The sequence below is a fragment of the Triturus cristatus genome, chromosome 3_1, assembly GCF_964204655.1.
Source record: "Triturus cristatus chromosome 3_1, aTriCri1.1, whole genome shotgun sequence".
NCBI lineage: Eukaryota > Metazoa > Chordata > Amphibia > Caudata > Salamandridae > Triturus > Triturus cristatus.
The window spans coordinates 617,104,421-617,176,509 of NC_140583.1; positions in this window are offsets into that span (position 1 = coordinate 617,104,421).

The following is a 72,089-nucleotide window of genomic DNA, read 5'->3' on the forward strand; positions in this document are numbered from 1 at the left end:
GTTGAATTTCCATACTGGGCGCAGGAGTATTTAAGCCAATTTGGGGGGTCTGATCTTTGTTAAAGTGAGGTTCAAGGTAAGTTATCCATGCTTCTTCTGTGACATTGGAGCTGATGCACTGACCTTGAGGGTTAGAAAGGGCATTAATTTTCTTCCAAAATTGTGCGCTATTGTTGTTCTTGATATCGTACAGGAGTCTGGCCCAAAGAGTTTCTTCGGCTTCCTTTTTGTTTTGCCAGATACGTTTTTTGCGAGTAGCTTTTAACTGCCTCAGCTCTTGCAATGCCGAGGGATGTTTCTTCAGCCTCCGCAATGTGAGGTTTATCCGTGTTTTTAGCTTTTTTAATTGGTGTTATTCCGTATATTGGAGCCTGGCGGTGGATTTTGCTGATACTTTATTCTCCCGTTTAGAGAGTTGCCCTTTATATCTCCGTAGCTGTTGCGTAGGGCGTTTGTGAATGCCTCCCAGCCTCCAATTGTGTCGGGGATAGCTGCTTCCCTTCTTCCCAAAGTTGTTTTGCTCGAGAGAGAGTAGTCCTTCAGGATCGTTGGTGCTGCATTTTACTCTTCTCTCGTTGTTGGCATATTCTGAGCAGAATGTATTTGCTGGGGGCAGTTTATATAATGATGGCTCTTCTACCGTGATTTCCTGGGGTAAATGGTCACTAAAATCTTCGCTCCCAATGCAATAGTTTTTTACTTTTGTGAACATGCAGCGAGAGCAGAATGTGTAGTCAATTGTTGACCTTGTTACAGTGTTATTAAATGTTGCTGTTTGCGGGCGATCTCCCGGGAATCTGCCGTTTAATGCACGTACGCCCAGTTGCTCTAAGAACGACAATAGGTTTTTCGTGATGTTTGTGAGTCTTCCGTCTGTACTAATGTCTTGGGGCATTTCCTCCCAAGCAAATGGATCCTCCTCTAAGTTGATATAATTAGCTCGTCTCCTCAGCATGTTTACGTTGAAATCTCCTGTGATTATCCAATTATTTGTCTTCTCATCTGTTATTATTTTCACCAACTCCTCCTTTAGTTGTTGACTCCCTTTGTTTTTATCGCGTGGGTGCAGATAGAGGTTTACAAGTATTATGTGTTCTTTACTTGTCTTCCCCTGTAGGGTAATTCGGTTTACTTGCATTTCATTTGGTGGCGCTAGATTGTATGGTAGGGGTTCTATTGCGTAAATGCTACTTATGGAGGTGTATGTGACAAGACCTCTATTGTTGTGGCCGAATTTTGCGTTTCTAGTTGCCGGTAGGTGGAGCATGTTATAGCCGTGCAGTGCCGTTGGTAGTTCACTCCAAGTTTCCTGGAGCGAAATTATATCAAATTTCTGCAGATAAGTTAGCAGTGCTGGGTCAGAGGTCTTGTCTCCCAGCCCATTGATGTTCCAAGAACAGATTTTCAATAAGTTCTTATGTGGGGATACATTATGCTTAGAGTGTCATGGTCTTCCAGTTTTGATGTTTATTGTCCTGGAGACCCTGCTCCACTCCAGTGTGGGTCTGCTTCTGTGCACGAGTGCCCTTGATGCATTGTGTTCTCCGTTTCCCCTGTGCTGTATGCTGTTGCTACGCGTCCCTCGCAATACTGAGACTAATCGTGGGCTCGGTTGTTCGTGGCCGGGGTTTTCTTCTTGGCACTTTGATTCGGCCAGTAGGGGGTGAGGATACCTTGGTTTTGCTAGTGGCTGAAGTTTGATGCCCCATTCGTTGAACCTATTTTGTTCGTTTAGGACTCTCTCGGCTAGGTCTGGTGAAGCACATACTGTTTTCGTTGACTCTGATCCTGGACAATCAGGTGACTCTATGAACTCAACTGACTCCAGGTCAGTGGTTTTTATGTTCTTTGACGTATTGATGGACCTCAGTAAGCGCAAGATGTTTCCCCTGTTTAGTATGTCAACCCGCCCCCTTGATATATACTCTGGGTGAAACATGATTGCTGTCATAGCGCCTGAGTGCCCTGTTTGTTGGGCCATAATGGTCTCTGTCGCTATTGAGGTCTCTGTTGACAGTGATGGCCCCCATGATGTCATAGTCAGGCCTAGTGACTGGCTGTTGCTTACTGAAGCTTTCTCCATGTTCGACGCTGATGTTTTAATTGTCTCCCCTCTGTGCCGATGCTGCTTTGTGGGACTGTTTTTTCTCCTGCTGGCTCCCTCGAGCCATTAGTTGATGATGTGGCTGAACCTTGTATTGCCTTATTGAGAGTACAGTCCATTATTATTGTTATCGGTGGTTCCCCTGAAGAGCTCCCGCTGTTGTTCCCCGGTTTCCGCTCCAGTCCATCACTGGGCAATTCAATGTACAAAAGTTCTTTAACTCCTCTCACTCTCTCTTCAGTCTGTTAGCCACCTGTATTGTAACTGTTCTTTATGTGTGAGAACCACGTGATGTCCCTTCTGATTATGCAACCTGTCTTTAACTTATTTTGTGTGTTATGGAAGGATTTGCTGCTGCAGACCAGATTGTCTCTTTTTGTGTTGCAAATCCTGCTATTAAACTTTCCAGAAAAGAAAATACATAACAATTTGCATTGCCAATGCTTGTTTTAATGCATGATGTGAATGAAGGCATGAACCTTCACAGAATATATGAGCAAGAATTTAGTCTTGAGATTAGGTATGATACAAACAGTTTTTGAAATGTATTAGATGACTTTGTAAAACGTATAATACATAACTGACAAGTGGCCCGATGTGCATAAGAATATATTGTTAAATTGCTGCTACAAAAATAGAATAATGTATAGAATCCACTCTCAAGAAGTAGGGTATAAGGAGCCACCTTCTTTTAAAAATGGTATAAGGAGAAGAACAGGTAGGCAAAAAATATACGGGTACGGATTGGAAAGATAAGGGACCAATGGTTAACCTCAGTGACAAGAACAGGCAGATTAAAAAGTCGACAGACATGTTAAAAAGATAAGGGTATAAAAAACGAGAGTGAGCCCTCTATTCCAAGAGGCAGGGTACTAATAAACTATTAGAAAAACAATTACTCTTGGAGAACCTATATTTCAATGTTCAACTCACACACCACACGGCATTCAAAGATTCCACCCCACAGTCTTGAAAGGGAAAGCCAAAACCATAATATTAAATAAAAAATTGGTCAATTTTTAATATTGTATCACAAAAACCCTTGATCCTATATGTAAACAAAGTCACAATAAAATGATTAAAAACATTGCATTAGAAAATACTTTTTCAACAAAATTGAAACGATCACAATTATACAAGAGAGACAAAATAACAGACATATACTTATGTCATTAAAAACAGTTAATTTGAAAAAAACAATTGAAATCCTTGCATTATTGCATTGTCTATATGCAACACATTGTTCCTCAAATTTAACCATAACTATAGGCGTTAACGCGTTTCGGTGGTGCAAGTCAGGATCAAACCACCTTCCTCAGGAGAACACAACTGTTAATCTCTCTCTTCAAGATATTTCAGTAGGTTCCCTACATGTTTATGGTGAGATCTATATCGTAATCATCCCAACAGTTTCCGGCTGTCATCAGTCCCTAATAGGGAAACACATATATATAACCTCATAGTATTATATCTGGCATTCCCACTTGAGTTTTCCTATGACCATTTAATATCTTTCAGACGTTTCCTTCATGTAAACCCATGAGTTTAATAGTTCCAATTAGCCCAGCAGTAAGAGCTTTCACCCAACGTTCCTATTCCTTCAATTGTCTTGTAATCTTGATATAGAATATGGCCCATCTCGTACCGTCCGCACCCTTCTGATTTACAGATTACTATGAGGTTATATATATGAATTTCCCTAATAGGACCGGTCACAGCCGGTAACTATTGGGATGATTACGATTTCGATCTCACCATCCACAAAAGCACAATACAGTGCTGCTGCTTACTTCTACACTTGCTTGTTTGCCATCAACTGCCTGAAACTCAACTCAGACAAGATTGAGATCATCCTCTTTGGAAACCAACCCTCCCATGGGACGACACCTGGGGAGGGCTGTACTCAGTACTGCACTCAGTCCTGCACCTACCCCTACTGATCACGCTCACAGCCTCGGAATCATCCTAGACTCTCACCTTACCATGAAGTAACAGATCAACGCCATCTCCTCTGCTTGCTTCCATACCCTCCGCAAGATCTTCTGATGGATCCCCGTCTCTACCAGGAAGATAGTCACCCAGGCCCTTATCTCCAGCCGACTCAACAACTGCAAGGCACTCTATGCTAGAACCTTCATATGCCTCCATACCATCCAGAACTCGGCTGCCAGACTCATCCTGAACCCCCCCAAAAGATACAGCAGACCCCTAACCTCAGAGCCCACCACTGACTTCCAGTCCAGAAGAGTTGCCTTTTCAAGCTCCTTATGCAAGCCTACAAAGCCCTCCATGGGAACTTGGACCCGGTTACATCAACAGCTGCCTGACTTTCTACCAACCGACCAGAGAACTCTGCTCCTTCACCTTTGCCTCGGACCTCATCCCTGCATCTGTTGCAGTGGCTGTGGTGGTTGCTGCTTCTCCTACCTCGCCGGAAAGTCCTGAAAACGACCTCTACCCACACATCTCCCCATCCCTGAAGGCCTTCAGAAAACAGCTCAAGACTTGACTCCTCAACCACCACCCCTCCGAATGAGGCCTGTACTTCCACCCAGGCGGGCGGAGAGTAACCGTGCCCTCAGTCAATCCTGGCGCTGCCAGCAGCGCCAGGATTGGCTGAGAGGGGTTGCCACTCACTTGGCAGCACTGCAGCAGTGATGCGGCTGTTGAAGGCGTCAACGGACGGACCACGAGACGGCGCGGACCAGGTAAGATGATTTTTTATTTTATTTAAACCCTCGTGGCCCCCACCCCCGCGCGACACCCACCCGCAAAACCACATCACCCCGCGAGCCGCGACTGATCTTAATATGACATTAAAGTGCGCTCCAACCGAGTGAAATGGTGAAAAATAAGAAAATATTGTTAACTTGATGATAAAAGACGCCTTGCCTTACCTGACCATTACCTTAACTATTGGAACACAAGGAGATGCTGATTTCTTTCTTTCTAATCCTTCTCTATTTTAATGAATCGTACTTTCATTTTTGAGTGTTCGTTTTTGTTCTGCATTTATGCATCCTGATTTCCTGCGTTCCCCACTAGATTTTCTTTTACAGGTCATCCCAGGCGTGGCCTGCAGTATATTACACTGGGAAGCACACTTTCCACAGCTTCACAAGGGGGCACCAAAGTCTCAAACATGGACTGTTAGTGGTGAACGGGGGACAGAGGGGTGCGGCAAAATGGCAAAATGTAATTTCCCCTTGAGTTCTAAGAATATTCTTTGCAGCATAACCGAGGCCAATACCCCGAGTTCTCCATGTAGCTTCTAATGGCTCTTTTCTGAGAGAGCCTGCACTAAACTGCTTGGTTTGCCCAAGGTGGCATAGAATCTGTTAAATTCAGACTCTTTGGCTGTTGGAACATGGCTGAGTAGGTCTGTCTTTACTCGCACTGACCTATCTCCTCCCAAGCCAGGATCAATGCTTCCGTACACCCACACTTTAGATTTGAGGAGTATCACTGACATAACCCTTTCACTTTTTTCCTGCAAGAAAATAATATTTGCACTTGGAAGAAGTTCTTGCTCATCTTTTGCCATTGAGGTGAGCTGATACACAATGGTTTCCATTTCGAAAGCTTTGTCATCAGCGGGTGTGAGTTACCACTGGAAAGTCAGGGCCAAGCCACAAGTAAGTTACTAGAGGGGCACAGTTTTTATGTTTCTGAAATCTGCATATACGGTCTTTAGAAAACCTTGCAGCATTTCATAGTTACAGAATTTTTTCCTCCTAGGACATCCACATCATTATAAATGTGCGACTTTGTGCAGTGCTTAATTTGTAAAGGAATAATTGCCAGTGGCTCAAAGTTATGTTCAGAAAATCTCGGGCTGCGCTATTGAATGTTGGGGTGCCGAATAGATTGTAAAAGCTCTCATGTCTTAAATGGCATGCACGGCGCATGAACAGACACGCCTGTGTAATTCTGTTGCATTTTGAAGTAAAGGAACTAATGGCAGACAGAGCCTTTCCGATGTGAATCCCCCGCAGCGTGCTATGCATACGAACAAGAACTCTACCATCTCCCACTCTTCGTTTGGATCTCAAACATAGGGAAGCTGTTAAGGGCCTTTAGTTTAAATTAGAAACAAGTGAGCAATTCTCCCAAATTTGTGTTCCAATCATTTGTGAGAAAAAAATCCTGACTGAACCTTGCTATTCCTTACACATAACTTACGAAAACATGGCCCTTATTTCCAGATTTCAAAAAATTTCAAATATTTCCCGAACTGCTGATGTAAATTATTTTGGAGTGGTATTTATGAATCCTTAAATACGAGCTCATGTATAGTGTTTTCTTATATGAATATACCCTTATTTTTCCAAACACAAAGACTATGGAAACAGGATCCAAGGTCGTTGAACTATCCCGATTCTTAATCACCCTTTCAGTCCGCATAACTTTGATATTTTTATTATGGATGTATGGAGAGACAACTTTGCATATTAGGTGAAACCTACTTGAAATTCCGTTTGCTCTTTTCAGATACCTTCAAATAGGAATCTGATATATTTTCTTATGTTTTTTAAATTGACAAAAAATAAAGAAGCCCCTTAATTAGATAAGGACAAATATATGTCCTCTGGCGTCCTTTTTTACTTTGAATTTGTCACGATGATTGCAATAAAAAAATGGTAAGCCGCAGGTTTTGTTACCCAAAAATGACTTTTTGGTGTACATATTACTGTACGATAGAATATTATATCATAACATAAGGCACCGACTAATAACAGAAAGTGCCGTTTGCTATTGTTATTATCTTATTTTTATGGTAGGTGTTTAGTAGAGATTCTACATTCCCATGGCCTTTTATCCTTTCTCCTGTTTCGAGGATGCCCAGTATAATTCTGTGAGCTTGATTTCCTGTGGTGCGTGCGGTTAAAAGCCTAAGTGAATTAGTATACGTCTATATGATCATTTGCACGTGAGTATGTAATGCATTGGTGCATACATGTGCGAATGCGTCTGTGAGTGTGTTTTTTGTATGCATGCGATTTTTTGGTGTGGTCAAGAGCTTGGCCCATGTTAAAGATTTTCCAAGTGCCTGTATGACTTTCTGTGTGCTGTGGACGGCGGCGCTTCTTCATATGTGCTTGTGTCTGAGTGTGTGGCAAAAAGATGACAGCGCAGTGACTCACTGGGACGGTTTCTTTCTGTTCGTGTCTGCCTGGCCTGTTTTTTAGAAGCAAAACTGGATTGCGCCTACATCTGTTCACAGAATGCAATAATTGTCTGCCAGCGCGAGGCAGGTTATACAGGCCAGGTTAAGTTCTATGCAAGCAGGTGTCTGTGCTGAAGACTTTCACAACAATCTGGTTGTAGGATCTTGCATGCACAGTGGTACTCAAGCTCATTGTTAGTGTGGGTATGCTCACCCGGCTATGCAGAAGTTTCTAAAAATTATACATGGCCGATAAGGGCTTGGGTTATAATGATTGGCGATCTCTCAGTTTATGCTATGATGATTGGCATGCCTGTGGTTTATGCAATGTCTCACCTCTCAGGTTAAGCTATGATGAGAGCACTCACAGGCTTATGCTTTCATTACTGGTGCATTCCTTGATTTATGCAATGATAACGGATACACCTGGGTGGGACACCCTTCATTTACAGTATGATGAATGGCACTTTCTTCCTGTTATGCAAAATTAAATGGCGCACCCCTTCATTAATAATATGAGATGGATGTCGACATGAACTTCATCGATGCTGATGATGACTTTGCCTTCAGTATAAGCTAAGATAATTTTGGCACACATCTCAGTTTATGCTGAGATCATTGGTGTACTCCTCAGTGTATGCTTTAATAATCAGTGTACCCCTAGGTTCATGCTTTATCGAATAGCATCACCCCCTGGTTCATGTTTCAATTAATGGCGCAGCACCCCAGTTTATGTTTCTGTGATTTGGCAACCCCTCAGTTTATTCTTTAAATAACTGTGCTACCCCTAGGTCTATGCTTTGATGAATGACACTACTTTTAAGTTTTATGCATTGTTGAATCAAGCTACCCACTGGTTTATGCTTTGTTGAATGACGCTACTTATTGGTTTATGCTTTGGACACAAGGGTACAAACCCTAGGTTTATGCTTTAATGAAAAGTGCTACCTCTGTGTTTATGCTTTAATGAATGGCACTACCACTGAGTTCACACTTTGATGAGTGGTGTACCACTGGGCCAATGCTTAGATGAGTGGTGTACCACTGGGCTTATGCTTTGATGAGTGGTGTACCACTGGGCTTATGCTTTAATGAGTGGTGTACCACTGGGCTTATGCTTTAATGAATTGCGCTCCCCCTTACATGTATGCATTGATAAATGGTGCTACCCTTGGGTTTATTCCTTGACCAATACTGATACCCATTGATATGTGCAATGATGACCAGTGCACATCTTGGTTTATGCTGGGATTAATGGTGCTCCCTCAGTTTATGCTTTATCATACGATGCACCCCTCAGCTTATTCTATGGTGACTAGCACACTCTAGCTTTTACACTTCATGCCGCACCCTAGGGTTATGACATTCCTCGGTGTTCTCATCAAAAGCAGAGCTGTTATGTTCTAACTTAGAACACGGAATTTCACTTAGAGGTAGTGTATAGCCAATTTGTGAATGCCAGACCCATTGATTAGCTCGGAGTCTAGTGTGTCTTGGGAAATATGAGTTTCTTTCGAATGGATTTCTTTTGTGGGACCATTGAAATAGCTCGCTATATTGTGTATATATATATAGATTTGTCCATTGAACTTGTTCACATCGCTAACTAGTGTTTTCTATTAGAAAAGGTAGAGCCAGAGCAGTCTTGCTTAGTACCCTAGCCCTCTTCAGAAGTCAGACTTGCTTGGCAACCCAGAAATTCTCTGAAATAATGTATGAGTTTTCTTCTATGAATGCCTAGAAGAACTGAATTTTTAGTCCATTTATTACAGAAATAGTGCTGAAAATCGCACCAAAAAGATGCCAATTTAAAAAACAAATCTGCACGGGGGAGAACCCCCCCGAACTCCCCTTATTTCCGCTGGGCTCGCTTGCTGCGCTCGCTCGCATACGTTGATGCGTTCGGCTTACGCCTCACCAGTTTACAATCTCACCAGCCGCCCCTGTAATTAAAGCATGTGAAATTTTATTAAAGAATGTTATTCAAGTTCAGAAAGTTCTTTCTGATTCACAGCACTGTTCCTCTAAAACAACACAAATCCATGTTTCACTGTCCTTTGGCGCACCTTCAGGGCTATTGGAAGACACAGCTCGATAGCAGAAGAACACAAGGGTCTGAGGGGTGTGGTTCTTTTTAAATAGTCGGGCAGGAATGTGCTTCTTCATTTGATACATAATTACAGTTAGAGCACACCTGCACTACTGCTAATTTGGGCTGAGCTGCTCACTGAGCTAGCTCACTTAGCCCATGCACACTGCTACATTGCAGTCTCTTAAGATGCCATATCATGCCACTGTCCATTCAGCTCTGCAAAAATTGAGCTCTTTTTCTTTCAGTATTTACAGGAAGAATGGATTTGCATGTAGGCAGCTGTTCACATGCAAGACTTGTCCCAGCTCCAGCTTCAAAGAGCCCAGCAATGGCGATGCACCATTAGTACAGTTAAGCAGGTCATAATGTCCATCACTTCCTTTGGCAACTTCTAGGGATGGGTGTTACACTGACACAAGCCATCCTTACAAAACACCTATAAACTTGCTGCAGTTCTATACCTGTTATTAGGAAATGTCTATTGCTATTCCAAAAACTATCCTTCCCTCCTAATTTTAGAGAAATCTCAGAAAGATTAAAGCTTTCTTGAAAAACACCTGACAAAAGGCAGCTGTCTTTAGTCCCTATAAGGCATTTAGAAATACCTATTGATGAGAAAAAGAGGCTGTGGCCATACAAGATTGCCGAATGGACATAGAGCACTGAAGCTCCACTGGCCCAAGGCAGAATCCTGAAGAATCTGGTGGGCCAGAGCCAGCCCATTACCGGCTGGACTGCCTCTAGTTGGGGCGAAGGGCCTGCATTCCATTGCGGCAGCTGCTGGGCTCTGCAACTTCCTGGTGGGACTGTGCTGGATGCCATGGTGCCCAGCGGTGGAGTACTCCGGTGAACATTTCAAGTGCGTTGCCTGGGGGATAGTCCAGAGCCACTGCTGTCTCCGGATGACTGCAGAGACAGGCGCACTGCTCTGGAGGTGCAGAGAAGGACGGGAGCTGCGCTGGAGCTGTATGACTTGGAATTGCTGGCTAATGGTCACCTTAGGGGAGAGTAGCAGCAGTGAGTGACCTGGTGTTCCATGCAGTGTGGCGACGGCTTGGTCAGGGCCCCCCCCTTAGGTGCTAAACTGGACTCCTCGAGGGGTGCAGGGGTCTCCGGGATGGGCCTGTGCACTGGAGAGTGCGGCGGCCTAGGGCTGTAGATGTCAGTGACGTCCCCTGAAAGCGCCTCATGTTTCATATTGTGAGACAGCCTGCCCTGGTGAGACTATGATGAGCATGACCTGGGAAAGCTCACTGGGATGAACGGTAAAGACATGAGGTGGGTCGCGCCAACAGATGATCAGTGCTGGATGGGGCTAGTCCTCGGCCCGGTGAGGAGTAGACATAGACATAGGGGGGCAACCAGACCCAGGGTGCTTGGGCCACTGAGTGAACTGCCAATGGGGTGCTGCTGTCTTGCGATGGCAGGTGCACATTGTGGTGCTGTGCTTGATGGCCCAGCCCTCCGAATGCTTATGGGGGGGCCTGGAGGAGACTTCTTTGGCTGCTTGATACTCCTGGTCAGTGCTAGGGGCTTTGCCTTTTTAAAGCCCAATTGAAGGGTGTGAACTGCGAACTTCCTGGCCTTTGGACATTACAAGTGCAGTGGGGAGCTGTGGAGTGGCTGGCCCTGTGGAGTGGCCAGACCCTGGAGACTACGGTTGTCCCTGGGCAGCTACAAACACTGTTTGTTGGCATGGGGAATGATAAAGTGCCTAAAGGACTCCAGGGGAACATGATTATGTAACACTATGTTGCAGGCCCTCCCACAACAGACCATGCATCACACATAGTTGTAAAAAGAGACCGGGAGTGAGATGCACAGCAGGATGAGCCCTCTAGAATGGAGCTGCTCTAGGCCGTACAGGGAAGTAATGTGTCTTTGGAGGAGAAGATTAAGACAGTCTCCCTCGATATTAACCTTCTGCTGGCGGACCTTCTGAAGGTGGTGGAGAGAGTGCAAAAAATAGAGGGCACAACCAAGGAGCTGATCTCACCAGGGTTACGGCAATCCTAGACAACCATGCAGTGTACTCCAAGAATCGCTCCAGGAGGAATAATCTTCGCCTCCTGGGATTTCCAGAGCAGGTGGAAGGAGCAGATGCAGAAGCGTTCCTGGAGGACTGGATGCAGCGGGAGCATTGCCCGGCAGGTCTGTCACCCATGTTTGTGAGGGAGAGCACCCACAGGATGCTAATGGTGACACCTCCCCCTGAGGACCCGTCCTGAGCCTTGATAGCGCATGTCCTAAACAAAAGGGATAGAGACAATATCCTTCAGGCGGTGCAACTTGCCACGCAGAAGAGATCTGAGAATCACATCACTAGCATTGACCCTGACTGTATTTGAGGAGTCCTAGCTCAAAGAAGATCCTATATGGCAATCAAGCAGAAACTTTGCAAATTGGGGCTGCAATATAAGCTGCTGTACACCCTGCAACTCAATGTGCTGTGGCAGCGGCAGAATCACTTCTTTGACTGCCTGGAGGAGTTCTGCTCTTGGCTGGATGCAGGGGACAAAATGGAGGCAGATGGGCCTGGTGCATCTTGGTCGCACTCTGCTGGTGCAGCCTGGAGTGTGGTCCAGAAGTGGAGAAGGAATACTTGCAGACATCGATGGAGCTCCTCAATCCAGCCCAGTCGGATCATTATTGGGGAGGATGGAACAATGATGAGGATGGGGGACTCCTCATCAGATGAATCACAGGTGCCTCTTTTGGGGTCGCCTCCCTCCTGGAACCGCAAGGTGGTCTCGGCGGGGTCAATGACTGTCACAGATGCCCTGTAGAGATGGTCTCAGGGTGATGCAGATTGTCCTTGGATGCTTGTGCACACAAGGATGGAGCACATTGTATCCTGATGATTTCTGGGCTGGATGCCACTGTATGTACTGCTACAGGTGTGCCTGCTGCAGACAGTTGGGGCCTGCTCCGCTTGTGTGGCAGTCAGGGCCCATGGAAAGCCTCTGGAAGAGCAAGCAGATTTTAGACACTACATTGCCTCTCTGGGCAAGCCGGTGGGCCTAACTTGCTGCCGAGTTTCAGCCCTGGCTGGACTCCTGTCAGCTCGGGTGCTGCCCGTATTTGCAGTTTCTTGAAACATCACTTTGTATACCACAAATCCATTTCTATATACTGGATTTTGTAGTTAGTGTTCTAGTGGGGAGGGGATAGTACGGGCTCTCCTGTGCAGCAGGGCGGCTCATAATGCACCTGAGTGAGCCGTCAGTTGGGGTGATGTGTTTGCTCGATGGGAGGGTGTTCCAAGGAGGAACCAGTTGTTCTGCCCTGCGAGTTTGGAGGCCACTGTTAAATAGGCATAGTGTTTTGCAACCAATGTGGTGGGTGGGGCGGAGGGGAGGCCTTAGGTTGGGGTGGAAGACTGTCACAACTCACGCATATTTGACATGAAGTGTAAACTTATGTTTTGGAATGTTTGGGTCATGAATGGCTACCTCAAGCACTAAAAAATAAAATCCTATTTTAAACAATATAACGTTCAGGTTGCTATTCTGCAGGAAACACATCTACCGGGTGCGGATGGAAGCAAGGTGCAAAAGAAATGGAGAGGGTCACTGTATGCCTCCACCTATTAGACCTATGCCAGGGGCGTGTTAACATGGATTGCTCCTGTGGTCCCCTTTGTGGAAAGCCAGGTGCTTAAGAATCCTGGCAGCTGCTATTTGTTGGTGGCAGGGGTGCTGAATAGCGTGGAGACTTGTTTGGTTAACACGTGTGTGCCGAACATAGATGACAGGACTGTTTAACTGTGAATTGATGAGACTTATGTCTCAATACCTGCAGGAAAGACTTATCTGGGTGAGGATAGATCACCATCCCCCTAGTTCGAGCCCCAAGACATATGGTGACAGCACTCCAGCAAGGGAAACAAGATGTACACCTCTTTGATGTTTGGATACCTCACCATCCAGGGGACTGGACTTATCCATATTACTCATCGGGGGCATAGCTAGTTAGACTATGTGCTGAGGTGCAGGGAGGATGTGGAACTGTATCATGACTCGGTGTACCTAAATCGTTACTGTTAGACCAGGCATTTCTTGGCGTGCTTACCCCTGACTTTTTGCCTCCACCTCCTCTATTTTTGATGCTGTAATGGATTTCGTTTTGCTGGCTTAGGTGCTTTGAGCACTTTGCCACTGCTGATTAGTGTCAAAGTGAAAGTGCTGCCTGTATAAAGTAAAATGGTAATTGGTTGTCCATAATTGGTATGTTTGTCTTACTAGTAAAGTCCCTAGTAAAGTGCACTATGTGTGCCAGGGCTGGTAATGCAAATGCTACTACTAGCCCTAAAAAGAGATCCCAGGCCTGCCACTGCAGTGCCTGTGCGCAGTTTGTTAACTGCCTTGTTGTCCTGACAAGTGCACCCACTTGCCAGGCCTTACCCATCCCTTTTTATGCACATCAGACACCCCTATAGTTGGCGCAAGGTATCCTCGTGGGCAGCGTGCAGTGTATGTGAAAGGTAGGTCATGTACTGAGGTGTGTACCATGTCCTGACAGTAAATTACTGCCAAATTCGTTTTTCACTGTTGCAAGGCCATCTTGTCCATAGGACAGAATGGGTAATGCTGTGTCACATGTTTTCAGCATATTGTCCCATAGGCATAAGATGGAGAGATGGAGTTTAGTGTGCCGGTACTCAGAATTTAATAACACATCTTTCTGTGAAGATGGTTTTTGAATTGTGTGTTTAGAAACCACGCTTTTAGAAGTGGCTGGTTTCTTGTCCTAACCATCCTGAGTGCCTCTGCCTGGTTGTGTATTGACTGTCTGGGTTTGGATGTGACAGCATCTGGGAAGTGTGCTGACACCAGAGAGGAGTAGGTCAGACAGCAACATGCTGGCCTTTATTTGGTGTGGTGGGAGGAGTAGCCCCTTTGATGCGAAGAGGGCTGTGCTGCTGCCACAAAAGAATGACTCCACCTCCTGCGGAGTGTCGGAGGCCCAGACCCTCACTATAAAAGAAAGGAGGTGTGCACTAGTAGGAAGAAACCCAGGTCTGGTATGGACCGGGTTCAGAGTCCCCTGAACACAAAGACTTCAAAGGTATTTAGGGGTATAAATGTGAGAGCTGAAACCCCTGAACTAAAGACTGTACTCAAGCCTGAAGAGGACTGAATCTACTTCGTGATCAAGAGGAACCTCTGCCAAAGAAGAACAGCTGAAGAGACTGAAGAAAAGGACTGCCCTTGCTGTGTGTTCTGGGGTTGGCCTGCAGTTTGCTGATTTGACTAAGGAGAGGACAAGGGACTTTGCTGTGTGCTGTGTCCCCTGCTTGAAAGAACTTTGCTGTGTGCTGTGTCCTGAAGAAACTTTTCTCCAAGGGCCTGAGAGGAGCTGCTCCCTGTTGTGAAAACTCAGGAACATCAAAGTTTCCAAGTGTGTCTCAGCGACGCTGTGTGCGTGTGCTTTTTGCAGCCTGAGACATTCGTGAGAATTGCCTCGTGACCGTGTGACCCGGAGCAGTTTTGCTCTCTGTTAGATTGACAGCATGACCAGAAGTGCTGTGATCATTATTGCCATCGGCCCAGACCATCGTCCCAAGGGGAACTGTGAGAAATCACCGCTGCTGGCTCGAACATGCCTTTGCCAAGGAGAGACCTGTGAACCTTCACCATCGTGGGTCCGAGATCCTTTGCCCAAGAATAACGGAGTCGTGACGGAAGCCGATCAGCTGCGAGGCAGTCACCTGGTAGCCCGACTCTCACTGCGAGGAGCAGCCGCAGCCAACCCAAAGCCGCACAGCGTAACGCCCAAGCCACTAGGAGAGGAGAGAGAGACGGTACCCCTCCAGGTAATGCTCAGAAAGTGTGCGTGTGTAGCTGCCTGGGGCAGAGTGTGTGCTACGAGAGACCGCTCTCGGCCTTTCCCATCTTTGCAGCTCGAGCCTCCGCTCGAGTCAGTGTTGCGGCACATACTCGCCGAAGAGTGGCAGTACTGGGGTCGGATTGTGGAGCTGCACTTTGTTTCCTTCATAACAACATTGGGGGCATATTTTACCAGGCATATGTTACCAGTCGCTGACCGCGAGTCAACCAAGAGTGGCATAGAGACCTTCACCAGCACCACGATCGGTGCCAAATTGCTTTTACGATCCGCATTAGCACTTGCACTACGAACTGCATTATTACTTGCTTTTACAATCCGCATTTGTACTTGCATTACGAACTGCATTATTACTTGCTTTTACGATCCGCATTAGTACTTGCATTATGGACTGCATTATAACTTGCTTTACGAACCGCATTAGTACTTGCATTAAGGACTGTCTGATTTCTACATTACGAACTGCATTACGAACTGCATTACGAACTGCATAGCATTGCATTAGGACTGCATTAGATCATTAATACCGCAAGAACCTACAAGTGATTGTTGGCCTAATAACCGGCCCAGTGAAATATTATGAATACGCATATGCTGGATATTTTTATCGTTTGATCTCATCATATTTCTTTTTGATAAAGATACCGCTATTTTCCTGAATCAGTGTGGTGTCCATTTATGGTGTTATCACTGTGTTACTGAGGGTGTGGTTGAAAATACTTTACAAATTGCCTTGGAGATAAGCCTGGCTGCTCGTGCCAAGCTACCGGAGGGTGAACAGGGGTTATCTAAGAGTGTGTCCCTCCTTTCCCTGACTAGAAGCAAGGGTCCCTATTTGGACTAAGGCACCTACTTCAACCAACTAGAGACCCCAAGTTCTAACATTGGTGGTCAGCGGTTGGGATTTGAACTTGTATGTGCAACTGACTCACAGTGATTGGTGTACATCACTAGCTTTAGCACAGATCACGACGCAACCACATATTTTGTTTTATAATTTTTGGTTCTATTTTTCAGCGACCTTTAAGCCACACATCATGTCTCAAAGGAGTCAAGTAGCCAGGGAGGTTGCAGAATTGGAATTCGACATTGAGGCATTGCTTATCTACAAAGTTGATCAATTGAGGCAATTCTGCAGAGCATTGGAATGTCCCATGAAAAGTAGCGCCAAGAAGGAGGAGCTGCAAACAGCCTTGAGGGCCTGGTGAGAAGCCAAAGAGGCAGGTGATGCAGAGGTAGATGAGGCTGACCCTGGGAATAGAGTTGGTCCACAGGATTTGCTTGTGGGAGGACGAGCCTCATGGACTGGTAGTAACCATTCAGGGAGGAGCTTTTCCCCAGAGGAGTTGGAGGAAAACTAAAGGGTCAGAGGGCATGAGTTAGAGGTTTTAAAACTTAAGGCTCAAGCAGAGGAGAAGAAGCTGCTCATTGAAAGTGAAAAGCTAGCAGAGGAGAGCAATAACGCTCTCGCCTTGGAAGAGAAGAAGATTCTCTTAGCTTATGAGTTAAGCATGAGGGAACTGGACATTAAGGCTAAACAGGCGGAGTCCAGTTCGAATGGTGGCAGCGCACAGCCAGTGCCAGTGGGTAAGGTGCACATTCCCAAAGACTTAGTGCGAGATTACCAAAGGGGTGATGATATTTATGCGTGGTTCATGGCATATGAGACCGCACTGAGGATGGATGAGGTGCCTGAGAAGCATTGGGGGACGGGCCTATGGAAACACTTTCAGGCTTCTGGGAGGGATGCTTTACCACCTTTAGAGAGGGCGGGAACCCTGACCTACGCCAACATGAAGGAGGCTTTATGCCTCAGGTGTGGGCTCACTCCTGAACAGTACAGGCAGAAGTTCAGAAACTTCAAGAAACTGGAATCCAGTACTTGGGTGGAGTGTGTGAATGCGTACATGCGTGCACTGGATGGTTGGATGACAGGCAGCCAGGTAACTGATTTTAAGTCCTATGCAATTTAATTAGTTGAGAGAACTTGAGTAGTCTGTGTGTACCAGAGCTGCACCAGCATCTTTTAGACAGTAAGCTGACTGATCCTTGTAAGCTTGCTGAGGAAGCGGACCACTGGACCAGCACCAGGGTTCACAAGGGGATTGGGGTACCACTACCAAAGGTGTACAGGGTCCCCAGCAGAAGGTGGGGGAGGGCAAGGGTGACCACAAGGAGTTCTCTAAAGGGCCCAAAGTAGTTCCCAGGTGAAGGAGTCCCAGTCCCCCAAGGCTAAGAGGTTCCGGTCCCCTAAGGGCAAGCGGGACCATAGAGGTCCTCCTACCTGTTATTTTTGTAAAGAGTTGGGTCACATTGCCCCTAAATGCCCCAAGAAACACCGGGTTTAGTGAGTGTAGCGTTGGGGGAGGAATTGAGTACTTGGGATGGGGAGGAGGAAGCGGTTATGACCCTGGTCTCATTAGGAGATCAAGAGATGGTCCAAGAAGCCTCTCTGCCTAAGAACTCTAAGAAGTACCGGCAGTGGGTGACCATCAATGGAAGGAGGGTGGAGACTCTGAGAGACACAGGAGCCAGTGTGACATCTATTAGATGTCAGTGGGTGTCTGAGCAAGTAATTCCCTATGTACTTCACCCTGTAGATGCAGCAGACAACTCCATGCACCTCTGCAAGGTGGCGCTAGTTCCCTTTGAATGGGGGGGAGGGTCTCAGGTTCCTTGAAGGTCGTTGTAAGTCCGTACATGCCTGTAGACTGTCTGCTGGGAAATGACCTGGAGATTTCCCCCTGGAAGGAGGTGGAGAGCCAGGCGCATCTGGAGATGTTGGGCCCGATTCACAGAACTAACTTAAGACAAAATCCTAAACTTACTACCATTTTGGTATTCACAGAAGGCACTTACTCATTTTGGTATTCACAGAAGGCACTTACTCATTTCGGTATTCACAGAAGTTAGGAGTCCTAACTTTAGGACTCCTAAATGCCTTCTGTGAATACCGAAAGTCTTAAAATTAGGATTTTTCTCAGTTTAGTAGTAGTATAGTTAGGACTCCTAACTTTAGGACTCCTAAATGCCTTCTGTGAATACCGAAAGTCTTAAAATTAGGATTTTTCTCAGTTTAGTAGTCCTAAGTTTAGGACTCCTAACTTTAGGACTCCTAAATGCCTTCTGTGAATACCGAAAGTCTTAAAATTAGGATTTTTCTCAGTTTAGTAGTAGTATAGTTAGGACTCCTAACTTTAGGACTCCTAAATGCCTTCTGTGAATACTGAAAGTCTTAAAATTAGGATTTTTCTCAATTTAGTAGTCCTAAATTTAGGACTCCTAACTTTAGGACTCCTAAATGCCTTCTGTGAATACCGAAAGCCTTAAAATTAGGATTTTTCTCAGTTTAGGAGTCCTAAGGTTAGGACTCCTAACTTTACAACTACTAAACTGAGAAAAATCCTAATTTTAAGGCTTTCGGTATTCACAGAAGGCATTTAGGAGTCCTAAATTTAGGACTACTAAATTGAGAAAAATCCTAATTTTAAGACTTTCGTTATTCACAGAAGGCATTTAGGAGTCCTAAAGTTAGGAGTCCTAACTATACTACTACTAAACTGAGAAAAATCCTAATTTTAAGACTTTCGGTATTCACAGAAGGCATTTAGGAGTCCTAAAGTTAGGAGTCCTAAACTTAGGACTACTAAATTGAGAAAAATCCTAATTTTAAGACTTTCGGTATTCACAGAAGGCATTTAGGAGCCCTAAAGTTAGGAGTCCTAACTATACTACTACTAAACTGAGAAAAATCCTAATTTTAAGACTTTCGGTATTCACAGAAGGCATTTAGGAGTCCTAAAGTTAGGACTCCTAACTTCTGTGAATACCGAAATGAGTAAGTGCCTTCTGTGAATACCAAAATGAGTAAGTGCCTTCTGTGAATACCAAAATGGTAGTAAGTTTAGGATTTTGTCTTAAGTTAGTTCTGTGAATCGGGCCCGTTGGGTCTGCCTGAGTGGGCTTGTGTGACCACTCTATCTATGGCAGCTAGTAAGGGTGTTCACGAGGACTTAGAGCCTGAAACAGTGGACCGGGTGCCTGCCTTAAAGAGAGGAGGTAGGGGGCACGGGAAATCGGCCCCCAAAGTTCCCAGGGTCCAGGAGGAGGCACACCTTGAGGGGGATGCCCTGGAGCCTATGGGGGAACAAGAAGCTGAACTGGGGGACCTACCTGAGCTGACCCAATGGCAGCAGGATGGAGGGCCCTCCAGAGAGGAATTCTGTGAGGAGCAGAAAAAGTGCCCTTCTCTTGTAAGTTTGCAGCAACAGGCAGCAAACCAGGCAGCAGGTGATCAGTCCGGGTCACATTTGATTTACTGGAAGAATGATCTCCTGTATAGTGAGCCTAAGGTTGCTGAGCCTGGGTCACCCCGTGTGCTGGTGGTACCCAAGCGCTTCAGAGCCTTCCTACTGGGGTTGGCTCATGATGTACCTTTAGCAGGACATTTGGGGCAGAACAAGACCTTCGAGAGGCTTGTCACCCACTTCTACAGGCCACACATGCGCAAGAGTTCTGATACTCATTGCAGGACCTGTCAGACTTGCCTGGTAAGTGGTAAGAGTGGGAGGAAGTGCAAGGTTCCTCTCTAACCTTTCCCTGTAGTCAGCACCCCCTTTGAGAGGGTGGGAGTTGACATCATGGGGACTCTGGATTCCAAGACAGCCATGGGCAACAGGTTCACCCTGGTCTTGGTGGATCATGCCACCCAGTAACTGGAAGCAGTGACAGTGACAGCCCCCGTGGTGGGCCGTGCACTGATGGGGATTTCCTCCAGTGTGGGGTTCCCCAGAGAGGTGGTGTCAGACAGTGATACTAATTTCATATCTAGGTATAGGAAATCTCTGTGGAAGGAGTGCGGTGTAACCTATAAGTTCACCACGCCTTACCCCCCCAAGGGAACGGGCTGGTTGAGAGATTTAACCGGACCCTGAAGGGCATGATTATGGGTCTTGAGGAACCCATGAGGCATAAGTGGGACGTCCTCTTACCATGCCTGCTGTTTGCTTACAGTGAGGTGCCACAGAAGTCCCTAGGGTTCAGTCTCTTTGAGCTACTGTATGGTCACTAGGCCTGGGCAAAAATTTCGTTCCGTTCGCGGAAATTGCGATAATTTGACATTTTCGCGTTCCGCGGAGAGCGCGAAAATGTCAAAAATTCCGGTTTCCGCAGCTTGGCGATAATTTGTTTCTTGCTCGCGCTGTAAAATAATACATTCTCGCGCGCGCGCGATCGCCTTACCTGAATCCCTGCGTTCGCCGACAAGTTTTCTTGATCCGGTCTCGTTCTCCATGAGATGTTGTATTGTTTTTAGCCATTTGCGCTGTCTCGCGACAGTTCGCGCCCGCAGTGACGTCATGCGTCGCGCGATCACGTCTTTCTTCTCGCGATCATGCACCGCGAGAACAACTCAAAACAAGATGGCCGCGCCCGCAAGCAACCACATGGGTAAGTTGGCGACCCGCAACCATGCAGAAAATCTCGCGAACATGCCGGAAAAAAACTTCCGCATCTTCGCGATATTTCCGCTTGTTTGCGATAATTTTAAACATTTTCGCGATAATTTGCGAAGGTTAATTCCGCAAATTCCGCCCACCCCTAATGGTCACCCTGTAAGAGGACCCTTCAGTTTGGTGAAGGAGGGCTGGGAGAAGGCTCCTAGTAAACCCACCTAGGATGTATGTAGCTACATGCTGGCCTTCAGGAACCAAACTAGGCGTTTCATGCAACTCACTCAGGCGAATCTGAAAGCCAGCCAGGAAGAAATGAAATGGTGGTACGACCAGAATGCCACTCTGGTCTAGTTTCAACCTGGGCAAAAAGTGTGGGTGATGGCACCAGTGGAGCCCAGCGCGCTCCAGGATAAGTGGACTGGGCCTTATGAGGTGGTGGAGCGCAGGAGCGAAGTGACCTGCCTGGTTGACTTACAGTCTCCTAGGAACCCTCTGAGGGTCCACCATGTGAACCGCCTCAAACCCCACTTTGAAAGGTCTGACATGACCATGCTCTTGGCTACAGATGATGGGGTGGACGAGGAGAGTGAACCTCTTCTTGACCTCCTGTCAGCTAGAGAAAAGTATGGGTCAGTGGATGGGGTGAACCTCTCACCTACCCTGACCCCAGAACAGCAGAGGGACTGTCGCCAGGTGTTGGGTCAGTTTGCCTCCCTGTTCTCCCTGACCCCAGGAGTCACCAATTGGTGCGTCCATGATGTGGACACTGGAGATAGTCTGCCTGTAAAACAACATTTTTACAGAGTAGCTGATAAGGTCAGGGCCAGCATCAAGGAGGTGCCTCAGTGTGTAACAGTTAACTGAGAATTCTACATCATTAATTCTATCCCTACACTAACCCTGGGCGTAGTTTGTGTAGTAGCGCTATGCGTAGCTACGCGAAGTGCCCTTCGCACTACGCAAGCTACGCGAACTGCGTAGTGCACTGTGCAAAATGCTATTTGCACTGATGCACAGTGCCGGATGCTTGTCCGCACTGTGCAATCACTGCAAACGGCATCTTGCACAGTGCAAGCGGTCCTTTTCTACCACTCGAGTAGATTTGTACTCGAGTGGCAGCTTTCTCAATGTGGACCGGTAGTTTCTCATTGCGAGCGGTCGCGAGCATACGCGACCACTCGCAATGAGAAACCTGACCTCCCTGCGTTGAGAATCTCACCGGGAGGTTTATTTTCCACACTCGAGATCGGCGACTTGATGTTGCTGATCGCGAACGAGGAAACGTCTCGCCGGGATGTTATTTTGCTCGCTCGCGGTCGCTAACTTGACATTGAGGGACGCGAGCAAGCAAAAAATGCCCGCTACTCTATGCGTTTTTGTACTGTGCTACGTAGCGTGTAGTTGCGCAAACTACGTGAGAGTAGCATAGTCCTATGCCCAGGGTTACCCTACACCCACGCACTTACGCCACTGTTCTGCGGAGTCCATCAGGAACCAAAAGGGTCCCGCCATCTCTAACTCACAAGACACTACATCTCCCCCTTGTTAAATAAAAAGTACCAGTAATACATTTATACATTATAACTCTTCAATAAGTGGTTTTGGTGTTTGAATCAATCGCCCAGATCTGGTCACGTGAGGCTGCTGAGATACAGGAAAAATGTCCATGGCTGGCACTAGTGACAGAGAAACTGGTACAGTCATTTGGCTCTCCGGATTCTCAGGTAGATAAGTCTCACTTCTGACATCTGTAGCTGGCGAAGGTCGAGGTAGGTGCTTGAAATGCAAAGAATCTTGCGTTGTGAACTTTCCAGGATAGTGACCAGTCACCTTGTGTCCTTTACTAGTCACAACCCTCAGTGGCTCAGCATCAAAAAAAGCATCATATTAGCCTTTCTGTTTCTGCCGGACGTTATTTTGGTCTCCTTGGTTGAACATAGTGCTCTGAGCACAGCAGCATCTGTTTGCATAGGTCTACATTTTGCATTTGGGAGACAAATCAGTAATGTAAAGTTGAACGAGGCCAGTAGATCTCTCATTGGTCCTTTGTGACTTTTTGGTTTGTGTGGCTCTCCCAAATATTAAGGTGGCAGGGCTTTCACCCATGGAAGAATGGAGAGTTGACTTTTAAGCACGAAGCGTAGACAGAAGAACTGATTTGAGTTGAAACTTTTCCAGCACAGTGAGCTGAACGGTCTTCTTGAGGATGCTCATAAATCTCTCGACCACACCGTTCACCTGCGGCCAAAATAGGTGACCTTTTCTGATGCTTGACATTTAGGTGAGTGAGAAAATCTTTAAATTCGCAGCTATTGAAAGGTGGGCTATTGTCAGATTTCAAAATTGAAGGAACACCCCATGTTGCAAAGATAATTTCTAATCTCTCAATGACTCTGTCATGAGTAGTTGATGACAGATCTTCCACAAAAGGAAAACAGGCATATTAATCAACAATTACTAATAGATGATGTCCATTGTCAAGGGGTCCAAAGAACTCAATTGCAGTTTTCTCCCATGCGTGCTTTGAAAGATCAGGCATGTTTAATGGATGTGGGGTTTCCTTGGATGACATGCAGTTGCTCAAGTGACATGCCTTTAACACTCTTTCATCAAGATGAGGGAACCACACTCGGCCTCGTAGAGCTAGTTTCGTAGCAACAACTCAACGGTGTCCCTCATGAGCCAGTTCAATAACTTGTTGTCTCAGACTCTAGGGTATGACACCTGTTGACCATCGTAAAATGTTGTGTTCTGAGGTAACTGAAAGTTCTTTCTCCAAAGTTTAGATTTTCTTGGGGTTTAAGCTCATCATGAAGTAGTCGATTATGTTCTCGCCACAATTGGTCTATAATAATATCTCTCAGTATTAGCAAATCCCTGTCAGTACTCATGGCAGTAATTATTTGTTCTGTCAATGTGGCAGCAGGCGTACTGGACTTCACAATAAAGTTAACATAGGCATCATCTGCTTTAGAAATAGTGTCATGATACTGTATTTGTATATGCTAATGGTTGGTTCTTTCGAGAAAGGTAGAATTGCTTCAGAACGTTTTGCATTTGTCCTGACCACTAGGAAAACCAGTCAATGGTATACAGTCAACATTGAATACCATAAAAACCCAAGAAATAATAAGACTGATGTTATAGATTCGAAATGTGATCGATATGCCATGCAGGAAAGTTTACCTGCTTTGCAAGGAAGGGACTATATGATTGTTGTGAGCAATATACAGGTTCGCTGGTCTAGATGATTTGACATCTGCTCAACACTGTTTCCCATATAGGTACATATGGAGGATTTTCTGAAATTATTGTGGTCCCTCCCCTGCTTATAGCAACCACAAGGCCCATATATACAGGTGGGAGGTGTTAGAGACCCCCTCATTTTTCACCATGTTAAAACTAGGTCTATTGTATTGATACTCTGTATTGATACCTAATTTCTTAATATACAGGCTACCCTGTAAAGTCCTGAAGAAGACCCTGGATGATGTTTTACTTTTGCGCTCTTTGAATAGGGGTCGAAACGTCAAAGTACAGATACAGCATTCCGTACTAGTACTCCACATATCGGTTTTATAAATAATAAGGCTATCTGTGTTAATATATATGCTAAGTCTATGCGGATGCAGAATTAAGTGTTTACTTCTATGTGTATTGTGAATGTTAAACATTCAGATTATGTTCTATGTAATTATATGGCACATATTTATGTATGTAATGGTATATGTTGTTGAACCGTCTTGTGTTTTCACATATTTGTATATGCAGTGTTTTATACGATATATGACTTAATATATCAATCACATTTTTAGTTTATAACAGCAGTCTTATTATTTCTAGTGTTTGTATGGTATTCATTGTTGACTGTATACCATTGACTGGTTTTCCTAGTGGTTAGGACAAATGCAAAAAGTTCTGAAGCAATGTTACCTTTCTCAACAGAACCAACCATTAGTATATACTGTTCTAGTTCCCCAGGTTCTGTGAGATGCTGGGCTACCCCATTAATCTTTAATGAAACTGCATTGGCACACATGAGAAGTAGTCAGCACGGTTTTGATCTTTACCTGGACCATGCGCAATCGTATAATCATACTCCTGAAGTCGCAAAGCCCACCTCTCAATGTGAGGGGGCATTTTGGCTTTAGGATTACTGAACATGGTGAGCAATTCTTGGTGATCGGTGACAGCTCTGAAATATTAATAATACTAATAATAATCCACATTTGTAAAGCGCAAACAATCACCCGTAAGGGTCTCTAGGCGCTAGGGGGCCATCAGGAAGATTAAGCAAGCTATTGCCCAGAGTCACATGGTGCTGGGCTAATCTGCCGCCGGCGCCGGGGATCGAACCGTGATCTTCAGATTCCGGAGTCAGTCGCGGCTTTCCATATAGGAACACATCAAAATGCTCACAAACCCACATCACAGGGAGGCTCTTTCTTTCAGGTTGTGAATAGGCACATTCTGTCGATAACAGACTTCGACTAGCATAAGCCACAATGTGTCTTGGGACGTTGGGATGTCTAATGTGCTGGGCAAGGTTTGCATCCAACCCAATGGTCTTGCATCAACACCAACCTCTGTCTGTAATTTCAGATCAATGTATGCCATTTCAGTGGCATTCTCAATTGCATGATTGATTTTCTTGAAGCTTTCTTCACATTCTTTTGACCATTGAAATGGGACATTTTGTTTCGTTAAGTCATTCAATGGGGCACTCACAGTGGTAAAGTCCAGCATATTCTTTGAACGGTAACTGGCCATACAAAGGAAGGATCTCAGCACAGTTACCTTTAGTGGGGGAAAAGTGATGACAAGGCCTGTACTTTATTTGGATCTGGATTCATTCCCCCATCAGAAAAGATATGACCAAAGAACTTGAGTTTGGGGCGAGGCTTACCCAAGCAGCAAGATGGCCACTTGCTAAGAGGACTCTGCCAGCCGATAACACAATCCGGAATTAATCCTGGCGATTGGGGCTACCTACTAGGCTGAATCAAGCTGCATTGCTGGCAGACGTGACCAGGCACCATTCATGTAAATCCTAACTCCCGCAGCAGCACAGAATCCCGGCTGCTGGTGACAGACGGGGTTGGGCCTATTCAGGGCCTGAGCGGCGGCCTACTTGCATGGGGAGAGTGGGGCGAGGCTTGCACACTCTTCCCCGGACGACGGGCCGGTGACAGCCTGACCCATGCGGAAGACAGCAACTGATGCAGAGGTAGGAGTCGCCTAGGCTGTGCGCATCGGAAAACAGATCCACTTGCAAGAACCGGACGTGCCACCCAACGAAGCGAGCTCTCTGAGGCGGAAGCCTCCACAACTGGGAATTCAAAGGATGCTGCCGCTGGTGACCTGCTGTCTGGATCAGAGGTACAGCAGTCCCAGTAACCGCGTAACTCTGGTGACATGAGAGAAGGAAGTCTCTTGCTGATGCTGCACTGGGGCAGACTTGACTGAGGAGTGTTCCGGACAACCGGGGGTGAGCCACCCCAGGCGGCCGAGACCCACAGCTGACCAGGCAAATTAAGGTGGGTGTAGCGCGTACCCGTGACTGGTGCCATAGCGCAGGTGTGGCTGTCTGGTCACCCGGGGCACTTCCACCCAGCATTGCGTGCAAAGTAGCCTGGCCACAAACAGTTGAGCGCTAATATCGTTATGATGCCCTCAAATTTGCTAGACAGATAAGCAACCGGAACAGTCCTTCATCCCAGGCTAGACGTGAAACAACTGGTGCGACATTCAGCGATAATGACAAACCTATAGCGAATAGCCTACGCTAGTTAAGTCACATCTCAGACACTGGGCTAGAGCCTAGGAAGAGCTGCAGGAGCTGATGCGAAGTGTCTGAGGACTAGAGTACCATTGACACACTGAATATGGCCACCTATACCAGATCAATATATGCCCTTTAGCTACTGACTCATAGTTCGGCCACCCTGCCACACGTTGGGGCAGTGGGACGGTGACCCTATGGCCCCAGGAGATCTCCCTTGGGATTGTACAAATGTTAGTACTGTTGCTAGGAATATAAGGAAGTGGGTGGGAATAATTGCATGACCTGATTGGTGGGTTGATGCGGGTGGTGGGATGGAGTGGTTAGTTGTTATGTTTTTTTATGGAAGCAGACAGACAACACTTGGCAATAGATATCACATGGTCACTCGCCACAATAGACACAAAAATTGCCAGACATGCCGCAATTTCTTTCCACAGACTCCTAGGTATGATGCGAAAACGCAATGAACAAATCTGACTGTATCCCTGAGAGATTCATGTCAGATTTCTGCATATATGCCTCCCCGTAGAGATGATGGCCTGCACATTCCTGACTTGGAATATCCGACGCTTCAACAATCAAAGGAAGGCACGCCTCATTCAAGCTTGCCTTGATAGATACAGCGTTAACATATGTTTCCTTCAAGTAACACATTTAAACAGTTCTGAATCTAACAAACTAAGACATAAACGCAGGGGAGAGGCCTACTCCTCCATATGCTCAAATTATGCAAGAGGAATTGCCACATTAATACGCCGGGGTGTTGACTGGGCATTGACCCAATCCCAGATGGACCCAGAAGGACGCTATTTTATACTGAGAGGCACGCTTGGAGGCACTAAGATTACCATGGTTGCGCTATACGGTGCAAACACAGACAACCCAGATTTTTTTATGATATCTGGGCTAGAGTGTAACGCTAGGTTGTGATACCATCATATGGGGCGGTGACTTCAATGCCATTTTGTGTGACACCACGGATAGACTTGGTACTGCACGAAGCCTACACCCCCGGGCCGGTAGAGCACTCAACACAATAATATTCGACAATCAACTAGTGGACATTTGGCGACAGCACAATTCTGGGAGAAGGGACGGCACCTGTATTGCGGCACAACACAGGGCCTGGTCCAGACTTGACTTCTGGTTAGTGTCAGGTGATGTGGTGACGTGGACAGAGAAAACCACACATTTGCACAGAACCCTATCTGTTCATGCTCCCTGCACCCTCAGAGTGTGGTTCAACTTGTCAATCCTGCGTGAATTCACATGGAGACTGCCCCCCAGTGCCCTGCTAGATGCGGCATTTAGGGAGGAAATAAGCTGGGATATTATTGTTCCTTGTAAGAGGTTGTATATTCAACAGAGAACTCTATTTACTTGAATGCCCAATAAAAATAAAGGCAATGAAGTACTTTTCCATGAAGAAAGGCTTGATGAAAAAAGAAGGTCCAAGATCCTTGATCCAAGGAAAAAGAACATCTACTCTATTCCCAAACACATAGGGGGGAAAAAGACTACTTAGGCCACAAAACAAACAAATAACAATAGAAATAAAAAGGAGTACCCGATAACTGCTAGCGGGGAAACTTCTTCGTGAAAACGCCCGATCTTCACATAACGACGTAGACCGATTGCCAAAAAACACAGGAAATGATGAAAGGTGGGTCGCACAGGGTAGGGGGTTGTAGGGGCAGCAGGTGTAGTAGGCCTGGGGTAAAAATTTTAGCAGTGGAGGCACATTTTCTGTTTTGGTTTCGATGGAGTCCATTAATTTACTTTCGTAGGAATGGCAAGATAAATGCAATGGTGAATCTGGACATAGAAGTTATGCTGTTTGTAAAGAGCTGGGAGTATCGGGGAGAGAGATGTGATTTAGAGGGGGGAGCACATAATAATACAAAAGAGTAAAATTCACAGTCTGCTCTCTTAATATATGTGGCTTAAATGACCCTAACAAGAGAAGGGTTTTGGCTAGTATAACTCAGGCTATGTCTTGGGACGTTCTGTGTCTACAAGAGACGCACATAGCGTGGGAGAATAGAGGATGGCTTAGGGGGCTGGGAATGGATTTGATCACCTGCTCACGTCAGTCAGTAAATCTTAGAGGGGTGGCTTTTTTTTATCTAAGAAGGGGGTATTAACTGTTAGGAAACACAAAGAGGATAATTGGGGGCATTGGGCAATGGCCGAAGTTGTTGTTAATAGCATAAAGTTTACAATATGCACTGTTTATGGTCCAAACCTGGATGAATCTGAATTTTTTTATAAAATGAATTTAGAAATGTCAACCTGGGCACAGCCGCTTATAATATGTGGGGATCTGAACATACATTTAAATGAAAGATTTGATGCTAGAGGTCGCCCGGCCTATTACGGCAGGAAACCTCAAGTTTTTAGAAGCCTGCTCAGCTTAGTTTTAGATCAAGGATTAGTTGATTCATGGATTGAATTAAATGCTAATCAGCCGGGGTATACGTATTTTTCAGCCCCTCATAAAAAACTGGTGCGGCTGGATTATTTTTTTGTCTCATATTCCTTGCTCGGTAATGCGAGGGTGTTTACCTTGCCTAGATTCATATCCGACCATAACCCCGTAGTCTTAAAAATTGAGCTTGACATAGGTACCTCACGAAATTGTGAGTGGACTTTTGACAGGAAAGTATTGCTTGATCCGGAGTATTGCAGGCATATTAAGGTCTGGATTTCCAGCTTTTTTGAGATAAATAGGAACACTGCCTCTGTAGGAACCGTGTGGGATGCATTCAAGGCGGGACTTAGGGGGGAGACCCTTAGCTATGTCGCTTATAAGCGCAAAAATAATAAATCTGTTCTAGATAAACGTATAAAGGACTTAAACAATACTGAGTGTGAGCTGGATAAATGTATTAAAGAAGGACATGATCTAACGGAGGTATTGAAACAATTAGCCATTAATAGGTCAGTTATATTCCAACAGTTTGCCGAGGAGGTGGCTGCTAAGTTTAAGACTCATAAAAGGGAATGCTATGAGCATGGTGAGCAATCTGGCAAGGTTCTAGCCAATCGACTCTGTCAAAGGGAGGCTCAAAATAAAATTTTGAAGATTAAAGACATCCAGGGAACAATTCAGACAACACCATATGGTGTGAGGAAAGCCTTTCAATCATTCTACGAGAATTTGTATCGAAATGAGGGTATCGAAAAGGCGGAGAGCTTTTTAGCAGGGATCGATTCTACATCCCTGTCGGATGAACAGAGAAATAGCTTGGTGGCTCCAATAACGCTAGAAGAAGTCCAGGCCGCAATTTTTTCACTTCCATGCGGCAAGGCGATGGGCACGGATAGAATACCCTCGGAGGTATATAGGAGGTTTTGGCCGGAGTTGGGGCTAGAGCTGTTGAAACTGCTGCAAAACGCCTTTAATGGCTCTCCGCCGGAGTCCTGGTCCAAAACGATTATTATGGTTTTTAGGAAAAAAGGGAAAGATGGGCTCCAACTAGGCTCATATCGACCTATTTCCTTAATTAACGCAGACAGCAAAATCTATTCAAAACTTCTTGCCGTGAGAATTTCGAAAATGATCGTGTCAATAGTCTCACCACGTCAGCACGGCTTTATTGCGGGACGAGGTACCACAGATCATGTCAGTCGGGTCATCTCTATTCTAGACTGGGCGCAGGCGACTGGGTCACGGGCTGGGGTGGCCCTGTTGGATGCCGAGAAGGCGTTTGACAGGGTCTCCTGGGCCTACCTGTGGGCGGTGCTCAGCTGGAAGGGTTTCCCTTCCGAATTTTTGAGGGCCGTGCAGACTATTTATATAAGGCCGGTGGCGGCTGTAAGGATTTCAGGGGTGGAAACAGAGGAGTTTAAGGTGTGGAGGGGCACACGTCAAGGGTGTCCCTGCTCACCTTTGCTCTTCGCCCTCTATATAGAACCATTGATTCACAAACTGGAATGCGACATGTTAATTACTCCTGTTAAACCTCGGTTACACGGGGTTAAAGTGTTAGCTTATGCTGACGACTTAGCAGTTTTGACTGGCGATGTTGTCCAAGCGTTAGATAGAATTGAGAGCCTGACGAGTGACTTCGCCAGGTATTCAGGCTATAAGCTAAATCTTACTAAGACTCAGGTCTTGCACTCAGAAAAGGGACGCCCATCTGATCTTAAATTAATAGTTGATCAGGCTGTATATTTGGGCATTAGAATCTCGGCGAAAGTCGAGGAAATCCCAGTATTGAATGCTGACCCTATTATATTAGAGTCTGATAGGACTTTGGAGAGACTGGATCACTTGCATCTGTCACTTTATGGAAGAAGCAATGTTATTAAAATGATGATCTTCCCGAAGTTCCTATACATATTTAGGGCGATCCCGCTAATTTTTCCTAATTCCCTATTTGTGAAGATAGAAAGACTATGTTCTCGGTTCCTTTGGAGTTATAAAAGGTCAAGAAGAGCCATGAAATGGCTATTTATGCCAATCAGTCGAGGGGGGTGGGCTATTCCAAATTTTCATCTGTATTATTATGTCTCGATGCTTCAATACTGTCGTATTTTGATTTATCGTGAAAGGGCTGTCATGGACTCGGCAGTAACCCCCTCTATTTTTGAAATGGTCCTCGGTACAGAAGCAAGGTACCTATTAGTTAGGGTTATCGAACCTAGCTACTACAAAAAAAACAGATTTAAGGTTTTGGCCGCAGCTTATTATGTTTGGAAAAAGATAGGTTCGTTGTGTGGGATAAATAAAGTTAATGCTTATACATCGATTGGGCTGCCCGGGGCTCTGCCCATGGTCTTTAAGGACTCCGTGGCCCGGAAGTGGCGGCTGGCCGGTATTAGAACATTGGGGGATATATGTGAATATGGCAATTAATGCCTTATGCCTTAGTTAGTGAAAAATTTACTTTGGGAAGGGGGGATTTTTTTTAAATATTTACAGTTGCGTAGCTTTGTAGATAAAGCTACCACAGAGGGTACATGCACACTTGCGGGAATCCCGATACTTAAAGTGTTAAGTTGTAAGGCGAATCTTTCTCAGTTATACAAAGAGGTTAGTCGTAGCCAGCATGATGACCTTCATATCCAGGAACTTAAATGGAATAGGAAGATAGGGATTCAGAATTTAGATCTGCAGGAGTCGTTAGAATTGGCAAGTACTATCCTGTTTTCAGGGAGTTTAAAGAGCCAGTGCTTTATGTCAGTTTTTGATCTTTATTATACTCCAGCCAAGCTTGCAAAATGGAGGGTGGAGGGTGGGAAGAGGGGACAAATGCGCGCGTTGTGGCGAGAGTGCAGCGGAGGCTGCACATATGTTTTTCTTTTGTCCCTCATTGACTCAATTTCTTGGCGAAGTGCAATTTTTCTTGAACTCCTCTTTAGAACTTCCGGTAATATTCAATCCGGGCTTAGTCCTGTTTGGAACTGAGCCCGAATTGTTAAATAACAGAAGGTTGGCACCACAAAGGGGTTTTTTATTTTTGATTATGGCAGTGATTCGCCTTTGTATCACCACAAAGTGGCTAAGTTCAGATTCACCCTCTTTCTTTGAATGGAGATCTAGGATCCTTGCTCTATACTACATGGAAGTTGTCTTATATAAATTAAAGGGACATAGAAGAAGGCAATTTGGGGAGCAACTATGGGCACCGATAACCAAGTGGCTGTCTGGTGGTGAACAATGATAATATTTGTAAATGTCATGTTATGATATTCTATTTTCTTTATTTATGAGATGTAACAATCTTGGTTTATATGTAATGATTATTTATTGCTGACACTGCTGAATAAAAAATTTATTAAAATAAAAAAAAATAAAAAAAGGAAATGATGAAAGGAAAACGGGAACGCAGCCGCGTTGCTTCACTCATACTTTCCTTCTCTCGTAAGCAAAAGCTGGATAAGGGTTATAAACAAATCCCCAACTGATCAAGAAAGGAAGGGAGAAAACACCAAAATGTCCCAACTTGAGTTCCAAAGAGGATGTCCAATGCACAAAAACAGGCATCCACTTCTGGGCAAGGAATCAACGATTTCCACGAACAGGTCCAGGAGCAACAGCTGGCAATGACCTTCCGGTAACTAGAACCGAAAGAGAAACCAAGCACAGACGGCCAGCAAGCAGGAACTTATATACCCGCCGACGACTGGCTAGATTTTCCCTGCAAGTCCACCCGATCAGGTATATGGCCTAAAAGATAAAAAGTGAGAGGTTTAAAAGACGGCCTTAACTTCCTATATCGTCATAAAACCCAACAGTACCTGCTCCCAAACACCTTCCCAAGGGACGTGGTTTACCAGGATGACGTACATTGAAGAGCTGCATCAACCGAGGAGCATGTTCATTACTGGCTGGCTCATATGTACGGTCATCAGGAGTATAACCTTTCCAATAGATAAATTAATCTCCCTCATATCCTCCTGGAATCCAAAATAGCATTGACTTCAAACTCCTCATGATCATCAGTCACCACAGGGGGAGGTGGAGGCAACGCTTGGGTAGTTCTAGTATGAGGTTTCAACAAGGATGTGTGAATTACTGAATGAATACGATAATCATCAGGTAAAGCTAGCTTCATGGCTACAGGGTTCCCCACTTTTAGAATACTGAAGGGCCCCACATACCGAGGCTGCAATTTCCTAGAGCCTTCCAACCTCAAATTCTTCATAGCCAACCATGCTATATCACCCACTGCACACGAGGGAGCAGGACACCTATGTCTGTCTACCTGCTTCTTCATTCTAAGATTGGTGGCCAATAACTGTTCCTGAGCCTTTCCCCAAATGTCCACCAAAGCACGACTCAAGGTGTCTACTGCAGGAACCCTCCCAGAGGGTTGAATGGGCTTGGCATTAAGGTGAAAACCCATTGAACAAAAAAAAAGGAGTCATACCCAAAGCTGAATACATGCTATTATTATATGCAAACTCAGCCACGTGAAGTGCTGTTACCCAACTCCCTGTCAAGGAGGACAAGAGGCATCGTATGTACTGTTCCATCATCTGATTTGTCCGTTCTGTTTGCCCATCCATCTGTGGATGGTAGGCGGAGGACTACCGCAACTCCATCTTCATCGACGAGCACAACTCAGTCCTAAAATGTGATATAAACTGTGCATCCCTGTCTGACACAATGGCAGTGGGCAAACCATGCAACCTTAGTACCTGTGCTATGAAAGCAACGGCCAATTATCTTGCAGTTGGCAATTTAGGTAACGGGATGAAATGCGCTGTCTTAGTAAACAAATCAACTACCACCAATATGTTAGTATACCCTGCTTCCAGTAGAAGATCCGTAATGAAATCCATACTGATAGTATGCCAGGGGGTAGGAGGCATGGATAAGGGTGTAACAACCCAGAAGGGTGTGTATGTGAAGCCTTACTAACAGCACAAACAGGACAGGGTGCCACAAATACCTGAACATCATGTCATACCGTATCCCACCAAAACCACCTTAAACAAAACTCCTTGGTCTTATTCATTCCTGGATGTCCGGCTAAAGAAGAGGAATGACACCAGGTCAGCACTTGCTTCCTCAACTTGGGTGGTATAAATAGCCGTCCATCATGATATAACAACTCATCTTGCAGTTTAAACAACGGATTGGTCAACCATCGAGTCAGATCCAGGGTTTTCACCTCTTCCTTCACTGATGCCAAAAAGCCATCCATAGAGACACACCCCACTATCTTATCTGCTGGGGTCAAAGGCCTAACGTCCAAAAACGGCTCTTCTTCAAAGGGGCCAACATGAATACGAGACAATGCATCTGATTTAACTTGTTGTGCAGCAGGTCTATATGTGATGGTAAAATCGTATTTATTAAAAAACAATACTCATCTCATCTGTCTTGGGGTTAAAGCCCTTGCAGAGCGAAGAATTCCAGATTTTTATGATCCGTGTAAATCGTAATAGGATGTCTAGCACCCCATAAATGATGACGCCGCTCTTCAAATGACAATTTAATAGCCAACAACTCCCTTTCGGCCACTGTATCATTTTGCTCAGCTGGCAACAACTTTTTAGAATAAAAGGCAACAGGGTGCATCAAACCTGTATCAGTATCCCTTTGGGACAATTCCCCTCCCACCGCATATTGTGAAGCATCCGCCTCCACTTAAAAAGGCAGGGATGCATAAGAACAGGAGCTGTGGTAAACTTGGCTATCAACTGCTCTAATGCAGATTGAGCTGCAGAAGACCAAAGAAAATGTACTCCTTTCCTTAAGAGGGCTGTCATGGGCATTATTATTATTAAAATGGGAGATAAAACGCCTATAGAAATCAGCGAACCCTAGGAGAACCTGGACATCCTTAACACAAGTAGGAGAAGGCCAATCAACAATAGCCTCAATTTTGCGAGGGTTCATCTTGATGCCATCACAAGAAATAAGGAAACCTAAAAATTCCATACAGGACGCACTGAACTTACATTTCTCCAATTTCACAAATAAACGATGTTCTTGTAGTTTCTGTAACACTTGTGATTCATGGATTTCATGCTCCTGCGTTGTCTTTGAGAAGATCAAAATATCATCTATATAGACAATCACACTCACATCCAGATACTCCCAGAAAACTTCATTAATAAAAAATTGAAAAGCTGCAGGGGCGTTACATAACTCAAAAGGCATATCGCAATACTCAAATAAACCAAATTTTGTACAAAATGCGGTTTTCAATTTGTCTCCCTCACGGACACGAATGAGATGGTTAGCGCCCCTTAAATCAAGTTTCGTAAAAATAGTAGCGTACCTCAATTGGTCCAGTAAAACTGGTATCAAAGGGAGTGGATATTTGTTTTTAATTGTCACTTTATTGAGCGGTCTATAATCCACACAAGCGCGAAGATCTCCTTCCTTCTTATGAAGACGATGGAAGATGGCACCGGTGAAGAAGACGGTCGTATAAAACCAGCTACCAGGATCTCATCAATATACACCTGCAAGTGCCGCTCCACCGGTTCAGACAATGCATATATGTGACTACATGGCAATGTACCACCAGGCATCAAATCGATACGACAGTCAAAAGACCTGTGGGGTGGCAACGCACTAGCTTGTACTTCATCAAAAACATCACTATATTCCACATAAGAAGAAGGAACATCAATATGATCTCCACAAGTGCCCACTGCACAGGTTAAAGGCACAGCCCAGTCTGTCACTACTTGATAACAATGTTTTATACAATGTTCAGAGTCCAACGTAACAGTCCGCCGCACCCATCGATCCTAGGGTTGTGTATTTGCAGCCAAGGCACTCTAAGTATGACCCCCAAAAGAAGGAGCATCTATAAGGTCAAAGCTAATACTTTCTAAGTGCCCATTGTCGCATAGTAAAAAAAGAGGTTCTGTTTGCCTTATTATTGACCCCGAGGATAGTTCTGTCTCATCAATTGCTCTTACTGGTTCAGGCTGTTCTTTATACACACACTGAGCATTCAATTTATCAGCTAACTGAATGTCCATAAAATTCCCATTAACCCCAGAATCAAGCAACACCGACATAGTAGACCTGCTGCTGTTAACACCAAACACACCGTAGTAGTGAAATGGCAAGGGACCCTTTGAACTGCCCCAGGTACAACATACGGGCTGCTACAAACGGCTTCTTCAGAAGATAACCCAACAACTTCTTTTTTAACAAAAGCCACTGCTTTACTCGTAGGAAACTTAGATGGTTCTACGGGACATTCACAAGCGTAATGCCCAGACTTTCCACAATACCGGCACAGATTTTTAGAACGCCGTCTTCCCTTCTCTTAGTTTGTCAAAGGACCCCTTACCCCACCTATCTGCATAGGTTCAGTCAATTGTTTGGACTTGTTACTTTCCCTTGACTCCCCTCTGACGACTACCACCTGAGAAGCCTGAAATTGATTCCTCTCACCCTTCCTTGCAGACAACCGATGGTTCAGCTTCACCACCAAATCGATAAATTTGGTACACTCGTCTGGGGGATTAACTACTTGAGACACCACATATTTTAACACTTCACACAACCCCTGATAAAATAAAGAAGTTCTTTTCGCAAGGGACCAATGTGTTTCTGATACAAGACAGTTAAAGGAAGAAATATATGTTAAGAGATCCTGTTTCCCTTGTCTCAGTTTGATCAATTCTGCATCACTAGCCTGCATAAAGGCATGCTTCGCAAAGAGACAAGGCATTTGCTCTTTAAAAGCTGGAAAATTATACAAAACGGGGTCATCCCCATCCTCCAGAGGAACAGCCCACATGGCTGCGGTACCAGCTAGAAAATAAATAACAAATGCAACCTTAGCTGAATCATCTGGAAATGCAGTGCAAATGACACTGGTTCATGAAAACCCCAAATGTATTGCAATCCCCAGAAAACCTTTCTGGAACAGCCAAAGGAACCGGAACCGGCGTGGTAACAGTAATAGCTACAGGTGTCACACTACTCGCCCCCTGGCTAGCTGTTCGGTCAAACTGAAAGGTAGCGGGCTGTACTATAGGTCCCTGCACTTAAGATGAAGGACCCGACCCCTTTCCCCAGGGATGTTCCCTAGCTCTAAAGGCATTCAATTCTTGAAGTAACCCATGATTTTCCTGCCTCAATTCCTGAACTTTGGTCTGAAGGGTAGTAAGAGCAGCCATTAAATCCTGCATAGAGGGAACCACCCCCCCACTCCCTTAATCTACTGACATTGGGTTTACGCCATTCTGCTCCATCTTCTCTCAGGCAGTGTTAAAATATGTGGGCTTCGTTTTCTGTCATAGCACCACTTTGTTAATAGCCCAACACTGCAGGAGCGAAGAGTATCCCAATCCGCCACCCACGCCGCAGTTGCTGCCACCCGAGATTCGTATAAGGGTGACAGCTCACCAAGGCGCTGGGATAAAGTGGGGGGGAATAGGGAAAAGAAAAACACAATATCCAGATGGTGCCTCCCTCTGTCTCTCTGCACGACCCACAATGAAATGAAAGGAAGGGACAGGAAGCCCTGAGAAGAAAGAAACCAACAGGAAATAATGTAATGAAATGTTATATCCAAAAGCAAACGCACAAGATCAGGTGCACTTGAATGCGGGTTTAACATTCTCTTACCCTTTCCAGATGGCCGTGGTTCCTTGTAAGAGATTGTATATTCAACAGAGAACTCTTCTTACTTGAATGCCCAATAAAAATAAAGGCAATGAAGAACTTCTCCATAAAGAAAGGCTTGATGAAAAAAGAAGGTCCAAGATCCTTGATCCAAGGAAAAAGAACACCTACTCTATTCCCAAAAACATAGGGGGAAAAAGACTACTTAGGCCAAAAAAAAACAAATAACAACAGAAATAAAAAGGAGTACCTGATAACTGCTAGCGGGGAAACTGCGTCGTGAAAACGCCCGATCTTCACATAACAACGTAGACCGGTTGCCAAAAAATCACAGGAAATGATGAAAGGAAGACGGGAACGCAGCCGCGTTGCTTCACCTGCACTTTCCTTCTCTTGTAGCCGGATAAGGGTAATAAACAAATCCCCAAATGATCAAGAAAGGAAGGGAGAAAACACCAAAATGTCCCAACTTGTGTCCCAAAGAGGATGTCCAATGCACAAAAACACGCATCCACTGTCGGGCAAGGAATCAACGATTTTCACGAACAGGTCCGGGAGCAACAGCGGCAAAGACCTTCCGGTAACTAGTACCGGAAGAGAAACCAAGTACAGACGGCCAGCAAGCAGGATCTTATATACCCACTGCTGACTGACTAGATTTTCCCTGCAAGTGCACCCGAATAGGTACGTGGCCGTTAGAGATAAAAAGTGAGAGGTTTAAAAGACGTCCTTAACTAAACTTCCTATATCGTCCTAAAACCCAACAGCTTCAACCAGCATTCTTTCTTGCACTAAACTAATCCTACAAGTGCATGTTGTCCAGCAGTCAACATTGACATTGCACACCCATGTTCCTCACTGTTGCTTTAGAATGACTGTGACAAACTTTTTAGACGAGGAATTTGATGACAATCAATGTCGTTCAGTTTCTACTTACCTCAAATGATGTGGTCGCTTGGCCTTGTGGGCGTGCGTAGAGCTTTGTGTCTGGAACGTTCCAGCATAAATTTGATGCACTTGATCTTTTCCCCATTTTGTTTTCTCGATGTGATGTGCTTGATCTTTCCCTAACTTGTTTGAAGGCTTTGATCCAAGCAGTCCATAATTAGCCAATATTTTGCTTATTAGCAGTATTGAAGGGAAGGGATGGTTTTACGGATGCGGCAGCATCATAACCTGTGCCCGCTTGTACTGGCACCCTCATTAAGCACTAGCCGCGTGCTGACACCTGGCTCTTTGTGTCCGCTCTCTGGCTGGGAGGCACTGTGTTCCTCCTTGGCAGTGAGTAGCGGCTTTGTTTCTTGCACAAGTTCTTCACCATGCTCACCTCTTTGCATTGTGTCTTATTTTTACTGCCTTTAGTAGTTCTTTGCGTCAGAAATGTTTTTGCTTTTAGTGCTTTCTTGCACTCAGCTATCACTTCCTTTAGCACTTGTCTGTTCCTGGTCGTTGCTGCCTTTAGCGTAGTCGTACTGTCTGACTCATGGCTCTGTGTTAGGCTGTGGCTCAGTACCTCTTATCTCGACTTTGCTAGCAAACAGGCCTCGCACTGGCTGAAGTGGCTCTTTGACTCCACAAACGCCAACTGTCGATTTTCCACTACGACTGAGGAAAACGTGGCACATACAAGCAGTTTGCTGGCGCCCGGAAAACTCACCGGGAGAGCACTCATGGTTCTTCACACTGTGGGGTTTACATAATCCCATGCTAGTCACCAGTTGGAGTGTCCTCCCCAATCGGGATACATGCAAATGATCACGCCACACACAGACCTTGGTATTACACGTCTTTACTCCTCAGCGTGTAACCATTAACTGAACATATTATGTCAATATTCTACGGAGTCCATCAGGAACCAAAAGGATCCTGTTATCTCTAACTCGTAAGACACTACAGTACCCATAGCCCTGTAGCCGTGTTAGATCTTGAAAGGGTCTTCAATACGGTAGGTTTGCAATATTAATGGTCGGTCCTCAGGCACTTGGGGTTCGGCCCAAATTATATTAAGTGGGTGCAGCTCCAGTGGCCAGGGTCTGCACAGGAGATATGGTATAAGAGGTGAGGACCCTGAGTAGAAGGGCAAGGAAGGGGTTTCTGCTGTCCCTGGTGTTATTTGCACTGGCATGGAACCATTTGCCAACAGGTTGCGGGCGAAACTGTGGCCCTGGGGTATTGACACAGGAAGTTAAAAGTACTAGGTTTCCCTCTACGACGATGATCACCTAGCGTATTTGGGTGACCCGGCTGGGCGATACCATCACTACTGAAGGAGTTGGATGATTTTGCACTGGCTTCCGGGTTGCATGTCAATGAGACAAAATGTAATTTGTTTCCCCTGGGGTGGGCAGAGCAGAGGGCCCAGGGTTCCCCAAAAGATCTAGAGCTGCCATGGGAATTAGAGTAGTTCTGATACCTAGATTGATTGCGCGTATGATGGCAGCTCACTATGATTTTACAGTAGGCTCACTTCTGAGTCGATTGGTGGACTTCTGGGTTAAGTAGCCCTTGTCACTCATGGGTTGAGTGGCAGTCGCAAAAATGATGTGTCTTCCTATGTGCTTGTATATTGTGCAAAATGGGATGTACCTGATCCTAATGGTGGTGTTTTTCTGGCTTGATCAGCTGCTGGGTCGGCTGGTTAAGGGTGGTAAGTGAATCAGAGGTAAGTTAGATATTTGGAAGCCTCTCTCAGAGCAGGGGTTCTAGGTCTACAGGACCTGTTCCTATACTATGCTGTGACTCAGCTACAACATGCGATATGTTGGTTCGAGGAGGTACCCAACAGGGATCAGATGCTTTTGGCTGGTAACTGCGAAGTGTACTCACTGCAGGAACTTGTTCTGATGGGTGAGGATGTTCCTCGAGATTATCCTTACCTGGTATGGCAACTAGTAGCAACGTGACATACAGTGGTGTGTAAAATCTTATGGTGGGTGCTCTTCGCTGACTCCCTGCTGATATGGTACTTGTTGTCTTACAGAGAGCGATGTCCTACACCCAATGGCAAGAGGGGGACATTGAGACTTCTTGGGACCTTTATTATACGATAGATTTACTACTTTTGTACAGGCGTAGGATCATTTTGGAGTGGAGCTGGGACAATTTTTTAAATATGCAAGGCTGGCCCATGTGGCTCGTCAGATCTGGCCCACATTCCTGGACAAGCCAGGCATGCACAAAGTGGTAATTGGTATTTTTGATTTGGTAGCATGCAGGTATTTGATCACACACCTACATAGGGCCTTGCAGGAGAACAGGGGAGGCACAATGAGGAGAGCTAGGCATAGAAAAGAAGAGGCATGGCCGGACATGCTGTCTGAGCGTGACTGGAAAAAGGCCTGCAAGGCTGTGGAGACTGTGTCACCCAATGCTAGATTTAAGTTGACATTTTAATTGCATACACCAAACCTATCTGAGGCCCAGTAAGCTGACCCGTAACAACCCTGGCAGGGTGGTGATGTGTGCGAGGTGCAGACTACGTGTAGCAAATTTACTTTATATGACCTGGGTATGTGCACCTGTTGGGAACTTCTGAGAGACGATTGTGGGGGAACTAACGCACATGACGGCTATGAGGGTGGGGAGGACAGTACAGACATGCCTTCTGGGCATTCTAAAAGGCTGGAAAAATTATAAAATGGGGACCGCATAGTTGCGCTCAGATTGGTACTGGCCAAGTGCATAATAATGATACACTGGATTGCCCCATAAGCCCCTCAAGTGCTGGTGTGCAAGAAAGATTGGGTGGAGTGGGGAGTAGTAAATACACAACAAATGAGACGTGTAAGGTGAAATTAAAAACTGGAGGCAGCCCTCGAGTTGTGGGGTAGGATGATAAGAAGCATTGAGGAACAACCAGATGACCAAAGACATAGCGAGAAAGCAGAGGAGGGCAGAGATAATGATTGTTGAATAACGAGGTTTAGGGTATGGAGGGTTGTGCAGGATTTTGGTTTCTGTACACTTGCCGAGTAATATGACCTGACTGTTTGATGCCTCTGTATCCTGCCAAGATGGTTGCAACTGCAATGTTTATGTGCCTATTTTTGTTAAACTTAAATAAAGAAATTTAAGAATAAAAGAAATACCTATTGAAAGCTCACAAAATCCAAATTTCCTTGATAAAACAATGATCACATTGGATCTCTTAAGGCCTTGAGAAGACGGATCTCATCATTTACACCACACGGCCTGCGAAATGGAGTACAATCCTAACAAAATACCTAAACAACCAAAACCGCAATCTAACAATCTCTTTTTTTTTTTTTTTTTTTTTTTTTTTTTTTTTTGCAATACACAATATCTTTATAAAATACTCTCACTACTTGAAAACTTCAGTAGGGAGTCAGGTAGGATCCTCTTTCCATTTCTTTAATGGGTCCCAAATTTTTCTTCCTAATATTCTCCCTCTTTTCCCTTTTCTAGCATATATAGCATTCTCTAGATTATATATTGCCAATAATCGAGCAAACCATTGATGATACGATGGGGATATAGGATCTAGCCAGGCTGAAGTTATACATAGTCTTAATACTGCCATTGCAACAAATAAGAAGTATCCCCCCTTCATGTGTATATCATTATGATTAACCCCAAGGAGAATTATCGATGGAGATAAGATTATTTCTACAGCTAAAACTCTAGATAGAAATTCCTCGATATTCTTTTGGATGGATTGCAAATGGGTACATGTTGCAAGCATGTGAGTCAAGTCAGCCTCTAAGCTTCCACATCTCGGGCATCTAATTCCCGAGATTCCTCCCCACTGAGCAATTCTCGCCGGAGTGTGATAAAGATGATAAATAGTTTTATAATGTTGCGCCTGTAGGGGTGCCGAACATAAAATACTCTGACCCAACTCTAAAGACACATGAAAACACTCTTCTATTATATCCAGCTTCCTCCCCCATTTCTGCGCCATTCTATCTTTATCGTCTTGTTTGGCCTTTATCAATTCTGAGTAAAACCTCCGAATCGTGCAGTCTGACCCTGCTTGTACTAAATCCATAATTGGAATCCTAGAAAACCCAGCTGGGCCCCCCCGCTTTGTTTCAACATAGCTTCTTATTTGCAGAAACTTAAAAAAATGTCTCGTCTCAATTCCATAGTTTGACTGTATCTCCGAAAATTGGAGGACCCCTTGTGTGGTCCTGATGTCTCCCAGCATCCTTATCCCCTTTCTTCCCCATTCTCCAAAAACCCAACCTGAAAAAATATCTACTGGGAAAGTAGAGTTCATACTCATTCTAGTGTATGCATTATATTTGCCTAAGCCAAAACTTTTCTAGAATGCTTTCCATATATTATAAGCTGCTAGAATCGTCTTAAATCGTGTCCTTTTAAAGTAACAAAAATCGGTTTGCTTTAAAAATATATTCTCAGCTTCAACCCCCAAACATAAGCCATAAATTGCCAATGTACCCGCCTTATCTTGTCCTTCGACCTCTGCCCCTCCTGTCAGACCCAGCATATTTTGTAGGGCCGCTGCCCAATAATATAGTTTTAGATCCGGAAGATACCAACCTCCCCTATCACGAGGCAGTGCCATAAACCTAAGGGCTCTCCTTGTTTTTCCCTTTGCCCAGATAAATCTATTGATCATATGTTCACATTCCTTAAACCATTTTGTTTCAAATAATAATGGTATTGCCCTAAAAAGATATAAAAACTTCGGTAAGATCAACATCTTTATAATATTAGTGCGCCCCACAAGGGAAAGATGAAGATTATCAAACCTATCTAGATCCCTTTTTGCCTTAAGAAAAACTGGAGTTGTATTTTTCTCTACCAATGTATCTAGATCAGAAGAAATAGTTACTCCCAAATACACCGCATCCTGCACCACCCGATGATCAGGGCAGTCTACGTACTTGTTCTTAATTATCTGAGTCTTATTGGCATTCATTTTATAACCCGATATTTGTCCAAATCTGATGGCCTCAATTTCAACCTGCGCTATAGCTTCTATGGGATTAGATGTGATCACTGCCACGTCATCCGCATATGCAAGGACCTTACTATATCCCATGGGCGTGCATACTGGGCGAATCATATCACAGCTCTCTAGTCTTCGGACCAGGGGGTCAATATACATCGCAAATAAAAGCGGAGAGCAAGGGCAGCCCTGCCTGGTACCTCTCTTAATTTGAAAAGACTTAGTTAAACCTGAGTTAATCCGGATCACAGCACTTGGGGCTCTGTATAGCACTTGAATTGCCTTAATATAACCATCTTTGAGCCTTACTCTTCTCAGGGTATACCACAAATAATTCCAGGAGACCCGATCAAATGCTTTTTCTGCATCTAATAACATTACGGCCATCGGGTCTCCTGAAACCTCCGTGGCGTCAAAAAGTGTAATAACCTTGCGAGTATGGTGAGTCGTACCCCTCCCTGGGATAAATCCATGTTGATTAGTGCTCACAAGAGAATCAATTATGTGTGCAAACCTTGTAGCTAATATTTTAGAGAAAATTTTTGCGTCAGTATTCATGAGCGTGATTGGCCTATATGATGTTGGCATGGTGGGAGGTTTTCCTTTCTTCAAAATTACCACTATTTCAGCACCACCCCATGACTCTGGTACAGAGACCCCAGATTGTGCTTTCTGTATCATTATAACGAAGTCTTGTGAAAGAGCATCCCAGAATATCTTATAAAATTCGATTGGAATTTGATCAGGACCTGATGCTTTACCCGAAGGGAGATTCGCTATAGCGCTTTTTATCTCTTGTAGGTCCAATGGATCTTCCAACCCCTCTACTACTTCCTCTTCTATTCGCACCACTGGGATATCTTCCATATATTTCCCCATCTGATCCAGGTCATACCCATTTTGCTCGTCATAGAGGGAGGCATAGAATTTCCTAAATACCTCTCTTATTTCATCTTGACTCGTGCACAAATTACCTTCTGAATCTATAATTTCTCTAACCTCACCTGAAGCGATCCTTTGTCTTGTGCGAATAGCTAATGTCCTCCCAACTGCTTCGCTAAATTCGTGGGCCCTTTCTCTATTAGTAAGATATATCTTAGCTGCCTTATTTGCAATAACCTCTTCAGCATCCATCTTTGCCTTTGTTAGTTTTAGAAGGGCCTGGTCTAGGGGAGCCCCTGCTAAAACGCAGTGTTGCAATTCTTCCTCCGCCTCCAAGACTGCCCCAGTTAACTCTCCTATTCTAGATTGTTCCTGCTTGCGTTTAAAAGTATTAAAACTAAAAGTTTCCCCGCGTATCCCTGCCTTAAAGGCATCCCAAACTATCCCTGTCTCTGCGCTATCTCTATTGTTTTCAAAAAACTCTTTGATCCAAAGAGTCATATGCTGGATATATTTCTGGTCTTGGAGAAGCCCACGCTCAAATGTCCATGTTCTGACTTTCCTAGATCGAATAGGGATATTTAAACTCATAATCAAAGGGTTATGATCACTAAATATGCGGGGAAGTCTTTCTATCTTTGTGTAGGGCAACATTATGTTAGAAGCAAAAAAATAGTCTAATCTTACACAGATCTGGTGAGGGGCAGAATAGTACGTAAATCCGCTATCTCCTTTTTTTAACTTCCCCCAAATATCAGACAACATATTATTCCTTACAAGCTCTCCTAACGCTCGATATACTCTTTTCTTTCTTCCCTGATACCTCCCGTATGAGCCTGTCTCTACGCCTAAGCCATCTGCACCATTTATGTTAAAGTCTCCTCCTAGTATAATCTGAGGTGACCAAGAGGATAATTCTGCATCTAGGAATTTAAAACTCTCTGGGTCATCCTCCGTTGACCCATAGATGACCCCGAGGGTATACCACTCTCCCTCAATAAAACATTCCACTAGTGCCCACCTGCCCCATTGATCTTCCAGTTTTCTTCTAATATTCAAGTTTCTATTCTTTGATAGTATTGCGACCCCCCTATGTTTAGAACCTTGCTTTGAGTATGCTAATACTTGGAAACCCAACTGGTCCAAAAGATAAACCTGTGACACCATAATATGCGTTTCTTGAATAAATATAAAATCGGCATTCATTTGCTTTAATGACATGGCAATTTTTTGTCTTTTTTGGCGATCGTTCAAACCACTGACATTCCACGTCGCTATTCTAATCACCATTGTATCTCAAGTAAAAACAATATTCTTGAAAGAAAAAATAGTAAGAAAAACAGAAATCATGGGAACTTTGCTTCTGAAGTATCACTACCTTGCTACCAATAATATCAATCTAACAATCTCTAACTGACCCACATTCAAAGGTAATTAATGCCACCGCAACCATCTTCAGAAACGGAACATCATGATACAAGCCATGATGCCAACCTATGCACTTTTGAATCCATATTCCCTACACTAAAAAACATCATATCACTATTGCAAATCTTTTAACCCACCAACCACTCTACCCCACAGGTCACCACACAAAATAAAACACACTCACGTCACTCCACAAGCTCTACCTTCTCCCTCATCACTCACCCTGTCCTCAGTGATCACTCAAAGTCACACCCTAAAATCTACTCCCTTCCCTCACACCAGCCAGTACTGAACCAGGTATTCCTGGCAGCCCACAGGTCCACATCACTACCCCTCACCCACAAAATAGGATCTACTCACCCAAATGCACATTTACCAGCCCTGCTCAGAATGCCAGCTCAGTCTGAAAAACTACCACAAGTGACTTCCCAATACCTTATATCTCCACTGGTCACCACACCCACATACAAACCACACCCTCCCTCCCAAACCTCCTGGACCTCTTGAGGTGCCACCTCCTGCCATCCAATGTCTGTGTGTGTCAAGACGCTAATATCACAAGCTCAAAGGGGCCCATTCTACACTTACACCAGTCCCGTCTTTAACAACAATGTACTAAGTGACATCTGTAAATGCACCTCCTCCAACATCTCAAATCAAACTCCCACCGACTTTCGCTCTATGACTCTGGACAACCCTACCCCATACAATATGAAGCGGAACAACCGCAGTCCCTCCCATTTAAATCAAATGCCCATGTCCAAGCTAAATGAGAGGCTAGCACACATTTAAAATCAACTAGAGAAGGTACTTCGGAGTCTTAACAATATCACAATAAACCTAAACCTATATCCAAATTCTGCCCATCACCCCACCCCCTTCCTACATGCAACAGCAGACAACTCCTAAGATGAGCCAAGACACAGCCACACTGCTGGATCACAAAGTCTCCCAACAACAAAGCTCAGAGGCCTAAAATAATGAGTTCAATAATGTCTCCGAGCAAGGTAACAGCGCTTGCCACATCCTAGAACCTGGCACCTATTAGAACTAACCACGTCTCTAAGATCCAGGTTATCCCAGGCCTAGGAAAAAACCCACACCAACGAGAACAACCAGACCACCAGCATAACTCATCAATGTCCCCTTGGCCTCCTCCCCTCAAGTTCTTAAGAACAGCAGAGAGACCAAATGTATGCTAATTAACTGCAGATCCCCAACCAAGTGTGCAACAAACTAACAGAAACAGTCCTAAACCACGACATTGATATTGCATTCATCACTGAAACATGACTAAAGTAATCCTCACACCCAATCATGGACATGCTAGTCCCACCAGGATTCTCAATCATCAAGAAAGACAGGAAGGACGACCACAGTGGAGGCATCAACATTATCAACAAGAACAACATCACCATGGGGTAAGCAGACACCTTCACCTACATCACATTTTAATATCCCAGCCCCACCATATGGATGAAAGACAACACTACAATGAACTGTCACCTACTCTACCACCCACCAGGTAACATACTCTACTTTGGTGAACACCGAAAAGAGCTGATAACACACTGCTTACTCTAACATGACAACAACATCATCCTAGGGAACCTCAACCTTCACAGGAACAATGAAAGCAATACTCTAATCCAATCCTTAAATGACCTCTTAGTCAGTAAGAACCTCTCCCAGATCTCTAGATGCTATGATAATTCCAGAAGATACTCTTGAACTGTTGACTACATCCTCTCCGTCAACTGGTCGGACTACCACATCATTTTGTTTAACATCAACAAAGTGCCTCCCCACACAGAATGGAAACAAATAACATTTCAATGGTCGAGAAACATTAGGCAAGTCACTCTAGTGGAACTTGAAGAAAAAATATTGTCACTTCTACCCCCCTCATCAGAGAATCTTTCAACAGCGGAACTCACCACTCACTACAACTCAACACTATCTTCTATCCTGGACCAAGTACACTCCATCCAGTTCCTGGTTCAGCAAAGACCTCAACTTGGAAAGAAGACAGCTCAGAGCAGCTGAATGACTCTGGTGAACGAATCCTTCCTCAGCCCACCGCGACCAGCTTAGGAGGAAACGCAGTAAATATAAAAAACACGTAATGACTGAAAAAGCCTCCTTCTTCCGTAATGCTCTGGATAAGACCAAAAACCTCCCCAAACAGCTCTTCAACATCATCAAGCAACAAACCTCCAAACATCCCAAAAAAGAACCCAGACATCTAAACAACGGTGTGACAAATTCGCCAAATTCTTTAACGAGAAAAATCATGAAGATCAACTCTCCCTTGATGATCACAACCAGTCTTCCAAGGAGAACTCCCCTTTCAGAAATGAAGATAACAGTCCCCTTCCTCCTACGCAACCACCCTAGCAATGTTCACCCCACAGGATGACAATGGATCCAATCGAATCCAAGGGCTACACTCAACTCCCAGAAAATGGAAAGTATTCAACCCACTCTCTGAGACGAACATATCTATTCTGTTGGCCACGTCCAAACCCTCCTCCCATCTAGCATACCCCCTACCAGCCACTCTGGCAAAAAAAACTCAATTACTCACTAACCCCCTCTGGACCAAGATTTTGAACAGCTCCCTGATGACTGGAGTGATGCATGACTGTCTCAAACTTGATCAATTCATGCCACCACTAAAGAAAAAACTGAAACAAACCCTAATGACTTAAGTAACTTCAGACCTGTTGCCATTCTGCCCTTCCAAGCCAAAACACTAGAGAAATATGTTCTCTCACAACTTAATGAACAAATCGAAAACAACAATCTCCTGGACCCTCACCAATCGGACTTCATAGAAGGATGCAGCACGGAAACAGATATTTTGAATATAGTAGTTGACCTACATAAATCCCTGGCCTCAGATTGATGCTGCCTACTCATACTCCTGGACCAATCGGCGGCATTCGACATGATTGACCACAAGCTCCTCCTGCATTCCCTCCAAAGAAAGATAGGTGTGGATGGGGTGGTCCTATGCTGGTTCACATCCTTCCCACAAAACCGATCTCAACTAATAAAAATAAATAATTATACTTCTGATACCATGGCAATAATCCAGGGTGTCCCTCAAAGCTCTGTCCTCTTGCCTACTCTGTTCAATATCTACATGGAACCCCTCACCATCATCCTCAAGCAAGCAAACATCCCCTTCCATCTATACGTAGATGACATCCAGCTCTATATGAAAATCTCCTCAATGGAAAACATACACCAGCTAAATGACACCCTCAAAGAAGCCCAACACTGGCTATCTCACAACCACCTAAAACTCAACCAAGATAAGACAGAAATTCTCCTCATCTCAAAGACAGATAAGTCCCCATAGATGCTAGAATGGTTAAACACCATAGACACTCCATAGACATTCATGGACATCACAACTCTAGGAATCACACTGGGCCCCAAATTGATCATGAAAGACCACATAAAGAATAGTGCAAAGAGTGCCTTCTACAACCTGAAACTTCAGCAAAAAATCAAACCTTACTTACCGACGAACGATCTCAAATCTGTCACGCAAGCACTGGTGCTGTCTTGATTGGACAATGGGAACTCCACCCTCACAGGCTCGGCCAAATGCCACTTTGCACCCCTTAGAACCACTCTCAATGCAGCAGCCAGAATAGTCAGAAGAATCAAAAAATATGACCACATCTTCCCTTCCCTAAAAGAACTGAATGGGTTCTTGATTGAAGCTCGCTGCAGCTTCAGAACTGCCTGCCATACTCACAAAGCTCTTCCTACTGGGAAGCCAGCTTATCTTGCTACAAAACTCAAAAAAAGCAGTTCAGATGAGAAACCTAAGAAGCTCAAATACCTTACTCCTCATTCCACCCAAAGCCCACAAACAAAAACACTGGTGGGTCTTTCTCGAGCAAACCCCCTAAAATCTGGAACGCCATACCAGTACATAGGAGTACAACCCCCTCCTTCCTATGCTTCAAGAGACAGCTTACGCATCTCCTCCTCATCCGGCATCTCAAGTAGTGGATCTTAAATGGCCCACCTTTACAGATTTTCCTCCCCGCTCTTCCTACTCCTCCTTCTTGTCATTTTTCCTCCCTCATTCTCAACCACCATCCTGATAGGACTCTACTCAGCTAGCCTGCTTATAGTTGCTATTGTGTATGAACATTTACCGATGTAAAGTGCTCTGATACCCCCTTGCTAGCGCTATCTAAAACTCTTGAATAAAAAAAATAAAAATAAACAACAGTCCTCACCTTCTTTTAAAAAGCCTCTGGGATATCATGCTAAGACCAACTGGGTATTTGCTAAAAGGAAGTGGTCAACCCCCATTTCTAAATTGCATAAACAAAACCTCCAAGTGTTCCAGCTGAAATGTATGTGTCAAGGGTTTGGTAAGAATTTATCAAACAAATGAAACAAAAGGATATAAAGACAGGAACAAGCTAGCAACTTAAGTAGCAAATGAAGGCCCCACCGAGTCTCTTCTTTCCAGGTACTTCTTACCATACGTCTGTAGCACTGCTGCCCTAAAACAATGCACGCAAATAGGTTATTTCAAAAGAAAAGTAGTGGATTTTTTAAAATCTCTAACAAATTTATTTAAACTAAAACTGATGAGGGTTGCTGCACCTGAAATAGGTAAGAAAATATTGGAGGATGTAACACGTTCTAATTGACTGTCAGTAAAATGTTGCTAGTCAGTAACATGAGGTTTGCGTATGTTTATAGTAGTCCCCAAACTAAAAGCGTTACAGCTTTTCAATCCTATTTCACCAGTTCAACAATGTAGCATTCACAGTACAGAACAACGGCTGGACCGTCTTGTCTATATGTGCGCTCGTCTTTTAATGTTTCAGTTCCTGAACAGATTCTGTTTTTGGTCACAGTCATTACCAGGCTGAAATTGCCTGGATCACTATTACCATTTTCACTACCACCAGATCTTAATTCTAGGGTAGACATGGACTGGCATGCACCGGAAAGGGAACCTCCAATACACAGGGCCCAACCTATGAGAATTCTGTCAGCTGGCCTATGCATCAAGGGTGATGCAAAGTTAGTAGTTGTAAAACATGATATGACACGCACAAGATTATCACTATGATGGATAGATGACAGGTTTGTCTCTTGGTGTTTGGGGACATTAGATGGTGATGCTTGCAAGTATTTCAATTAGTGAACATTTTGCAGCTCCAAAACAGGAATACAGCAGGGCGTCAGTGGTAATGTAAACGGCGAGTCACTCTCCAAACCTCATTTCCCACGTCAGGCACGCGTGCAGGCTGCAATTTATTGATTGGTGATAATATACACTCATTATAACCTTAGATGAACCTGGTCCTTTGCAAACATATAGGTCTCCAGGGTGGGAGATGCATGTTTTCCCGCAAAACAGTTGGTGCAGCAACTCTTGGGTTTTCCAACAATTTATCTAAAGCATGAGATTTATTTAAACAGTGTACTGCGATGTACTGGTCATGGAAAGAGTGATGAGTCAGAGAGGAGGCATAAACGTAACAGCAGGATTGAAAAGAGGAGTCCAGGGTTTAATTGATCCTCAGAGTGCCATACTAAAGGTTCCGAGCTACAGTGAGCATGAAATATCATAATGTGTGGAGGAGAATGACTATTGGAAGGCAGAGACTGTATTTAATCTATGCCAGTCTTCTTCTCTGCTAGCGGTGGGTCGCCATCGTTCTATAATGCATGTCTTCTTCGATGGTGATATACAGAGGGAAGGGCACAGGGCGTTAAACAGGCTGGTGATTATTCTGACATGAATGGTGGTTGCCTCGTCGCAATTGGTCCCCACGGAAATCGAAAATATAGCTATGTAATTTGAAACGTACAGATTAATGACTAGAAAATTGATGGAAAGCGGTCTCTGAAGGGTAAGATACAGTGGCAAAGATGTCCAAGATTAACTGAAATAGAGCTGATGTTAGAGCTAGCAGGCACAGCCAGTCCCACTGAAGTCGGCTTTAGGCCGATTGATAGTAAAGTTGAGAAGGAGAGGCAGATTTGAAAGCAGGGGTGCAGTCTGAGGCAGTTTTACGGAAGAAAGGCTGAGTTAGGGGATGATGGTAAGGCTAAAAAGCAGAGACACCATTCCAGAGCACAAGAGGTATCCGCACAGGTGAGCTGGGCTCCAGGTATGTTGACAACAACTGCCCTTTAAAGCACTGTTCTGTATATTGATTTATATCCTACATCTGCCTTGCTTCTTGTTGGCTGCATGGTGACTCAGCAACTGGAGCCCCCTGTAGCAAAGTCCACGACTGCAGGAGCCACACCAGAGGCCAGGAGATGCAATGGGGGCATTGCTGTTTATTCAGCATAATTCCCCTTTCTCTGTCGAATACTCATTTTCCCCATCCTGAACTCTCAGGAGAAAGTAAACCCTGCTGCTTGTGGACAATCAGACCTCTGAGTTTTTGGATCTTGGTTGGCTTGTGACAGGGACTCAAGCATGCACCTCACACCTTTTGAATATAGAGAGAAGAGAGAGAACTGCCAGAAGAGGAATATAACTCCTCACTCTATACCAGATGACAAGGATGATTCTCTTCTGAGGCCACTGCAGAGCTACCACACCCCTTCCAAGCAGAAAAGTATATGCACTGGGTGCACGGCTGAGAGGGAGACCCTACCTGCACAGGGAGTTCAATCAAAGTCAGTGTTGTTAGGATTCAATGAACCCAGCGGTTCCTCAAATGTAAGATTCTATAAATTTGCACTTTTTAGACTCTTGCATTCACTATAGCCTGCACTGATTAAATGATGAGACCGCACCTCTGGGTCTTATGTACAGTTTGGCGGCTGGGATACTCTGTCAAACGTGATGGATCCTGTCCGCCATGTTGCAATTGCCCTCAGCTATAATGCATTTATAACATGACCAATGGGTTATCCGCCATGTTTTTGTCAAGATTATCCTGTCCATCAAACTATAAATAAGGCCCTTAGTTACATATTCTCCCCATGTATCTATCTGTTTGCAAGTTTTGCCCTGATGACACCCGGCTTGATTTACATAACACATGTAGCTGCATCGCAAGACCGACTGTGACCTATGGCCATTGCAGAGAACGCATCAAATCTAACAAATCAAGCAAGTCTGAGCTGACTATTGAAGGTAGTAAGTCTTGTTGTTAACATATCTTCACCTAATTCCAGGAAGATGGAGACGTTGGAGGATTGTGTCCAGCATGAAGATCCTGGACGGTGTGCTATACTAAGTCCCACAAGAGCGGCAAAAGAACGCTTCTTGAAGTTACATCGGCCACAGGTAAGGGAATTGGGCATTGGACACAGGAAGGACTAAAGGAACTCATGCTACACCAGTGGCAGTGGTGAACGGTATTGTGGCATGCTCTTACTCAGCATTGACGTTCTTTGCTTTCATTCCATGTAAATGCACCCATCTTGGAGACACTGGTGCCTAACCAGACGTGCCCTCTGTGTACCAACATTATCCCCACTCAAAGTCTCATTGCGACCGCCCCGAAATAATTCCTGTTATTTCCTCGCCCTGCAATTGTTAGCCAGGTTCCAGGTAACTCCAGGGCCTGAGAAATGATAAGTCTTTGGGGAATAACATGTGAAAATCGGCATTACTATGACAATTCTTATATGTTTTCCTCCCGTGTTTGAAAAGATCCCAGCTGCTTCTAGCAGCCTGCCGGATTTTGCTAGTGTTTAATGTATAATGTATAATCCTGGTGAAGTCGGTACCTCACTTCTCCTGCCCCAGAGGGCACTCTTAATGCAACTCCTCTTGGAAGTATTTAACTCTTAAAATCTGACATGAACATCGGCGACAGGGCAAATATGGACTGTAGTTCTTTCTTGACAATATATCCAGCAGAGAAATAATGCGCACGCCATGTACTATAAGAGAGATAAAAATACTTTCAGCACAGGAAATGCATAAAAAACAAACAGAATTTATTAAAAGGCCCTCCTATTATTTTGAATGGAGATTGTTTCTGAAGGCTAACCATGCCATAGTATTGATGCCACGCTGAAAGTAGAAACAGATTTCTTAATCTCCTCTCAATGTCAGCAGTAACTATGTGTCAAAATGTCAATTATTTTCCTATCGAAAGATGATGTTCATGGATCTCTTTTTGTTCCCACTCTGACGTCGCCGGTTCTCTCTAAGGGGCTCGTGAAACTCTCCTCCACTGCTCTTTCCTTTACAGAAGTGTGTATGGAGGAAAGTTCTCAGATTCTGTAATGGACCGACTCTTCTGCCTCCCTCTCACCCAGGGCTTTTCGACACTATACCATGACCGGGTAGGGGAAAACAGATGTTGCAGCATTTATTTCCATAGTTTCGTGCCGGATCGGCTCTCCACATTTCCAATTTATGTCACTAGAACTGAAATCTGTAGACACGACCCACATCAAATTTCACACCATTTATCGCTCATCAGGAAATAATATTCCTTTTCTTGTAGAACAATAGGTGGTACTCATTGAAGATGACATTTTCCTATGGCACTTCACAATACACTGGGACCACAGTGACGAGGTAGCTTCTCAACTACTGCTGTGCCTATTAAACAATGAACTCTTACAACTGAGCCAACATACTACCAGATGACTGCATCTCCAGTGATAAGCAGTGCTTGGTTTTTCTTAGATTGAGCTTTAAAATGTTTTGGGACATCTACTCCTGTACGAGGGTCTGGTACGCTAAGATGCACTGATCTTCAACCCGTCCAGCGCCCCTAGCTATTTCTGACAGGCCAAACATCAACTGGGTGTTGTCTGTGTATAATTAAAATATGGCCACTGAGGAGTGGATACTATTGATACAGATCTCACTTATAAGTTGAAAAGGAAGGGATCATCTTTACCTTTGAGGTACATCTCAGCTAGATTTCCAGACTCCAGAGACCAGTGACATATGGAGGGGAGGCAAGATGAACATCTGAGATCCTTCCTCCGGAAATTACTTTAACTGGATGCAACTAAATGCAAAGCCTGCTCCAGCAAGTCTACTACTCAGGATGTTGTGCTTGTTGGTAACAAAAGCCCCAGTAAGATTTGTTCGACCAGGAGTCCAACATTAGGGATGTTAATTAGTTTATGTAACATTTCAAAAGCTCATTTTTCACCTAAAAAGTGAGGATTTTTATAATATGCGCTGGATTTCTGAGGAATGTGGCAAGTATCTGTTCAAGGTGCTCTAGAGTGTTAGTTGACATTTCCGATGTCATCGCTTAGAGCTATTTGAGGTGTGAGGGGATATCTTCACTTCCCATATCTGCTTTAAAATTCAAGATGTTTTCATCAAAGAACCATCAGATGTCCTCACAAGGTTGAATGGAGGGCACTGGAACAGATTGACTCGCTCTGGGAGCTCTTAGTTCAGCTACAATGTGGACCAGAACTAGTTCCCCGGATAATTTGGAAAATTTCAGGGTTTGCTCTAAAGAATACTGTTATTCACATCTTAATGGGTGCATTTAAGGTGTTATAAAATGTGCTTGCCTACTGGGCATAATGCTCCCTCCCTTTTTTTCTGCTGACAATCCTCTAACTTGACTTTGATGAGGTTGTTTAAAAGCGATAGATTTCTCCTGATCATAAAACATATAAACTGTTTATGATTTTGCAAATGAAAGTACAAGATCGAGGATCTTGCCCAAGTCTGCATTGATAATATCCAAAATACAGTCAGGATTCACTTGGAGGGCAGTGCTTTTGCACCAACAAAACCACACAAAACTGCCCGTATGCATTGTGTAGGGACAAGTATGATTTGTGTATGAACAAGACACAAAGATGTAGAGAATACCTACGGTGCTGTAATGTTGTTAGATGAGCCGGGCACTAGGACCGGCCCAGTAAGTGTGATGGTGGGAGGATAGCAGGGAGGCGGAACAGGAGGAGCCAGCAGTTAGTTAGAAGCAGGACAAAAAGGAAGGCTCCACATTACCATAACTAGTGTTGGTGTCGTTTGTTCCTGTTCTACGACCCTACAGCTGGCGACGAAGGTGGTCGTGGACCCTGCTTGCTGTTACTTGTGGCAGGAGTGTCACGTCGAGTGTTCCGCACATTTGGCGCTGCTGTGCTGCCCGCGACCCGGGAACTCGCCCCGGTCGCGCGTACTTGCTGTGTCTGCCGTCCCTGCGGAGCCGTCCTGTTGGGAGCTTTGCTGCCTTGGAGCTGTTGCGTGTGTTTCCAGCTGTGCGGTGGACGCGACCCGGCCCCCCCCCCCCCCTCGATCCGGGCTGTGTTGTGCCCGCGTTGATGTTGTGCCTGTGAGCGTTGACGGGAGGCGTGCAGGACTTGGTTCCGGACCCGGTGACTGCCTGTTTCCTTCAAGTAGGTCCCCAGTGCCTGCTGTTACACCCGCGCTGCCGGCAATTCTGATCCTGGCCTGTACTCTTGCGAGGAGTGAGTTTTCCCCAGCGGCTATCTTGAAGTCAGGCACCTCATCCAATCCCCTGCGAGGATTGTATGGTGGCCATTTTGGAGTCAGGCAAGCGCCGGAAAATGCATTACACCTGAAATAAAGAAGTGAATACGTGACATTTGCTGGAAATAAAGGCAAACAACTAAGGGTGGAGCGGACCACACTTTTTTCCTGCTGTAGATACATGAAGATTACTGATGCTAGTAGTGAGTGTGCATACTAGCTGTTACGACTACTGCCCTACTAAGATCCTCGCTGCTGATCCTGCATCAGTGCCAGGTGTCAGGCGCAGTGAGGCTTCCTATATTCAGACTCTCTTCTGCTAATCATTTCATTTGCATAACTGTGCACTCCATAGCTATGCACTATGTCTGGGTCCCCAACGTCGAGACAGCGTCATGCCTCCGCTGGCGCCAGCACCTGGCCAGAGTCCCCTACATCAACATCTCAGTCAGGGGAACAGACTTGCCATGCTCGGAGTTCCTTTTTTACACCCGCCGGAACCCCTAGTTCTCATTTCTGGGGGAGGAATGGGCCTTCGCTGGCAAGAATGGTTAGGAGACTTTGAGGACTTTATGAAAGGGTCCCATGTGACTAATGAGGATCAGCAACTGATTGCACTACGCATCTTAATTGGAAAAGAGGTTGGTCAGATCATTAAGGAACATCCGGCTGATGCTGCGTTGTCATTAGCCGATGTGCATGACGCTCTAAACAGAACATTTCTTCACAAAAGGAACATTGATTATGAACGGTACACATTCAATCAGGCATCTCAAGAAAAAGATGAGTCCATGGGAACATTCATTACGTGCCTCAGACGTTTGGCCCGTTACTGTGAGTTTGACTCGTTCACGACGAAAGACGCTCTTCGCCTGCAAATCATAGAAGGATGTCAATCTGAGTCGTTACAAAGACGCCTCTTAAATTTTTTTTTATTCTCTTGATGAGATTGAAGAAATTATGCGAGTACATGATCAGGCGGAAGAACATGCAAAGCGAATGGAAGCTGGAAGAGGTGAAAACGAGAACAGGTTTTCCGGCTCCAATCTCGGAACACTGATAGGTCCTCCCCTGCAAAGCAAAGGTCATCGATATCCAAAGTTCAGTCTCACCGTATAAAGTCGTCGTCGTGGCAGTCCCAGTCGGACTGACAAAAAACAGGAGCGCCAACTCAAATGGTACCACTGTGGATATGATTTTCCTCACATTGAGACTTGCCCTGCATTAGGCCAAAGATGTAGGAAGTGTGGCAGGGGCAACCACTTTGAGAACGTCTGCAGAGCACCTCGCAGAGACACTCACAGACAGTCAAAACAATCCAACACTCGACATCATGCCAAGGCAGTGAGGGACCGCAGAGATCCTTCCACTGGCTCTTCAAGGTCCAGCCTTAATTTTCACGGCACATACAAATCACGACGATCACAATCTCGAGAGTCTAGGTCGCTGTCACCAATATCGCAAGACAGTTGTAGTGTAGTTCCTATTTCCCTTATAGGCTCTGCGCATTGGAATAATATACACTATAGTTTTCGCATAAGACTAAGGTCAGGATGCTCCTATTGAGTACATTAAACTTAATTACTTTGTGTGGCAGCTAACTCAGAGGTCACTAGAAACTTCTCGAATGAACAAGAAGGGATTCGTTTCTGACAACCGCATAAACATGACAACTTTGTTTCCCTTAGAATCGGAACGCGTCTCAGAATCGTGGAAACAATAGATAACAGTTTCACTCAGTCAATCGTGCTTGCTTAGTTTCTCCAGAGTTACGCAGAAATAGATAGACGGGTGTTTTTAATAAAAGGTTTCATGAGCTGTTACAATCATTAGTCAGAAAGCAATATATAATACGCCCAGCGTAAGCAGTAAGAAGAAATAATACTGCAATAGCATTGTCTTTTAGCTATGACATATATTCATATATACATACATAAATAACACAGGCTAAAAAGTGAATACTCGTCTGATGCTTCTAAATAGTTCTACCCCAGTGTACCTAACCTAAGTGTAGTGCGAGGTAAGAAGTAGGTGCTGTTTTCTATAGTATGGTATATACTAAGTTTAGTATGCCAAGAGTCCCTCTAGGTTCTAGTCGGGTCCATACCTTTAGAATGAGCGAGGTGGGAATCTCTATCCGGGTCTCAAACTCTAACACCCCGCGAAGGGAGTCAGAACACTGGAAGCTGGATTCTCGGCGAGCAGGGATCACAGCGTCTGGTCGGTGCGTCAGGCCGGGATATGATCTCTTCCGAACTTACCGTGGCAAACCGTGCAGTCAAGTCGTGCTGAGCCGTGCCGTGGTTTGCCATGGTAAGGGAAGGCATATTTATACCTGGAAGGTATTAGGAATGCTAGCATTGACGTAAAGTCGGACAGAGGAAGACGTAATGGATGAATCCCTAATGAATAGTAGTTCATGCATAATAGATGAGTTCTTAGAGAAATCAATAATCCTAGCTAGGGAAAGTCCCGTTCGGCTTAAGGGTCTGGTTTCTAAGAACTCGTTGTGACGTGGGATGGACAGATGTAGGTGACCATGCCTGTATTTGGTTAGCATGGCTAATGCCTAAATAAGGGCTGGGATTCTATGCCTAAATAAGGGCAAAGCGAGTTGTGCCTCTATAAGGACATGATTCAGGGAAACCTATATACGGGTATCTAAATCGAAACACAACACCCACTCCAATGACTACTGATCGATATTACTAAATACTAAACATGCTAAACACATAAAATTGAGTATCACATGTTCACTAAAAACATTTGTAAAAGCATACTAAAAAGTCTTTGTTAAAAGTTCAATACACATGAAATGCAGGTGCTGTACATATTAACCCCTTGCATGCCCGCCCCTTTCCCCGCCCAGTGCCGCGCCTTCCATTAGCGGGCGGAGTTCATGACGAGCTGGACTCGTCATGGGCACAGCGCCACCGCAGCCCATGACGAGTCCAGCTCGTCATGGGCACTGAAGGGGTTAAAGCAATGTTGCATTCTAAGCATCTATTTACAGTGAATGCTAAGAGAATGAACAGAAATATATACACATATGTAATGAAATGGTCCATTTGTACAGAATGGAAAAAGGTTCAGCGCCATTTCATGTCATGATTACATAAATGTGAGAAAAAGGCAACAATGTGTCCCTGGAAGTGTTTAAAAAAAGTCTCTATGATTAGTTCTACTGTAAGCAGAGCTTTTAGCCATTAAAAAAAGTCAATATGCAAAAAGTGCGATCTTAGGAAAGTTCCAAATTTTGTCTTTTTGTTTAGAAAAATTAAGGCCGAATTCATAGATTACATGGCACACTGTGAGCCAAATCAAAAGTTACTTAAAGATGCTGGGGAAAACATGAAATCCTCTAATCCTGTAGACCAGAAATCGTCTATTGTTGTCAGTGATTGGTCGATTACCTCGTTTAGAAGACTAACTGCACATAGATGTGATGCATCGTCAGTAGCAGTGTTTGATGATACCTGTGTGCCTGTGGATCCATCTCGTACCTCAGCAGTAGCATGTTGCGTCTGTGAGATCTCAACGAATGCTGTTATCAGGATCGGTAGCCGCTGGGGACAACACAGAGCATGGGCCGTTATCGGGTCTAGCAGAGTGTCGATATCCGTTGGCACGACTGATGGGAGTGTTAGACAGATGTCTAGCACGCATTCTTCACCGCAAAGCAGGCAGCGAAGAACAGGTAAGATGCAATCTTGCCAGATTGGTCTGAACGACAGAAACCATGTGGTATTTAGTTCTCGTAGACGAGGTAAACCCTATAGTTGCACTATGCGTTCACGACACTTCCTTTCCAGGAGAGCAAGATCCAAGGTGCCGGGAGTGATGCTGGTGGATTGGCTTGCCATAGGGCAGCAGTAGGAATAAAAATAGGATTCCTGTGACGATTGCTAGAATTAGCGGCAGACCACCAAACACCGAGTGCATGAAGTCTGGAATGATTCCGAGGACTCCTTGAAAAGGTGTTAACAGTCCAGAATATACGGTCTTAAATACATGCACAATAGGGGGGGGGGCGGAGCTTGCCGAGGATCATGGCGGACGCGTGAGCGCGTAGCTCCTGCCATCAACCCTCAAACGATCCTTCATTTATCCTCTGCAGTGCATAGCTCGAGCATCTCTACGCGGAGATACCCTCCCGCACCAGACTACCTCGCCTGGGAGCTCCGGCGTACTTCTACGGCGCTGTGGGGCGTCGGAACGGAGAGCGGAGCTCGGCCGGGTGGACTGGGCCGTCATCCCCGGCCTGCCTTGGGACCTGCCCCGGAGTGCGTCGCTCGACGTGCGGTCACCAGCGAGGGGGAGGACCCGAACGCTCGGGAGCGCCGACTGCTGTGGAGCCGGAGACGCTAGGGTGCGGACGGCACCGGACGGGACATAGGAGGTACGAGCACCTGTGGAGGGCGGGGGCTGAGAACTGCCGGATCTGCCTCCCCCCCTCCTGAGTCGCACCTCGGCCTATCGGACGCTGGCCTCCCGGAGCACACGGAGCCCTCGCGCTTCAGGACCTACCGCTGACCCCCCCGGCTGCGCTGGTGACTTGGCCCCCCCCTCCCTGGCCCCCTCTGGGAGGAAGACCGGGCTGGCGATCCCACGCACGCTGCCCCAGCATAGGGAGGAACCCGGCCCTTGCTGCCGCGGGGAGAAGTGGTGCAACGCTGCGGCCAATTGGCAGGCCGGCACTGGCGTTTCGGCTGCGGCATTCTAGCGAGCCCTGAGGAGCCCGGCGGGGCGTTGGTGAAGCACGGAGCGCACTCCAGACGCCTGCCTGACCAGCGAGGAGCGGATTGCGGACTGAGACCGGTTGCCCCCTTCGTGACGCCGGCTCGGAACCAGACGGCGGCGTGCGGCCTGGAGGGGCAGGGGGAGCCTTGCGGGAGCGAGCATAGCTGCCCCTTGGGGGAGACGGCCGGGAGGTGCCCTCCTGACATAGGGCAGGAGCGGTGTGCTGGGCTACGCGACTTGGAATCGGGAGCCTTGGTCTGCTGGCGGCCCGGCCGCGTTGGAGGGCCCCCTGGCCTGCGCCTCGGCAGAGAGCGGCGGTGTCTCCTCCCGGCCTCGTGGGGGACACCGGACGGACACCAGGATCGGCCGTGAGGTGCTGGGACCCTAGGGAGCGCGGACCTCCGGAACCAACATGGGCAAGGGGGACAAGACCCAGCCTAAACTGTCCTTCGACCCTCTCAAGACGAAGGGGCCTGATATCGCAGCTCAGGCGCCGCTGCCCAGTGGAGCCGCCCAGGAGACCACTATCTGTGCAGACATTAAAGAAATGTTGGCGACAATGGAAAAGGGGTTGCAGGGCAGCCTGGCGGCGATAGGTACCAAGATTGATGCGCTCTCCTATCGCATGGATCGCATGTCGGAGAGGGTAGACAAGAACTCAGCGCGTCTGGACGAGTCCGAGAACAGAATAGCACAGGTCGAGGAGGCGCAGACGGAATGGGACTCGGACCACAAACAATTTCGTAAACTACTCCAGGTCATACAAGACAAGTCGGAGGACTTGGAGGCCCGCTCGCGGAGGTCTAACGTCCGCATCACGGGAGTGGCTGAGTCGACGCATACGGGGCGGATGGAGCCCTTCGTGGAAAAACTGCTTCGCACTCTGCTGGGAGAAGACGTGTTCTCGCCCATGTTCGTCGTGGAGAGGGCCCATCGCTCGCTGGGACCTCGCCCCAGGCCGGGCGCCCCTGCGAGACCCATCATAGCAAAGCTGCTGAACTATAGGGACAGAGACACCGCCCTGCGGATTGCGAGAGAAAAAGGGAAGCTGCAATTCGAGGGAATGGATATCTCCATCTACCCGGACTTCACGGCGAGGGTGCAGGAGGAACGGAGACAGTTCGCCCCCTACAAGAAACAATTGCGTGAACTAGGGCTGGACTACGCGATGCTATATCCAGCGAGGCTGAGGATCAACAGACAGGGCCAGTCGCACTTTTTCACGGACCCGAGAGAGCTGCAACGATCCTTGAAGGAATGGTCCAGGGGGCAACGGAGTGGCCCGCGGGAACACGTGGACACTTGCTCTGGGGCCCCCGGCCTGGAAGAGCAGGACTAGACGTCATGCGCCGGCTCTCTCCCGTGAGCAGCTGCCCGGCGCGGGTCTGTGGCCCTCCCCCGGGGGCATCTTTGACCCTGAGAGTGGCCTGCCTACTGGACCTGTGTGCGGATGGAGGAGATGGCGCCTGCCCTTGACGACGTCGCTGCTGGGTGAGATCTTTCTAATTTGTGGAGGGCGCCTTCCTATTGTGACACTGGACCTGGGGAGGGGAGGTTCACTTGCAATTGTGGACTACCGTCAGCGCTGTCCCCTGGGGTCTCATAGTTGCGGGGTTCTCCTTAGGGGTGGTCCCATCCTGATTCGGAGATGGCCTGTTTTTTGAGCCGGCCAGAAGCTGAACTAGATGCCCATGCATAGGCTCCCTGGGATGGCCGAGTTTGTCCCGCTAGAGCGGGCGCTACGCCCCTGAGAGGATTACACAGGAGCCCACTAGAACTATTGAATGGGGGACATCACCAGCTCGAGCCGTGCTGACAAGTGAGGGTAACGGTGCGGGGGGCGCGCCTACACAGCGGTGTTCCGAAAGGCAGGGACGTTCGATCCCCGGTGGCCGCTGCCCCAGCGCTGTTAAGCACGGGTGGCCCTCTTGAGGGCCGACTTGGGAAAGCTATCTCATTTTTGTAGTGAACGGGGGAGGGGGGGTGGGGATGGGGTCCTGTCTGGCCAGGTTGGGGGTGGTCGGCTGTGGGAGGGGGGTTGGGCGGTTGGGGAGTCGTTTTGGGGTTGGGGACTGGGAAACGCACGGTATGTTGAGAAAAGAGTCTTCTGCTATGCTCTTGCGCGCCCGAGGTGTGCTGTCAGGCGGTGTCTGGGGGGGGGGGTCCTCCGCTGGCTCTCCCCCTACGGAAGCTATGACGTATGAATGCAGGAATGCCTGAACATAGAGAGTTGAAAGGAGACGGCTGCGAGGTGACCCTCAGAGCGCTTACATGGAATGTGCGAGGATTGAACGACTTTCGCAAATTGCGCAAAGTACTGAATTACTTCAATAGGCACCACATCGACTTGGCGCTCATACAAGAGTCTCACCTCCCACTCACTAGTAAATTGTTCTCCCACAGGGGTCTGTCTGGTTGCAGCCTGGCGGCAGGCTTTACCTCGCACTCTAGAGGGGTGGTCACATGGGTAAACCCACGATCCAAACTGATGTTACAGAAGCTGGCCGCTGACCCAGACGGACGCTACTTGATCGCTCGGTGTGCCGGCAAAGGTCATGACCTCATTGTGGTCAATGTTTACGGCCCCAACTACGACACCCCGGAGTTCTACGCCGCACTCGCTGCACAGTGCAGGCATTACGCGCAGGCGCGCATGGTGTGGGGGGGCGACTTTAATTTCGTATTCGACCCGACTTTGGACCGCTCCTCGGGGCGGGCCCGTCGACCGGCGGCGGCCGCCGTGTACATGCAGGCGGAATTGACCAAACTGGACATGGTAGATGTCTGGCGACATAGAAGCCCCGAAAAGGCGGGCTACACGCATTATTCGGCATATCACGATGTGCATACCAGAATTGACTACTGGCTGGCGTCCCGGACGCTTCTGGCGGCTGTCAAGCGATGCGAGGTTCTACCTCGTACTCTGTCGGACCACTCCCCCCTCCTCATGGTATTTGCTGCCCCGGTCAAACGATTACAGCCGATCACGTGGCGGATGCCGCCCTACTCCCTGCTGGACGAGGCATATCGGGGGGAATTGGCGGACGAGATTGACGCTTTCTTCGCGGCTAATCTGGGGTCTGTGCAGAGCTTCCAAACGGTATGGGACTCGTTTAAGGCCTACATCCGCGGCGTGGCCATGGCCAAGCACTCCGGTGTTCTCAAATCCATACTGCAGCGCATGAGCAACTTGGAGACGCAACTAGCTCAGTTGGAGGAGCGACATGGGGGGTCCACAGACCCCGAAGTGGTCGCCCAGATTCAGACTCTAGTCTCAGACTTCAACAGCGAGGCGGACAGGGAAGTGCAGCACATGGGCAAATACGCCACAGCTCGCACCTATGGGGAGAGCGAACGCCCGGGCTCCCTATTGGCGGGGATACTCCGTAGCACCAGGCGGCCCTTAGTCGTCGACAAACTGGTGACTGCATCTGGGACGGTGATTACTGACGAGACAGAGATAGTGGAAGAATTCCGGGACTATTATGCGGGGCTGTATACAGCAAAGTCCTCCCAAATGGAGGAGGAGATAGACGACTACCTCAGTTATATAAAAATGCCCTTCCTGTCAAACTCGCAGAGGGAATTCCTGGCGCTGCCGGTGCAAAAAGACGAAATCCTGGAGGCACTGGGGGGCATGAGGGCAGGCACTGCCCCGGGCGCGGATGGGCTAACGGTGGCGTTTTACAAGGCCTTTCAGGATAAACTTCTCCCACACATCATGGCCCTTTTCGATGATATCTGTCAGGAGGGTAGCATGCCGGACTCGATGCGAGAGGCGCTGCTCGTCACCATTCTGAAACCTGGGCGGCCCTCGAATCTGTGCGGCTCGTACAGGCCGCTTTCCCTGATAAATGTGGACGCTAAGCTGTATGCAAAGGTCCTCGCTACGCGTCTGGCGCTACTGGTGCCGGAGCTGGTGGCTCCGGAGCAGGCGGGGTTCATCCCGTCCAGGAACCTTACTTATAACATTCGCACAGTCCTTGGGGCCATGCAGCATGTGCGCCCGGAGGGTAAGGCCTTGGCGATTTTCCTTGACATGGAGAAGGCGTTTGACTCTGTCGAGTGGCCCTTCATGGTGAGAGTCTTGAGGAAGCTAGGGCTGGGAGAACCGTTCCTGCAGATGGTGGGTGCACTATACTTTAGACCTACTGCCAGACTGCGCATAGGGGACCGAGTCACGGACGCCTTCGCGGTCTCCAGGGGTATTCGGCAGGGGTGCCCCCTTTCTCCCCTCTTATACGCTCTGGTGGCGGAGCCGCTGGCGTGCGCAATGCGGGAGTACCATCAATTTGAAGGTATTAACTTCCCCTCCTATCGGATCTGCATTTCCACCTACGCGGACGATACGTTACTATACGTCCGCAACCCGGAGGAGAATCTCTCCTCCGTGTTGAGAGAGGTAGTCCGGTTTGGGGCTCTCTCGGGCCTCCAGGTGAACTGGACTAAGTCGCTGGCGTTCCCGCTGACCCCGGTCACAGTGCCGTTCCCTATGGAGTACCCCCTACAGTGGACAACTGACTCCGTCCGATACTTGGGGATCCAGCTGCACAAGGACCCGGAGGTCTTGCTCCGGGAAAACTACGGGGTAGCCTACTCCAACCTTGTTGACGACGTAGAGGTGTGGATTAAACTCCCCCTGTCGCTGATGGGCAGAGTGGCCATCATGAAAATGGTGGTCCTGCCGAGATTTTTGTTCCTCTTCACTAACATCCCTATCGTGCTCTCTAAGGCTTTCTTTGCACAGTTGACCCAGACCCTGGTTCGGCTGGCCTGGGGCGGTAAGCAGCCTAGGGTGCAGTGGAAGGTGCTGACGCTCCCCTACGAGATGGGGGGACTTGGGGCCCCGGACCTGGAAAGGTATTATTGGATAGCGCAGGCGGCCCACCTACATACGTGGGTCCATGCCACCACGGATATACCGCACGTGCTTATGGAGCGTTTTTTTGCGGAACCGCTTCCCCTCCCGGCAACTGTCTTCCAGCCGGTGGACCGCAGGGTGGGAACATTGGACTCCCTAAAGGCCACGAACCATGCATGGCATGCGATCCGGAGGGCGCAGGATTGCGATCTACTGTATTCCCCACTGATGCGAGTGGAGTGGGCGATCTGGCTCCCCCCACTGAGGGAAGCTGGGGTGAGACGGGCGTTAGGCGCCTTGGGCATCGCCAAACTGGCGGACCTGTTCCAGGATGGGGTGGTTAAGACGTGGGAACAGATCCGCTCGGCCCGGCCTGGGGCTACCCAGCTCCAGCGCTTCCAATTCCATAGGATCCGTAGTGCGCTGTCGGCCCTGTTGGGGCCGGGCTTGGAGGAACCGCCAGAGGTCCCGGAACTCACATATGTCATCAAAACGGTGGCCCCAGCCAAACTCGTTTCGACTCTCAAAAAACTTGGGGATAAGCACCGGGCGCCCGAGTGCGCGGAGGCGCGACGGGGGTGGCAGGCCGACCTACAAATGGAAATAACGGACGAGATGTGGACCTACTGCTGCTCTAGCACTAAGAGGGTGTCGTTAAACGGTAGGCACTGACTGATACACTTTAAGTTCCTGCAGCGGGTCTATTACACCCCAGAGAGACTGCACAGGTACGGGCTTCGCCCATCGGCAGAGTGCGAACGCTGCCATTTCCCGGTAGCAGATTTCATACACATGGCCTGGCACTGTCCGGGTATAGCCCGGTTCTGGACAGCAGTGTTCCTGGAACTGAGCCTGATCCTAGAAAAGGACATACAGCCTAACCCGGCGCTGGCGTTGCTGGGTTTCTCCAAGCCTCTCCCACGGGCGCTTAGACGCCTGACGGACATAGCGCTTTTAACGGCTCGGCGCGTTGTGGCGTCGTGCTGGATGAGGGGGCCGCTCCCCACTAAAAAACGCTGGGTCAGAGATATGCTATATTGCTGCACGCAGGCGGAGACATATAGTGAATTGTTGCCCCCGAAGAGCCGTCCCAAGAACTTTTGGGGACTGTACAGAACATATCTGACTGCTGGGGAAGCTGAGGGGGCGGGCCGGGGAGTGACACAGGACGATGGATCTGATGCACACAACGAGGCGGAAGCGGGTGTGATACTGGAGCGCACTCTGGTAGACGCATGACTGGATGGCAGGTCGGCGTGACCTTCAGGAGGCGCGCCGGTGGGCTGAGTGTGTGGCGGGGCATTACCCGGAGGAGTGTGGCATGCTTTGAGTAGACCCGTGGGGGAGACGGAAGGCGGCTGCAGGGTTGACGGCGAACTGAGAGTGGAGCACTGCTTTGCCTGCTCACTGCTGGACGCAGGAACGGCGGATAGCACTGTACGCAGATGCGAGAGTGATGAGACGACGTGCGTGGGGTGGGTGGGCTGGGAGGGGGGCGTTGGGACTTGCTTTACAGAAACTCAGGGACTGGTTCAGGTTAGTTGGTGAAGGAGGTAACTGGTGGGACTGCCCCACATACATCATGGTCTGTAGTGGGGTCTGAGGGCTGGTGCCGCCACTGATATTTGCAGTAATGGCAATGGGATTCCTTGTGTGTAGATACCCCTGATACGCCGCCGGTCCTCCGGGATGTCGGCTAAATGGCCGTGTACGCGTAAATTGCACCTCCCTCTTTCCCCCCCCCCTCCTGCGGAACAGGGGGGGTAACACATGGCTAAGTGACTTTCTGCTGTGCTGACCTGTATGTTTACTTTTTGTCAATAAAGGTTTTTGAAACAAAAAAAAAATAAATAAATAAACTGACCTGAAGAATCATCGCATGGACAGTGAGCCAGTTGTTTTGACCAATGGAAAGGTGATTAAGCGATGAAAAATATTAAATCGGAATCTTATCAATAAAAATGTATTGTAATTACTCAAAAAAAAAAAAAAAAATACATGCACAATACCGCTCGTATCAGACATGTTTAAGATAAGTCCCAACACTTCTGTGAAATGTGTAGGGCAATTTGTCCTCAACAGAGCCTGTATCTCAGCCGAAGTCCTTGCGACTTGTAGATCATAGGTTTCTTTGGCCGAGGTCAAAGGCATGGTTTGTTGTAAAAGAATGGCTTTTATTCTGCTTAAAGTATCACTTCGTATAGAAGAGATGTTCAGTGAAGGCCATAAAGGCAACTCCCTGACTGTGTCTATTTGGGGGAACAAGACTTGCATACAGCAAATGACCCTGGAAGTAACTGTTACTAGATATGAGATACCTGGTAACATGCCACAACAGCTCTGATCATTCAACATGAGGTAGCTCCAATTTGAAAGTTGTCCAAACGTTGGATTAATCACAGCTGCTGGTAAACCTTGCAGGTGGCAGGATAAATTTGCAGTGAAACCACTACAGGCCCCGTGTAAACTAATATCACGACATTTGAGTGAAACACTCAGAGCATTTCACAGTGTGTACCGCTAATAAACACTTCACGCCCCCCACTCCAACATCTGTGTGTGTAAGGTAAATCCCAGGATGTCCTGATGTATTTTTTACCCAACCTTTCATATTTGCCTACTGGCATGTGTTTAAGGCAATACTGAAAATGGAAAGTTGTAACAGGCAGAGTTATTTTGCCATGTATGATCCATTCTGTAGCTGGTTTTTCTACTACCGTAAATGGCAATGTTTCCAGTCTTTCAATGCTCAGCACTGTATACTTCGCTCCCCTTTGTGCCAGTTTGATCTGTTTATCCGTGAGATTGTAATCAGAAAACAGAGAAGACGTGTTGATGAAACGCCAAGGCACATAGCCTGCATGCAGGTTTTGTAGCCTCCAGCCTAATGACAGAATAGAACGTAATTGAAACTGGTCTTGACGCAGCAGGACCAAATCGTGTTCCACAATGTCTATAGCAGAGGATACAATGTTGCCCAATGAATATATCTTGGATGACAGAGTCGTTAACCAATTGTCGACCACTGCGAGAGATTTCTCTAAATGAAAACGATCAATTTCTCATATTCTTCCTGCGGCGTCTACTTGTGTCATCTTACATATTTCATTATAAGCAGCATAGATGCCGGCATATATGAAATGTTTTTGACACGGTTTTCTTGGACCTAGCAAGAATTCCCTAAGGTTTGCGTCTTCTTTACGTAAAGATAAGTGTTGTTTCACATCCTCTAGTGTAGATGTCTGTAGCCAATCAAGGCATAGTTTTCCTACACTGTATAATGCTGTCTTTGAACATAGCATGGGTCTGGCCTATTGATAGTTAGACCTTGTGTCTTGTTCAGGAATCTTTCTTGACAGATGTTTGTGTCTGTGGGCCAGAGCAACCATTTTTTCCATTTGGAATCTGATCTGTTATTTTGTAAAATAGTATGTACGTCGACCACCCCCTGTGTAGTGCTATTACTTGCAGGTGTAGGTATGGACGTTGTGTTCATGTCTTTGATCCTGGCTAACCCAAGGCAAGACGTCTGTTGGACAGTGGCATTCAAAAACATTATCTGCTGTGGGATGATGCAGGCTCTAAACAAAGCTTCTATCCCCTGCACTTGCCAATCTTTTGTACCCCAGACAGATTTTGTGTCAATTGTGTCTTTCCAAAAGTCAAAACCCTGTCTAGACAGTTGGGCATTAAAGGCTGCAGAATAAATCTGTTTTGTCTTCGTTAACATATTTTTTGTTCCTGTTTTGTTCACATTCTTAAAGTAAAATGTTTCTGGCTTGGATATATTGTACCCTGAAAAATAGGGTAACTTCATTGCAAATGTTTCTGAGCTACCCCTCGGTAGAGTGGGACAATGTTCCCATTGCTTATACATAAATACATTTCTAGGTGTTGCAGTTTTATGCAAGAAATGATGACCATAGTGGTTGTAACAAAAAAGCTGTTCGTAGTCTGTTGAACCCTCTAAGTATTCATGTTTAGAGAATGCAGCAGATCTTTCTAGATCAGACATCATATTATTAACAGTCTCAAAGTCCCAATCATCAGAATAGGTACTATAAGTGTGGAATCTTCAAAAGTTCAGACGGACCGAATATATCATAATCAGTTTTGTCCCAAACTATACCATCTTGTATAGGAACGGCTGTGATGTTCACTGCTGACAAGTCTCTTGCTTGACGATGGGATGATTTGTGTGGTTTCAAAAGTAAGTTCACATTTTTACTTCCTGTGTTCAAATGAATATATCTTCAATCTATCAACATGCTCAGATTATTACTAAAGCAAGCCAAAGCAGAATGAAAAATATTACAGAAATAATCCATAGTTCAATCCATGGTGAAACCAGATAAGTCTTTTTGACGAGTTGGAAAAATTCTTGTGCTCGTTCTTTGAAAGTTATTTTGGCTGGCATCGTTTCAGGCTCGCTGGGATCCTTAGAAAACGTATCAAAGTTAATGAAATAGCGAGAAGCAGTTCTGTCAATGGTTGAAATTGCATTAGCATTTGTTGAAATCGCTGGAACCAGTGGATCACTTGCTACGTTGGTGCAGATCGGTGTATCAGGACGAACTGTTATTTGGGTTTCAAGAGGAATGAGTTCCATAGCATTGTTGCTTAGTCCTTCATTTCTTACTGTTGGATTTTCAATGGTGATGAGTCTTTCAGTTTGAACCTCTTGGATAGTAGCTAGAGGAGTGTGTCTGTTACTTGGTCCTAGTCCACATAGCCTACTGTTTAGTATCGGCCACATAGTGTGGTTTGATGAGGTCGATGGACACAAATCTTTTCTCCTTTTTACCAGCAAGGGGCGGCAGAAGTACTGTTCTTGATCCGTGGATTGCTAGGACAGGTACCGGTTGTCTGTAAGAAGACCCAAATTGCTTCTTGTCTGTGATCTTTTCTCTGACTAGATCTCCAAGATTAGGGATCCAGACAGGCCTTGCTGGGACGGCTGGATTATCTCCAGTGGTGGTTGGCTTCAGGAAAACGTTGCTTTGTTTCGATCTTAGTTAATTTAAGTCCTGTAAAACAACCAAACGCTCTTTGATATCAAATGGTTTATTTTCCATCGCTGTACCTCTACATTCAAGACCAGGAACCCACATTCTTGTCCCAAATAGGACCTCATATGGAGTGACCCCCCCAGAGAACTTCTTGGCAAATTGTTTAATAAGCGTTGGACCCCATAAAGATGTTTGACTCACCCATCACCCAAACCTAATACCCTAGCTGTTATAGACCGCTTTATGTCCCGGTTTTTCCTTTCGACAACCGAATTCCCCTCAGGATGGAATGGAGAGGAGTACCGCAATGCAACGCCCAAACTGGCCATGGCTGCTTTGTAAGCCCGAGAGCTTAACGCAGGGACCTGGTCAGAGTAGAGCGTGCCTATTGCGTATGTGCCGATAACGACTCGCAAATCTTTTATAACAGTTTGAGCGTCAGCCGAGCGCTGAGGCCACATCCAAAGGAACCTTGACTTAGTGTTTGTCGGATTGCATTCGTCCAAGAGGACGCCCGCACGTAGATAGTCTAATACTGTCTAACAGTGGTGTCTGTACTGGGCAGGCTACTTCGTAGTCTGGTGTCTGGTGGCGTTCTGCCCTGTGATCTCTATTGCAGTCTATGCAGTTATTGATGAAGATGTGAATAAGTGTATTCATTCCAGGCCACCAGTACATCTCTTTTAATGTTAAAATTGTTTTAGAGACCCCTGATACGACAGACCCTCTCCCAGATGTGCTTCATAAATCAAAGCTGCTCTACATTCCATGTTCGGAATTACCCTATCCCCCACTCCAGGGATTTGAGTAAACAGAACGTTGTTCGCATCAATTATATACGATTATTTGAGTGGAAACTTTTTAGGTAATGCTGCACCACTTCCTTTGCTTGAAGCATTGACAGCCAACAATATCTCACTTTCTATTCTTGTTTTTGAACGAGTGATCGCAGCTACTGAAGCCGTTTGCACAGCCCCCTTCGTGGCTTCGTCAGCCAATGAATTCCCTGCAAAGTGAACGCCATCACGTTGAAGACTCAGCGCGTGTATCACGTGAGTGTTTTGTAGTCCATTTCGCAACTGAACTACTTGTTCCCAAAGCATTTTATGCTTGATTGTGCCACCTTTTGCATCTTTGAAACCATTTTGAAGCCAATTGTGTAAATATTCATTATATGATTGAACACAGTAAAAAGAATCGCACGCTATAAGTGTGGGGAATTCGCGATCCGTATTTTCAAGTGCCAATTTGAATGCTTGTAGTTCAGCTCGCTGAGCTGTACAATC